This window comes from Vulpes vulpes, chromosome 8 (genome assembly GCF_048418805.1).
Source record: "Vulpes vulpes isolate BD-2025 chromosome 8, VulVul3, whole genome shotgun sequence".
Lineage (NCBI taxonomy): Eukaryota > Metazoa > Chordata > Mammalia > Carnivora > Canidae > Vulpes > Vulpes vulpes.
Genome location: NC_132787.1, coordinates 37,399,201 through 37,470,059, shown reverse-complemented (window position 1 = coordinate 37,470,059; position 70,859 = coordinate 37,399,201). Strand labels below are relative to the sequence as shown.

The 70,859-nt window shown below is 42.6% G+C and overlaps 3 protein-coding genes across 6 annotated transcripts; 1 reads left to right on the top strand and 2 right to left on the bottom strand.

Annotated features, from left to right (window-relative positions):
* The first annotated feature begins 18,287 nt into the window (after positions 1-18,287).
* Positions 18,288-28,039, top strand: C1S (complement C1s). Of its 2 annotated transcripts, none has more exons than XM_025995292.2 (12): positions 18,288-18,525; positions 19,680-19,778; positions 20,050-20,257; positions 20,373-20,550; positions 21,434-21,559; positions 22,006-22,205; positions 22,411-22,564; positions 23,001-23,116; positions 23,524-23,602; positions 24,083-24,211; positions 25,418-25,492; positions 26,820-28,039. In XM_025995292.2, exons 2-12 carry the CDS (start codon positions 19,756-19,758, stop codon positions 27,617-27,619), a joined length of 2,088 nt encoding a protein of 695 aa, XP_025851077.1. In that variant the 5' UTR covers positions 18,288-18,525; positions 19,680-19,755; the 3' UTR covers positions 27,620-28,039. The 2 variants fall into 2 exon arrangements, with proteins under 2 accessions (XP_025851077.1, XP_025851076.1); XM_025995291.2 differs by having other exon boundaries at positions 19,631-19,778.
* A 15,317-nt stretch (positions 28,040-43,356) lies between these two features.
* C1R (complement C1r) lies at positions 43,357-53,770 on the bottom strand. Of its 2 annotated transcripts, none has more exons than XM_025995290.2 (11): positions 52,776-53,770; positions 51,818-52,046; positions 50,334-50,526; positions 49,461-49,607; positions 49,163-49,359; positions 48,739-48,886; positions 48,511-48,632; positions 46,603-46,681; positions 46,179-46,334; positions 44,676-44,750; positions 43,357-44,223 (listed from the first exon to the last, which is right to left on the bottom strand). In XM_025995290.2, coding segments are annotated over exons 1-11 (2,118 nt in total). In that variant the 5' UTR covers positions 52,778-53,770; the 3' UTR covers positions 43,357-43,453. The 2 variants fall into 2 exon arrangements, with proteins under 2 accessions (XP_025851075.1, XP_025851074.1); XM_025995289.2 differs by lacking the exon at positions 52,776-53,770 and adding an exon at positions 52,138-52,275.
* Positions 53,771-56,485: 2,715 nt separating this feature from the next.
* On the bottom strand, positions 56,486-69,018 carry C1RL (complement C1r subcomponent like). 2 transcript variants are annotated; one of them, XM_025995288.2, is made up of 6 exons: positions 68,864-69,018; positions 68,075-68,303; positions 61,716-61,905; positions 60,576-60,710; positions 60,376-60,450; positions 56,486-58,772 (listed from the first exon to the last, which is right to left on the bottom strand). In XM_025995288.2, the coding sequence occupies exons 1-6, from the start codon at positions 68,944-68,946 to the stop codon at positions 58,000-58,002; spliced, it is 1,485 nt and encodes a 494-aa protein (XP_025851073.2). In that variant the 5' UTR covers positions 68,947-69,018; the 3' UTR covers positions 56,486-57,999. The 2 variants fall into 2 exon arrangements, with proteins under 2 accessions (XP_025851073.2, XP_072622196.1); XM_072766095.1 differs by having other exon boundaries at positions 60,376-60,484; positions 60,563-60,710; positions 68,864-69,008.
* Between the last annotated feature and the right edge of the window lie 1,841 nt (positions 69,019-70,859).

The window sequence follows — 70,859 nt, the reverse complement described above, 5'->3', positions numbered from 1 at the left end:
AGAAGTCGTCCCATAGGGAATTCCATATTCTTCACATAGTAAATAAAGTTTGGCTTGTCTGGAGATGCACACATAAGGATTGATCATCCGGTGTTCAGACTCCCATGGCAGTTTTAGACTACCAGTGGGAAACACCGGGACACCTCAGTGTTTTCACAGCTTCCTGGAGGTGTTACTCATAAATTGTACACTTCAATCCACCACATTCTTCTCTCTTAGGAGAACTGTCCAGACTTTATACTAAACTAAAACCAAAAGAAGATGGGAAATCATGCTTCTAAAGCTGAACTCCCAAATGCACCACAGCCACCCATAGGAACTCCCGCAGGTTTATGTATAATACACATAGGATTTCTACTCTCAAGTTTTGACTAAATGGGAAAATTGAACAAAAGATAATCTGTCTTAGATGGCCAAAATGGGGTTCATTTGATTTGCCAAAAATAGTTTTCTTGTGAGCACAATTGGAAAAAGCAGGCTGTAAAACAGAATGGGAAGCTTATTTTAAGTGGTATTCAGAAGCTTCAAAACATAGTAAGGATATGGCAATAGCCAAACTGGAAGGAGCCTCAGTATCCATGAAAAGACGAATGGATAAAGACGCTGTGGTCTACATATACAATGGAATATTACTCAGCTATTAGAAACAACGAATACCCACCATTTGCTTCAATGTGGATGGACCTGGAGGGTATTATTCTGAGTGAAGTAAGTCAGTCGGAGAAGGACAAACATTATATGGTTTCACTCATATGGGAAATATAAAAAATAGTGAAAGGGATTATAGGGGAAAGGAGAGAAAATGAGTGGGAAAAATCAGAGACGGTGACAGACACGAGAGACTCCTAACTCTGGGAAACGAACAAGGGGTAGTGGAAGGGGAGGTGGGTGGGGAGATGGGGTGACTGGCTGATGGGCATTGAGGGGGGGTACTTGACGGGATGAGCACTAGCTGTTATACTATATGTTGGCAAATTGAATTCTAATAAAAAATACATATATTTAAAAAAAGATATTTTCCTTACAGGAAACTAACAAAAAAATTTTTAGAATCTATTCCTAGAGAAAACCATGGAAACACCTTCCAGCTTCGGTTTCCCACTTTCACCCTCTTCTGCTCCTTTAACATCCCCTTCTTTCTGAGCTCCCCATTCTGATTTACCTGCTTTCCCAAAGGAAGAACCAACCCCCCAAAGCTCAGGGGATTAACAATTATTGTCGCCCCTTTAAGGAAAAACTTGTGTCGGGGAAAGTTGAGCAAGCACTCACTTATACCCCCTGGACCAGAACAGAGCTTAAAAATTTAGTTAAAGATTTCCTAGACCCTTTATAAGATGCCATAGCTTTCCTGGAGAATTAAATTTGGCAGTTAGGGCATATGAACCTGGATATTCTGACTTATGCCACCTTGTGCATATATGCTTATATCTGAGAATAAAGCAAAGGAATGGATAAATAAGGCAGAGTGAGGAAAACCCAATGGAAGATTTCCCTAGACACGAAGCAATTGATCTTGAAAATTGTAGAACTGCCCATAGTTTATATCAGGCAATCCCTGAGATCTTCCCCAAAAAGGTAGATTGGACAAAAATTCAATAATGTAAACAAAAGCCTGGAAAAACTATTTTGACTATTTTGAAAGATTCAAAAAAACATTTAAGGGATCCCTGGGTGGCGCAGCGGTTTGGTGCCTGCCTTTGGCCCAGGGCGCGATCCTGGAGACCCGGGATCGAATCCCACGTCAGGCTCCCGGTGCATGGAGCCTGCTTCTCCCTCTGCCTATGTCTCTGCCTCTCTCTGTCTCTCTCTCTGTATGACTATCATAAATAAATAATAAAAAAAATTAAAAAAAAACACATTTAAGCAATACTCTAGAATGAATCCTGAGAGTTTTCAAAATCATCAAAACAATCAGCTCTTAAATTCAGTCTTTCTAGAAGGTCTAGATGAAGAATTGGCTTTATTAGTAAAGCAATACAACTTAGGATGGGCAACATTACCTGCTAACGCAACCTTTTCCCTTGAGGATCAACTTTCTAAGACTTTACAAAAGAAAGAAAAGAAAGAAGCATCTAAAGTTATGAATTTACAATTACAACAGCTTAATGATTTCACCAAAATGCTTTTCCAAAAATCCAATCAAAAGCAAAATGACTGTCTGCTACTATCGTAAAAAACAAAAACAAAAATGAAAACAAAAACAAAAACCTAGACATCTCAAGTGAGACTGTCTCAAATTTAAGTGGGATATCTCAACCCTATTTTTCTTCATTTCCCTCAGAGTAAAAATTCAATTCAAGTGGTAAGGGCTTCAAATCTGCCAATTTGGGTATTTATTTATTTTTAAAAGATTTTATTTATTTATTCATGAGAGACTCAGAGAGAGAGAGAGAGAGAGAGAGAGAGAGAGAGAGAGAGAAAGAGAGAGAGAGAGAGAGAGAGGCAGAGACACAGGCAGAGGGAGAAGCAGGCTCCATGCAGGGAGCCTGACATGTGACTTGATCCGCGGTCTCCAGAATCAGACCCTGGGCTGAATGTGGCACTAAACTGCTGAGCCACCCAGGCTGCCCCAATTTGAGTATTTAAATCAGAATCAGTAACTTTACAGTTAGGAGATATTACAGGAAATCATGTCTTTCTGCTGGCCAATTGTGTCCTGATTTATCTTACAGGACACGACCTTTTAGAAACATATAATGCTCATATCAGTTTTCTTAAAAATGTGAAATGTTTCTAGATTTAGAAGATGGAGAGGACAGAGCACAATCTGGTTTCTGAAAACTTAATGATTATCAAAACAAATAGACCAAACAAACCAACAGGGAGATAACCATGTTATTACAAATCCTCCCCCAAATTATGGTCCTCTTCCTTCTGATATTGGAAAAATTAAATCAGCAACTCCTATTATGGTGACTGTCAATAACACTAAATCATTACCTAATATTTGATAATATTTACTCAAATTAGAAGCATTAAACAAAATAGAACAATTATCCAAGAATACCTTAAAAGGGGGGCTCATCTTTCCTTGCATGAGCCCTTGTAACACATCTATTTTGCCAATAAAAAACCAAATGGAAAAGGTTGGAGATTTGTTCAATACCTGAAAGGTATGAATACTATTGTGGTACTTTGACATTTAGGGGGTTCCAAATCCACATACTTTGCTCTCCTCAATTCCAACTAATATGCACTACTTTTCATAGTGATAGATTTGTGTAGCTCCTTCTTCAGTACTCCTGTAGATGCATTAAAATCCATATTAACTAGAGCTCCTTCCCAAAGACACCCAAATTAGGACTTGCCTTTCTTCATTTTTGTAGACAAAAACAAAGGGAATGCCCTAAGTGTATTAACTTAGAAATGTGCTGGTCAACATGGACCTATAGGATATTATAGCTAACGACTAGGTTCAGTGGCTAAAGGACTTCCACCTTGTGTGAGAGCAATTTTGGCAGCCACACTCTTATGCAAGCCACTGAGGAAATAATAATGAGCTCCCTTTAACTATTTATGTTCCACATTCAGTTGAATATCTTCTATAATCTCATTTTACTCAACATTATTTTATAAAGCAGTTAGCCTCTTAAAAGGTAGTATTGGGACACCTGGGTAGTTCAGTGGTTGCGGGTCTGCCTTTGGCTCATGGCCTGATCCTGGAGTCCCAGGATCGAGACCCACATTGGGCTTCCTGCATGGAGTCTGCTTCTCCCTCTCCTTCTGTCTGTGTCTCTCTCCCTCTCTCTCTGTGTCTTTTATGAATAAATAAAATATATATTAAAAAAAAGGTAGTATCATGGGCACCTGGATGGCTCAATGATTGAGCATCGACTTTTGTGGCTCAGGTCATGATCCTGGGGTCCTGAGATCGAGTCACCTGCAGGGAGCCTGCTTCTCCTTCTGCCTATGTCTCTGCCTCTCTCTCTGTGTCTCTCATGAATAAATAAAAAAAAATACTTGTTAAAAAAGTAGTATTATTCTCCACATCTGATAGTACTCCAGCTTGATGAAATAACTTTAATCCTGCAACTTTACTTCCAGATCTACATGAAGTCCTTGATCATGACTGTATTTCATTAACTGATTATCTTCTTACCCCTAGAAATGACTTACATGAGACTCCCATTGATAATGCTGACTTAATTTGTTTAAAGGTAATTATATCCTAAAGATGAAAAAGGACATTATCAAGCTGGATATGAAATTACTTCTTTAACAGATATAATTGAAAGTTCCTATTTACCCAAAATAAAACCTTAACAGTCTGCATTAATTACACTAACTTGAGCTTGTTAATTGGCTAAAAATCAAATAGTAAATATCTACGCTGGTAGTCACCATGCCTTTGGAATAGCACATGATTTTGGGATGTTATGGAAACAATGAGGATTTTTAATTTCTCTGGACAACCCATAAAAATGGAAAGGAGGTTGTAGATCTACTAGATGTGATACAACTACCAAAGCAACTTGCCATTATTAAGATGCCTAGGCCTTCTAAATTTGATGCCAAATTTAGAAGCAAGAGGAAATCATTTGACTGATGTAACTGCCAAATGATCAGCTCTAACACAAATTTTGTTTAGCATCAAGACTTTCATTGATCCTTGATACTAATTCCATTAAAAGATCTTTTACAGGCTCAAAGGAGGAAATTCATCCCCGTCACTCAGATATGGGTTTGACTTACCAAAAAACCTGTTGTTCCCTTTGGAGCACAAATACCTTTACTTTCATATATTCATCAATTGACTCATTGGAGACTTGTAAAAATGATTTTGTGGGGTAAACAATACTTACGGAAATTTCTCCTACAGTAGCCTGTCAAGTGTATGCTTGCTGTACTATTTGTCCAAAATATAATCCTGGAAAGCTACTATATGGATCACAAAGCCATTTCTCTCTTTCCAAAGGACTATTTGAAGTATGGCACCTGGATTTTGTCTAGATGCCACCATCTCAAGGATATAAATGTGTTTTGGTTATGGTTTGCTTTTCACATTGGTTTGATCTTTTCCTTGCAGAAGAAAGCTATGGCATTAATAGTAGACAAATTATTATTAGAATAATTTCTGTTCGGGGAATTCCCTCCAAATTACATCGTGATCAAGGTTCCCGTTTTACTGGATATATAATTAAAGCCATTTGCAATATTTAACTGATAATGCAACATTTCTGTTGCACTTTTCATCTGCAATCCTCAGGGTTGGTGGAAAGAAAAAATGGTACCATTAAGATTTTTAAAAAGATTTTATTTATTAATTGAAGAGCGAGCCTGATGCAACAGGCTCAATCCCAGGACTCCAGTATCATGACCTGAGCTGAAAGCAGCCACTTAACTAACTGAGCCACTCAGGTGCTCCTACCATTAAGATTTAATTGGCAAAATTTCCAGAAGCATTTAAACTTCCATAGCCAAAATCTCTCCCACTAGTACTTCTAGGTCTTAGATCTACTATTTTTGAAAATATTGATTATCCCCTTTTGAAATAACAACTGGATGATCCAGGAGGCTAGATGAAGGAATGTATGAACCAACCTTATTAAAATTATTGACATTACTGTCAAGGTCTCATTACAGCTCTTAATAAAAATTTGGTTAGCAGTTTCTTTTACAGTGAACTACAGGGAGATAAATATTTCTAAGACCACAGATTGCAACCTAAGGATTTTGTTTATTGGAAAAGGCATCAAATAAAAATCTTTACAAATTTGCTGGAAGGGACTTTAGCAAGTATTACTACCTAATCCTTGTGCTGTTATGGTACAAGCTGTAAACTCATGAATCTACATTTCTTTTTAAGATCCCTTCGTCAGAGTGAACTTCAAGTCTTGTCTCTGACTCTTGACTCCAGCTAACTAAGCAATGGTTGCCAGACCAGGATAAAAGTAGATGACGTCAGGGTAGACTACTTTTTCCAAGATTTGGGATCAAGAATGGAACAGAATAGAGAATCCAGAAGTGGATCCTGAAATGTATGGTCATCTAATATTTGATAAAGGAGGAAAGACTATCCATTGGAAGAAAGACAGTCTCTTCAATAAATGGTGCTGGGAAAATTGGACATCCACATGCAGAAGAATGAAACTAGACCACTCTCTTTCACCATACACAAAGATAAACTCAAAATGGATGAGAGATCTAAATGTGAGATAAGATACCATCAAAATCATAGAAGAGAACACAGGCAACACCCTCTTTGAACTCGGCCACAGTAACTTCTTGCAAGATACATCCACAAAGGCAAAAGAAACAAAAGCAAAAATGAACTATTGGGACTTCATCAAGATAAGAAGCTTTTGCACAGCAAAGGATACAGTCAACAAAACTAAAAGACAACCTACAGAATGGGAGAAGATATTTGCAAATGACATATCAGATAAAGGGCTAGTTTCCAAAATCTATAAAGAACTTATTAAACTCAACACCAAAGAAACAAACAATCCAATCATGAAATGGGCAAAAGACATGAAGAGAAATCTCACAGAGGAAGACATGGACATGGCCAACATGCACATGAGAAAATGCTCTGCATCACTTGCCATCAGGGAAATACAAATCAAAACCACAATGAGATACCACCTCACACCAGTGAGAATGGGGAAAATTCACAAGGCAGGAAACCACAAATGTTGGAGAGGATGCGGAGAAAAGGGAACCCTCTTACACTGTTGGTGGGAATGTGAACTGGTGCAGCCACTCTGGAAAACTGTGTGGAGGTTCCTCAAAGAGTTAAAAATAGACCTGCCCTACGACCCAGCAATTGCACTGTTGGGGATTTACCCCAAAGATTCAGATGCAATGAAACGTCGGGACACCTGCACCCCGATGTTTCTATCAGCAATGGCCACAATAGCCAAACTGTGGAAGGAGCCTCGGTGTCCATCGAAAGATGAATGGATAAAGAAGATGTGGTTTATGTATACAATGGAATATTACTCAGCCATTAGAAACGACAAATACCCACCATTTGCTTCAACGTGGATGGAACTGGAGGGTATTAAGCTGAGTGAAATAAGTCAATCGGAGAAGGACAAACAGTGTATGTTCTCATTCATTTGGGGAATATGAATAATAGTGAAAGCGAATATAAAGGAAGGGAAAAGAAATGTTGGGAAATATCAGGAAGGGAGACAGAACATAAAGACTCCTAACTCGGGGAAACGAACTAGGGGTTGTGGAAGGGGAGGAGGGCGGGTGTTGGAGGGGAATGGGTGATGGGCACTGAGGTGGACACTTGACGGGATGAGCACTGGGTGTTTTTCTGTATGTTGGTAAATTGAACACCAATAAAAATTAATTAAAAAAAAAAGATTTGGGATCAAGTATATATTTCTACTCTTCTTTCTTTTTTGATTTGTAATATTAGACTATAGTAAACCTATATGCTTGCTTTCCCTTTCCCTTTTATTATATCCTGATAAAATATCATAAGTTACCTGCAAATTTAACTAATATAACTTCAAATGTTACTCTGTACTTTACAATGATGATAACTTATTTTTTTAAAATTTTTATTTATTTATGATAGTCAAAGAGAGAGAGAGGCAGAGACATAGGCAGAGGGAGAAGCGGGCTCCATGCACCAGGAGCCTGAAGTGGGATCCGATCCCGGGTCTCCAGGATCGTGCCCTGGGCCAAAGGCAGGCGCCAAACAGCTGCGCCACCTAGGGATCCCCAATGATGATAACTTAGATGGAATGTTCATGATTCCTTGGACAGGCTCTAATCTTCCTTTAGCTTCTAATGCTTGTTTTTTTAGGATATATATATATATATATATATATATATATATCCTAAAAAATCCTTTTATATATATATATATTATATATATAGGATATATATATAATATATATATATAAAGGACTTTTATTAGGAAAAGCCTTTCAAAAAGCAGTATCTACCCCAAATTTAACCTGTTTTGATTCTGATACTCAACAGATTGACCATTTGTGTCTACATAAACTTAGATGATAATTTATTTAGAAAATTTCCTGGTTACAATGGGAGAAACAGGGCAGCTTGTCCAACATGCCAAAATATTCAATGTATTCAGAAACCAAGTTTTTGTGGATGGAATGGCCTAAGACAAAAAGAATAAATAAATGGGTATCTATCAGAGGTACTACTTTAGGAGTGACTTGGTGGATTCAGTACTTTCTAAATCTAACTTTGCCATATGATCCAGAAGATTATGAGGAGCCTTATGGTATACCTAGATTAAATTACATTTAGGAGTTCCTATTACTCATTTAACACTAGTCTGGGGTGAAACCCAACCCTTTTGGTTTCAAAATGTTTATCCTAACTGTCCTAAAGCTGTTAGTTTACAATGATAACAACACATCTGGTGGATAAGTCAGCATTGGCCCCAGTGAAGAAAGTGGGCTCTGAGTCATATAGGATCAGGTCTGGGTATCCTTGGTCAGGCTGAGCTTGCCTTTAATAAAGATATGCCAAAGAAAAAACACTCTTGTCCAAAAAGGAAAATTAGAAGGATTTTATTTCAGGAAGAAGGTAAAGGATGGAAATCTCTTGGGTTGCTAATCTAGCATTAATACAATGGCTAAATCAAACAGCATATTATGATCAAAACCTCTCATATCCAACAATGGGGAAAAGCATGTACTTTAACTCAGGGGCTCCTAGATATGCTAACCAAAATGGAATCTGAAGTATCTATGGGTCAGTGGCCTTCTAACTGCAGAAACTCAAAATAAACCTATATGGAAATTAGCTCTCCCAATCAGTGGAAAATTATTAAAGCCTCCAGTAACTTATATAAATGTTCAATTACTTAGTATCCAAACCTATGGCTGACCAGACTTCTGATGCTGTTCATTAGTATGAACAGGAACTGTTGTAAATACCACCAGAGTTCTTCCCATTGGAGGAAGATGGACCTATTAGGGTCATTAGCCAATGATTAGCCAATGATTCTTATTGAATTCTAATATCTACTGACATTTGTGAATTCAGGCAAAATACACAGCTATGCTCTAACAATGGAATCCTGAATTCATTCCAAGTTGGCCTATAATGCCTATACTATGTGGTATACGGGAAAAGGAAGATTTTGTTGGGAAGGTTTATAAAACACCTCTGTAATACTTCTTGATTTATTTTGTAACCAGAGTACTTTTCATCATAACAACACTGCCATGTGGTGTAATACTGGCTTTGCAACTCAAATAGAATTGCCTGATGCTAACAAAAATTTTACTAATGTTGGTATTGATGACCAAAGGTTTTGGGAGAGAGAAATACAACCACCACAAGATGTGATATCTATAGAAACTAACTGGGCCAGAGAAATTGTTACAGATAACATTTAATTACCATTTTAAACCAATAAGCTCAAACATATCACAAAGTAACTACAGATAAAGAAGATACTCAAATTAATTCAAGATTATCAAAATAACCTGTCATGGATTTTTTTGATTCTTCTCTTGTCTTTCCAATTCTGTACCTACTCCCCATTGGTTGCTTCAAATGTTATTAATTGCATTTTTATTACTATTTATGTGTTTATGTTATGAATGTTATACAAAAGGCAAAGGGAAAAACTCACCACAAAGCACGTGTGCAATATTTGCATGACAGTTTGACCTCATGAAAAAAAGTCAACTGTAATATTCCCTATTAAAAGCCATACTGTTGATCTCCATCCCTACCCGCGCATAGATTCCTAGGCTACATAAATCAGGCCTAGCATCAAGGGACATGATGGACTCATGGCAGATAAGGAATCACCCTGATATCAAAGGACAAAATAATGATCATCAATGCTTTCTGAAAAAAGATTATTGATTAAATGGGGGGTGGAGTAGGATGTGGGGAAAGCAATGAGAGAAAAACCCTTTAAAGGCCCTAATATAAGGAAGGCCATTTTAGATTTCTTTCTAAGTCAACATAACTTTGTTTAAACCAAAAGCTTGATTTAAGGCCTCCTGCCAAGCATGCACTCTGTACATCTGCTTTACAAATGAGCAGCCTGAATGAAAGCCTCCTGTCCTTAAGGTGTCGATCAATGCTCCTACTCCCTATATTCTATGGTGTTAAAACTCGTGATTCTTGCCTACATATTAATCTATAACTTTTCTGAGAGACTGTACCTCTGACATATTGATTTATGGCTCTTTATGTAAAAAAGTAGATAACCCTGTAAAAACTGCTCATTCTCCAGAGCACTTTCTTCCCTGTGAAGATTGTATTTCCTGGGCAGCTGTCTTAATTTGGGCTTGAATAGAACTCTTTACTTTCTTCATATTAGAGTTCTTTCTAGTCAATTTATGTTGACAGAACTAATATAGCACTTTGTACTTAATAAGCTGTTAAGTACAGGTACCAATCAGACTTTAGCAGTTACTGCTTCTTGTCCACATTTACTTTCTTTTATTCATCTCCCCCACTTACATTTTATTTGTTCTGATATAGCTACACTTTTTTTCCTTAGGATTTTTCTTTTCTTTTATTTTCTTTTAAATATTTTATTATTTATTTGAGAGAGAGAGAGAGAGAGAGAGTGAGAGAGTGTGAGCGGGGAGGAGGGGCAGAGGCAGAGGGAGAAGCAGACTCCTTGCTGAGCAGGGAGCCCCATGCAGGGCTTTATTCCAGGACCCTGGGACTACAACCTGAGCCGAAGGCAGATGCTTAACTGACTGAGCCACCCAAGTGTCTCCTCTTAGGATGTTTTTATGTCAGGATTTTTCACTATTTGGTTTTATTGAATAATAAATGAATTGGTATTTTGGCAAGCACAGTTTATATTAGAGTTTTTTGATACCCTGTACATTGTAGTGGTGGGATTCTCTTAATGACTCCACATGTTTCCTTATAGGAATGCCTCCTTTAAGGAAGCTGAGTTCTACATATGCTACAGAGCCCTGGGGAGATTGTAGCTTTCATATTTGAGTGACTGGCTAAGGTAGGTAGTGCTAAGTTGGCCAATGCCACTTTGCATTCAGGGCCAAGGGGGACATTGTTAAGACTGATCTTGAATTCAAGTGGCTTGTTCACAGGCTCCAGAGTGGCAAAATCTCAAAAAATTACTGGGGCCACAGAGGGTGAGGGGGAAGCATTTCAAGGTGAGATACTTATCATAGATAGGCTTGCTGGCATTGCCCGTGCCCTAATTTGGGAAATTACTGTAATCTGTTATTGAAATTAAAAAGGGGAAGGAAAACTGGCCTTAGGGCATCTGGCAGAGATATTGGTTCTTAAACTAAATGCACAGGCTTCTGAATCTTTAGTGTGAACCTCAGTTTCAAGAATCTACTGAAGATCTTTTTTCCAGCTAAAACAAACATGGGGACCAAGAGAAAGCCCTCCTTAAAGGAAGGCTTTTCAGGTCTTAAAGATTCCATTAAAGCAGCAAAGGCCACTAAGGCACATGGTGGAAACCATCTGTCTTCTACATTGTGAAGTCTGGATGGTAGGCAGAGCTCACCTCTCAATGTAGCACTGGGGGCCAGAAGTTTGGGACCAAGTGGAGAAATGGAAATGAAATGTTCCATACAAGAGGATCCCCATATGGTAAGTACAGAATGCCCAAATTAACCTTTTTAAAATGTTTTCTTTCACTTGTATTTAAGTTCAAGAGATATGGATTCTGAACGGTTGGCATAAACCCAGTGGCATTAAGGTGAGGCCAAAAACTAAGATTTTCTCCTTCCCTCAAGTACTACTGAATTTCTTCTTCAGTCTTTGGCAACATTAAGTACTGGGTTTTGGAAATACAATTTTAATTTTTCTTGGGATGTCTGCTTTGAGGTCTGGGGATGGCTGATTTTAGAAATTTTGTGGTTGTGGGGCTGGTGTTGTGATATTCTTGTGTCTCACCAACTCTTTGGACTTTTCAAAACTAGGTGCAGGAAAGGTTGACCTGGGAGCTAGCACGGTCTCTGAAATCTTGCAGGAACTCACTCATGCAGATTTAGAGGAAAATACCGTTGTGGTTGAAACCCGCAGACGGCAACACTGTGGCCACACAGTGGCCATTCTTATTCCACAGGATAGGAAGCACATCCTAGGGACAGCTGGGCACCTTGGACAGCAGGACTTCCATGCCAGGCTCATCATTCTTGGTTAGAAGGCAGCGGCTGGACCTGCACGCAGACACACCATCTGAGCCCACCAGGAACTTCTTGAAGTTCCAGGAGACATCGTTGTGATACATGGGAGATCAGGTGATGAACCTGGGGTCCGTCCTGAGTGCAGTGGGCTCTCACCCGGGGCAGACAAGCCCCCACAGGAAGACAAAGAGGGAGATGCATCTGTGCATTGTTCACCTCACCCTTCTCAAATAGCAGCAAAGTGGGCTTGAACCTGCAGGCAGGTTGGATGTTCTTGAGGGGATTCAGGATCTCTTCCTTCCTGGCAGTCTCCTGATGCATGAACTGGTTGCATGGGAAGCCAGGAAGCTGAGCACCACTAGGCCCTGGATCCAGAGGTGCCGCTGCAACTCCTTTCATCTGGGCTTAGTCTCTGATGATCATGTCCCGGAGAGAGGCCACATTCTCTAATACATCATGTAGTCCCACAGGGACACTGGGCTCCCTGATCCCTACCAACCAGTTGGAGTGCAGAAAAGGCCTCCACCCAGCGGAGGCCCAGCAGAGTTGTGCACTGGGAGCTGTAGGACCAGAGTGCCTATTGTTGTTGTTAAAAAAAAAAAAAAATATATATATATATATTTTTTATATATATTTATATATATAAAAAATATATATAATATATAATATATTTAATATAATATATAATATATATAATATATAAATTATAAAATATATATATAAAATATATATAAAAATATAAAATATAAAATATATACAATATATAATATATATTTAATATAATATATAATATATATAATATATATAATATATATATAAAATATAAATATAATATATATAATATATATTAAATATATATTATATATATTATATATAAATATATAATAATATATATAATATATAATATAATATATATATTATTTATATATATATATATATATATATATATTTGAGAAAGAGTGAGCAAGAGAGTGCAGGAGGGGAGGGGAGAGGCAGAGAGAGAGGGAGAAGTAGGCTCCCCAGCTGGGCAGGGAGCCTGATGCAGGGCTCCACCTCATAATCGAGCCCCTGAGACCACAACCTGAGTGGAAGGCAGATGCTTAACCAACTGAACTACCCAGGTGCCCCTGATATTTCTTAATATCATCACTTAATCTCATTGCTGAGCTCTGATAGCTATCTTGGTTAACAAAGCTGGATGTAATCTGGGATGAGACTGGAGGAGGTGAATTTCCAACCTTGGGTGCAGAATACAGTTAATGGTAATGTATTGTTCAGAATAATTTTGGGGGCTTCTGAGGCCAGCACTGCTGGAGGTGGCAAAAGAGGAGCAGTGGTTGGCCTTGGGTGAATGGAACCCTAAGTAGATTCCTGATCTCATCTCCCAGGTAGACTGCCACATCCTTAGTTGATTACATGCTTAATTGTCAATTCTAACAGGTTAAGGAAGAAAAGCCAAGGGAATGTTGGGTGGGGGGGTGGTAGTGGTGGTGGGTATTTATACCACCTCTGATAGGGAAAAATGGAGAGAGCTCCATGATATGACTCTTGTAGTTACTCCATTCCAATCTCTTGCTTAGCTCTGGGGAGGAAGAGTGAGTGACTTACTTAACTGGTAAAGATGGGAAGTATAAGTGGGCGTGCTGCCCTTAGCTTGGCCCTTCTTCCTCTTGTGAGTGAGCTGCCCACAGGGAGCATATATTCTCTGCTTGAGAAGGCCTTCCCTGGCCTGGGGTCTGTGTCTAGAAAAGTAATTCTAATTCTGGGGTTCAATTAGCCACCGTTTGGCTTTTACACTAGGCTACTTACTCTATCTTGGCTTTTATTGCTATTAAAGATAATATTTTGAGCTCCCTTTGCTGCTTTTGTTTGATTTCTCAGTTTCTTTAGGACTTACTTAGTACTTCTGAGTGACACTAGCAATTATTTTCTAAAATGTCTTCAGGGCACCTGGGTGGCTCAGTTGGTTAAGCATCTAATTCTTGATTTCAGCTCAGGTCATGATCTTGGGGTTGTGGGATTGAACCCAAGCTCAGTGTAGAGTCTGTTTGTCTCTCTCTTTCTGCTCCTTCCTCTGTTTCCCCTCTCTCTTAAATAAATAAATAAATAAATAAATAAATAAATAAATAAATAAATAAATAAATAAATATCTTTAAAAAAATGTTCTTTTTGGAGTATCTGGGTGGCTCAGTGGTTAAGCGTCTCCTTTTGGCTCAGGTCATGATCCTGGGGTCCTGGGGTTGAGTCCAGCATGAGGCTCCCCATAGGGAGCCTGCTTCTCCCTCTGCCTATGTCTCTGCCTCTCTCAAGAATAAATAAATTAAATCTTTAAAAAAATGTTTTTTTCATGTTTATACACATATGTGTTATTACATTTAATACTAACATATAAGGTTCTAATTTCAGTTTGTATATTAGCATTATCACATCAGCTGGGGTTCAGGTGACCCTGAAGGTGAAAATAAGCAATATAATTTTTATGATGCTCCATGATTCTGAGCAGATTATGTAATAGTTTCATTTTCTTTTTTCTTTTTATTTGCTTGAGAGAGAGAGAGATAGGAAGAGAGAGAAAGAGAGCACAGAGGGAGAGGGAGAAGCAGACTCTCCACTGAGCAGAGAACCTGATGCAGGGCTTGATCCCAGGACCCTGGGATCAGAACCTCAGCTGAAGGCAGACACCTAACTGACTGAGCTACCCAGGCACCCCTGTGTAACAGGTCTTGGCTTGAGTTCTTGCTGAACTGAGGAAGGTGGCAGGGTCACCTGTGATTTGTTGTCTTCCTGAGATTTAGAGAGAAAAATAAAATATTCTAGTTGGATGACAAAATTGAAGAGGTGAAGTTAAGACACACATAAGGGTAGGAGAGAGTCACTAACTTTTTTGGTGAGTGTTGAATTCAGAAGGCAATGAAGAAGCAAACCTGGACAATTTGGTAAGATGCTTTTTTTTTTTTTTTTTTTTTTTGGCCCTGTGTACTGACGTATTCTGTGAAGCTCTTGAGGAGAGTGATGCTGCTACTGCTGGTGCTGGTGTTTGGAGATGACATTATTGTTGTTTGTTGAGTAAGGGCTTATTTAGCACCAGATATATGCTGAATGCATAGCATACATTATCTCATCTAACAAGGCTACTGTAGGTCTTGGTGTTGCAGGATTGCAGGGTTCCTGTCTCACAGAGTTGAAGAATGAGTTTCGTGGACACAAAAGGGTGAAGTGAAGTGAAAGTTTATTAAATGAAGGTGAGAGTAGAAAGGAAAAGAGAAAGCTCTCTAGAGCAAGAGGGGTGCTGAATGGGTTGCCACTGAGAGCTTTTAGTGGAAGTCTTATTGCGAACTGACTGGGAAGCTTGTGGCCTTGAGATTCTTGTGCCATCTTGGTTTGAGCAAGGACTATTGATAGCACCCTTAATGGCTCACTTCTCTGAGGACTGATCATTTTCTGTGATTACAATGTAGTTGCCCACCCCCCCCCCAAAAAAAAAGAAATTCCGTAACATCCAGGGCCAGTTGATCTGGTTTGTTCCTTTATTTCTGGTTTTGTGTGCCTCAGCATTCTCCACATTTGGGATTTCTGTGAGCCTGGTCATGTAGCCCCCTGGAAGAGCCTACTCTGAGGAGTCAGGGGCCTCCTGTCCTTCCCTGCCTAGACCTTAACACTCTCCATATTCACTGACAATGAGCTGTGTCTGAGGGAGGTGTTATTGTCCTCATTTTACACATGACAAAGCTGGGACTCAGAGAGATTAAGTAACTTTAAGGTCACACTCCAAAAAGCAGCTAGTAAATGGCCTGAATTCATTAGGTCAATCATTTCTCAGGTACTCAGGGAGCGTGTTGTATTAGCCATTGTTCTAAGTTGCAAGCATCAGAAACCAACTCTGGTAGATTAGTGCAGAAGAGGAACTTATTAAAGGGATCCTGGATTGACTGCTCACAGAAGTGCAGGGAGAGCTGGAGTACCAAGTGTGGAAGCTTCACAGCAGGAACAATGGTCAGAATATGGCTGCCTCTGCTGCCACTGTCTTTGCTAGGCCTTAGACACTTCAGCTTGTGATGCTCATCCACTGGGGCTTGGCACTGGAAGCTACTTGCAAGCCCTGCTTCCTCCCTTATCCTTTTTTTTTTTTTTTTTAAGATTTATTTATTTACTTGAGAGAGAGAAGAGAGAGAGAGAGAATGTCAGTGGGGCAGAGGGAGAGAGAATCCTGAAGCACTCTCTGCTGAGAGAGAGCCAGTCAAGGGGCTTAATCCCAGGACCTTGAGATCATGACCTCAGCTGAAACCAAGAGATGGCTGCCCAACTGGCCAAACCACCCAGGCACCCCCGCCTGCTCTTTCATCTTACTGCAGCCACCACTGTCCCCAGAAACTCCATGGTCTCTGCTTCTTGGTATGAGAACCTCTGGAAGATGCTTTGATGAGTGGAGTGTAAGTACATGGGCCTGGTCCAGAGCTGCTGGAGAGGGGAGCAACATACTTCCTGCACTTGCATCTTCTCTCCTAGGAGGTGGGCTCTATTCCCAAGACTCATATGATGAGGAACTCCCCAGATATGGTAAAGACATTCAAACACTGGAGAGCCAAAGGAACAAAAAATAGTCATATGAAAATCTACTATATGAAATGGCAGTGCTAGACATGGTAGAGAATTAAAAAGATAAATTGGCCCAGAATCTACCTTCAGAGACTTTATGGACTCATAATTCTCTTCTTTTTTTAATGTGCATATTTATTTGGCATCATAGTTTGCAAAGCTCTTTCACTCTCATTGTTTCATTAGATCCTTCTGACAGCCATGGAAGGCAAGCAGAACTGATGTTATCTCTCTTTTATACTTGAAGAAGCTAAGAAGTTAGGTAATGAGCCAGTCCTCTGACTCCAGACTCAGTGCTGAATGAGTCAACCAACAATTGATTCCAAGGCATGTGGTTTCCCTGACATTTTAAAAAAAGATTCTATTTACTTATTTGAGAAACAGAGAGAGCACAAGTGTGTGTGTGGGGGGTGTCAGAAGGAGAGGGAGAAACAGACTCCCTGCTGAGCAGGGAGCTTGACTTGGAGGGCTGGATCCAGGACCCCAGAATCATGACCTGAGCAGAAGGCTGACTCCTACCCCATTGAGCTACCTAGATGCCCTTCCTCTGACATTTTAACACTCCTGAAATCAGGAGGCATCTTATAATCAACGGTATATCATAGTTTAATTGATAGCTTTTTATTCCTAGTGGTATGTAAAATAAGGGAACATCTTCAATCGATAAAGTGTAGATTCATTAGAACATAGTCACTAGATAGGGGTAAGAAGTAATAAGGGACATAAAGGTAAGCTGAGAGATCAGGGAAGACTTTGTGGGGGAATGGATTATATAGCCCACCATCCCTTGGTCCCTTATCTACAACTCTGAATTCCAAAAGGCTTTTTTTTTTTTTTTGCCTACAAGTTTGGCACCAAAAGTCATTTGTCAGCAAAATCTGAACTGAACAGATGTGAAGTAATTTATAGCTATAAGGAATAAATAAATATAATATGTAATTATAGCCAAATTATACTTTTAGTTATTCTACTTACCATGAAGATCAATATGTGTAGCTGCATAAATATTAATGTTTGATAATGGAGTATTATTCCAGGCCCTCAAAAGGAAGGGGAGGAGGTGGTATTACCTAATATTGGGTCCATGTACTGCACTGTCTTTTTAAAATCTATAAAATTCTGAATTTTGGAAACCATTTAGACCGAAGGGTTATGGATAAAGGACTCTGGATTGTATCTGAACTGGGGCTTGATTGGTGGATACAATTTAGATATTTGGAGATGCAGAGGGGATTTTTAGGAAGAGTAAGAGCATCATCCCACACCAGCTTGGGTCTCGGTCTAAGTCATTATCCAACCATTAAATTTGCTTTAAGAGCAGAGAGTGATCAGTACTTTCCTTTAAGTTGCGATTCATACACAGTTGGAGGGTTGGACTTTCTGGGTTTGGTTTTCTCCCTCAGAGTATTAATCCCCTCCTTTTCCCAAAAATCACCTGACTTCTGAGAAAACTCTAACACACCCTTTGGCTGGAAAAGAACATTAGGCAATCAATGGAATTCCCCACTCCTTTCTCCCCTCCGGAACCCCGGATGGAGGGACCTTGAGCATGAAAGAAGTATGCAGTTCTTGTTTCAAAAGCAGAGGGAGCTCCAAGATCAAGGCTGAGTTATCCTTTCCCTTGTCATGGTCTCCCAGCCCCCTCTTTGTTTAGATCAGGGAATTTCAGACATGCACACTGGGATAGAAAATCATAAGAACAGAACCAGGACAGGGAGGCCGGCGGAGGTTCCTGCAGAGGGAGCGTCCTGGCCCCGTGCTGCTCTCCCTGGGAGCCGGCAGGGTTGCCCAGCATGCCCACTGGCACGAGAGAGGGGACTGACCCACTTGTTTCCATCAGCTTCTGAAGGTAAAAACCTTAAACATTGAGGAGCAGAGCTTTGATGGAAGAATAAAGAAAGGCAGAAAACTTCACATGGGAAGGTTTTGGGCAAAGATGGAGGGCTGGAAGGAGCAAAATAATAGAAGGCAGAATGTAGGCAACCTCTTTCTCTTACGTTGCCTCCCCCTTCCCTCACTGTCATCATTTTCAGGGTTAGAAACATTTTTGGCAAGACTCTTTGAAGAACTGTGGAAAGATATCTCATCTTTTTAGTAAAGAAGAAAAACCTCAAACCCTAGAAAATTAACATAGGAAATTGAGGGAATACCTTTCCTTTCCTTTTGTGTCTCTTGTCATTCAGCTGCCCTTTGTCTCATTCCCCACTCCACCCTGTCTCAGACCACTTCTCCCAAGGTCACTGCCTTCTAGTAAAAGAAGCTCATCCCTCCATCGGTGGTCATTGGGAGCATCAACAGAAATACATGCAGTAAGAAGCATAGTAAAGAGAGCGGGTGTGAAGTGATAAAGGGGATCTTCGGGGATCCCTGGGTGGCGCAGTGGTTTGGTGCCTGCCTTTGGCCCAGAGCACAATCCTGGAGACCCAGGATCAAATCCCATGTTGGGCTCCCGGTGCATGGAGCCTGCTTCTCCCTCTGCCTGAGTCTCTCTCTCTCTCTCTCTCTCTCTCTCTCTCTCTGTGACTATCATTAAAAAAAAAAAAAAAAAAAAAAAAAAAAAGATAAAGATAAAGGGGATTTTTGCCAAAAAAGGAGGGAGAAATGTCCTAGATGGAGAGTCATGATGGGGAAAGACTCCTGAAAACCTGAGTGGAAATGGGGATATTGTTTTGTGAGGGCAGGAGAGAGACTGATAGATACAAAAGGTGCACGGGTCACGGGTGGGGGTGAGGAGGGAGGAGGAAGAAAATTGGGAGAAAGCACTCATTTTTTTGGAGAAAAACTGGGAGAAGACCCAGAGAAGCAATGGGAGAAGGAGAAGATCTAGTTTTAGTCTAGAAAATGAATTGAAGTAGAACCAGGGAGGGTGTGAGAGGACAGGCATCATGTGGTGATCAGTGTATGGTTTTGTTTAACCTGTGTGTTATTGTTATGAATGTGACATTGAACCCCAGGTGACCCCCACCACCAAAGCAGGTACCTGTGTTTGTTTGACAAATACAGCCAGCCCTGCCACCCCTTTGCTCCAAAGTCCAAAGGTGCAGAGGGCCAGGAACTAGAGGCCTGCTGTTGACCAGGGATGAACAAATTGCCAGAGATGTGGTAAGTGATCATGAGTCTACAGAGATATACATGGACTCTATTCCCTTTATCTTCTCAAGAGAACAGCTCAGATCTGAAGCCCAGGGTTCAGTTTGACCTGGGTCTTTTTGCTTTTTATTTCAACTTAAGATTCTTCTGCATGAGCTGTTGCCCTCCTCCCTTCTACTTGTTTCCCTCCCTTTCCCCTCCCTTCTACCCATGACAAATGTTAGGGCACTGCACTAGTCTGCCAGTACCTGGGTCATCTACCTCTCCATGTCTTTTTTTTCAGGTGCATTGTCCTGTTTTCCCTTTTGGCATCAGTTTATGCTGAGCCTACTATGTATGGAGAGATCCTGTCCCCTAACTACCCTCAGGCATACCCCAACGAGATAGAGAAATCTTGGAATATAGAAGTTCCTGAAGGGTATGGGATCCATCTCTACTTCACTCACCTGGACATAGAGCTGTCAGAGAACTGTGCATATGACTCAGTGCAGGTATATTTTAAAAGATAGGGCTGGGAAGGGTGGTGTCTTATTCTCTCTCTCCCCTTCTCTGACCTCCATTCCAAAATACCACCCTTTCTTAGCTTTCTTTTGACTCTTCTCTTAGATAATGTCAGGAAACTTTGAAGAAGGGAAACTCTGTGGACAGAAGACCAGCAAGAATCCCAACTCCCCAATTGTGGAAGAGTTCCAAATCCCACACAATAGACTCCAGGTGATCTTTAAGTCAGACTTCTCCAATGAAGAACGTTTCACTGGGTTTGCTGCATACTATGTCGCTGTAGGTAAGGCATGACCCTTACCCTTCTCCATGTACGTTATTGATCCAGCTAAAAGATTAGAAGCAGGACAAACACTGAGAGATTCCATGAATAAGGATTCTGTTTATAATTATAGCTCTTATGAAGTGTTGACCAGACTTGGATCTGTCCATGGATTGCCTTTGTGAAATTCAAACATATGATTATATCTCAGTGGTGATGATGATAATGGTAAAAATAGGCAATAAATAGTAATTTATTGAGAACCACTATAAATTTGGCACTGTATTAGTAACTTTACCTATATTTACTTAATCTTCATTACAATTCTTCAAAGTAGGTATAGAGATCTCCACTTAAAGATCACTTAAGGAAGTGAGCGCACTAGGGAAATTAAGCAACTTGCCAAGAATCACATTGAGAATGCATGATATTCAAACCCACCCAATGGCAAACAAACCTTCAAATTCTGTGTACTTCTATACCTAACTCCAGATTAAAGTGAAATTAGAGCATCTCATAAAGCCAAAACTATTGTTTAGATTTGACAGAAATGCCCAAATCCTCTAAAGTGGCAAGTGTACTTATTACTCTTCCCCTCAGAAGATATTTCATCCTGTATATCTTATAGAGTGTTGTCTCTGGAGCTGAAATGCTCTGTTAGAAAGGCCAAGGGTCCCTCTGTAAGGGAGCATTGAGAGCTCCCTTTAGCTGTGCAATAGCGGGCACAAGTCTAGAATCATATTGTAGGAGAGTAATATATAGAATAATACCATCCTGAAATGTGATTCATTCATGTTAGCAACAGGCCTTTCCTACTTTTTCTTACCCTTGTAGTTTTGGGTTTAAACTCATTCTTCCTTCTGGATCTTTGTTACTGACCCCAATCTTTCTCTACTTTTTCTAGATATAAATGAGTGCACAGACTTTGCAGATGTCCCCTGTAGTCACTTCTGTAACAACTTCATTGGTGGTTACTTCTGCTCCTGCCCCCCAGAATACTTCCTCCATGACGATATGAAGAATTGTGGAGGTGAGCTTGCCATCAAGTGGGGTGCATGTTCCTTGGGATTTCGAATGGCTTGAAGTTTCAATTAGAACTTTGTTGACCCTTCCACTTTTGACTAGCCTCAGCCTTGCTTTGGCATGTATCCTTAGTTATTACCTATAAGCCCCTCTGAAGCTCCACAAGAGTGGAGGAAGACAAGCCTACAGGGTCAAGTAAATAATTGGAGAAGTGAGATAGATGCTTGTGAAGAGTCTGCCTGGGACTGTTCATAACCATAAGGGGCTCTGTCATAAGCAATGTGATGGAAACCCAATAAGCATTGGGTATCTCTACCGATTTGTATTGGGTGTGTAATTGTGGCATGGGGACTCTAGTCAGGGATGGTCAATTCATGAGAAGAGTCATAGAATGAGGCAGGAACTCCTTTACTTGACCCTGTATTTGATTTCTTTTCCCTTTTTCTCTCTTAGTCAATTGCAGTGGAGATGTATTCACTACACTGACTGGGGAGATTACAAGTCCCAATTATCCCAATCCATACCCAGAGAACTCAAGGTGCGACTATCAGATCCAGTTGGAAGATGGATACCAAGTGGTGGTGACTGTGCGGAGAGAAGATTTTGATGTGGAATCAGCCGATTCAAATGGCCACTGCCCTGACAGTTTAGTTGTGCGTGATGAATGATTAGTTTTCCTTCCAACTCACACAGAGAGCTTTCTCCTCAAAGACAAATTATCTTTCTTTCTGTCCTCTCTTTTCTTCTCCTTCTTATTTTATGTATCTTTTATTACCTCCTTTACTTTTATTCCCTCCATTTTACCCCTTTCTTTTAGTTCTTTCTCTCTTCTGATTTTATCATTTCATTTCTTTTTAGTTTGTTGCAGGAGACAAGCAATTTGGTCCTTACTGTGGTAACGGATTCCCTGGGCCACTAAATATTGAAACCAAGAGTAGCGCTCTTAATATCATCTTCCAAACTGACCAAACAGGGCAAAAAAGGGGCTGGAAACTTCGTTACCGTGGAGATCGTGAGTAACCTAGAAGTTGCTATTTATTGCTACCAAAGTCCCGGGACAATGTAAAATCCAAACGGGTAGATTGTTATATGTATAGGTATCCTGAGATACTTCACTTCTTCAGCAAGATCTAAACCTGTCAGTGGTTGACAGTATGAACTTCTAGGAATCCTCCAACTGGGCTTACAGGCACAGACAATTTGGGGTGGTTAGTTAGCATGTACAACTTTGGGGTGGTTAGTTAGTATATACTAACATGACTGGGAGGCTGGAACTAGCTCAATGACTCTTTCTGGAGTATGTAATGTCATATTATTTTAACATCTCCATTGGAATGTTAGGCGTCAGGATTAAGGACTACTGAATGATTTCAGAAAGTGTGAAGATGATGTAAATTGAACAGAGATTCTCCAACTATTTGGTAATTTTGTTTTCTGTCCTATCTAAGCAATCCCTTGTTCCAAAGAAGTCACTGCCAATTCTGTTTGGGAGCCTGAGAAAGCAATATATGTATTCAAAGATGTGGTAAAGATAACCTGTCTGGAAGGGTTTGAAGTTGTGCAGGTAAGGTACTGTTATGATCTCCTCCCTAATCCCTACATCAGGGTGAGCATACTGGAATTGTTGAATGGTGTACTGAATGTCCTCGTTTGAGCAAGATATAGCACCTTTTCCATAAATAGAACACCTCAGGATCTTTTGTCCTTCTTTGTGAGTCATGGAATTTCTTGGCCAGATTGACATTCTCATCCTGCCTTTAGTCTTCTTGGGGAAGAGGACCTGATATGCTAGGGCAAAGTTGTCTTTAGCCTCAACTCCTGGGTGCTTTGGGTGCTTTGCTACTAACATACCCCCAAGCTTCTTGTGGTCAGGACTCCTTGTTGAACCAAGGCCAGAGATAAATTTCATTTTTGACTTTCATTTCCCATATCTCTCCTTACAAATTAATGGTGATGTGTATTATTCTCCAGGGAAGTGTTGGCTCATCATCTTTCTATTCTACTTGTCAAAGTAATGGAAAGTGGAGTAATTCCAAACTGAAATGTCAACGTATGTATTTCTTTAAAATGAGACTCTTTTTTTATTTCAATGGGAGTTAAAAGATCAGTTCATCAAAATTCAAATTCATGCTTTCCTCTTAGGCTTGTGAGAGAGTGGGTTGGATTTTTTGAAGGGAAGCCATACATGAGGTGCTAGCCCAGATCTGGTCCCAGACAGGCCAGACAAGCAGGTTTCTTTCAAAGAAAGGGGCTGTGTGATTGGTAGAGTTAGTAGGACCATAGAGTCCATTCCTGACTTCTGCAGGGGCCTCCATCAACCACTGAGAAGCAAGTTCCTCCCTGTAGCTTTTGGGGGGCTATCTGCATTGGGAGGACTCAGTGGTCTGGGAAGATTCATCTCAGGTTTGGGATGTGCTTATGGATGTGGGGTGGGAAAGAGTGAGGAATATGGCTGGAAGGATGAAACTGGCCCAATGACTCTAGAAGAAGTGGATATCCTGACCATCACTCTCCTACCTTCTTCTTGTAGCTGTGGACTGTGGCTCTCCTGAACCCATTCAGAATGGTAAAGCTGAAGATCCAGAACATACTTTATTTGGTTCTGTCATTCATTACACTTGTGAGGAGCCATATTACTACTTGGAAGATGAAGAAAGCGGTAGGTTTCTTTGACTAGAGAAAAAAGGAGAAAGAGTAAGAGTGCTAGAGAGTGAATCGAACCATTTTTCTGGATTGGAAGAGAGTTTGGAGGCAAATGAAGGAGATGGGATGGACTTTGTTTATCCTCTTGGCTTAATCTAAAGATAAAAATTTCCTATAGGGATATAGGATCATCCTTGGGAATTATAGAGGTCGCTGAGTTTAGCTTCACAGCTATGGCAAGAATTCCCCCTACAATATCCATTTTCATGTGATTATCCAGCTTTTGACCAGTTATTTAGTGTAGAACCTCAGGAGTAATGCTTCCATTGTTAAGTTACCATACTATATGACTGGCTTTCTCGATGGAGAGGCCTTGGTAGTACTAGGCAAAGGACTGGATAAGGCATGATATGTACCACTTCATTGCTTTTAATTTATTATTTTTTAAAAGATTAATTAAATTGTATTTTTAAAAAGATTTTATTAATTTATTTTAAAAACATTTCATTCATTCATTCATTCATTCATTCCTGAGAGAAACAGAGAGAGAGGCAGAGACATAAGCAGAGGGATAGGCAGGCTCTCTGCAGGAGCCCCATGAGGGATTCGATTCTGCACCTTGGGATCACACCCTGAGTCAAAGGCAGATGCTCAACCTCAAACCTCTGTGCTGAGCACAGAGCCCAATGTAGGGCTTGATCCTGTGACCCAAGCTGAAATCAAAAGTCAGATGCTCAATCGACTGAGCCATCCAGGCACTCCTAATTTATTTATTCTAGACAGAGAGAGAGAGAGAGAGTGTGAGTAGGAGGGGCAAAGAGGGAGGGAGAGAGAATGTCAAACTGAGTCGGAAGCCCATTGCAGGGCTCAATTTCATGACCCTGAGGTGACCTGTGCTGAAACCAAGAGTTGGACACTTAACTGATTGTGACACCCAGGTGCCCCACTTTTAATTTAACTTAATTTAGTTAATTTTCCCACTTGAAGTCTTTTTCTAATCTTTGCCATAACCCTCTTCGTCTTTGGAGAATATTCCTTCCCCTCCCTTGGGAGGATAGAGGCTAGAGGGATTGTGGATAGGGGGATCTCAAGACTCTTTTCTAGTTGATTTGATTTGACCCACTCCTCAAATCCCAGAGGAGCTGAGGCTCTGAATGAAAGGGGAAATGGAAGAGAGGAGGTATGGTGGTGAGTGTGTCCTATGTCCCTTGTGCTATTCCAGGAGAGTATCACTGCGCTGGCAACGGGAGCTGGGTGAACAAATTGCTGGGCACGGAGCTGCCAAAATGTGTTCCAGGTAATCAGGGCTCAGTCTTGGGGAGACACCATATATACAGGTGCTGGCATGTGGGGCCACTCTCTGAAAGTAGGTGCAGTCCTTTTGGGAAAGGACTTAACTATCTGGGTGTAGCAGAGTCTATCTCAGTGAGATGGAAACACTGGGCTGTGAGCCTGCAAGGGTTTGGGGGAAATTCCTTCACTGCAGTGAGTCAGGCCAACTGACAGGAAATATAAGATCAGCCAGTGACAGTTGGTATCAGATTAGGGGCCAGTTAGATTGGTAATGTAGCTGTAGTAAGGGGATGTAGAAGTGATAAAAAACAGGACCTGAAAATTGAGAGTGAGGAATCCACATACTGACACAAGACCAGTTGAATAGCTCAGTTATTATGTAAAAGTCTCTATGGCAATAAGATATATGGCAATACAAGAAAGGAGGAGTTGCAGACAGATCAGAATTTGATAGAAGCAGGCTTTCAGACATAATAATAATAATGATCCTGGTAGTAACAACAGTGTTATTGAGAGCTAAGGACTGAGCTAATTGCATTTATTATCTCATTCCAGTTACTGCAACAACCTTTGAGATATTATCAGTCCCATTTCACAGATAAGTGACCTGAGTACAAGGTCACAGAATTAGTAAGAGGTAGGAGTAGACTTTGAACTCAGGTCTTTCTGAGTCCAAGCCTTTTATGCTCACCTCAGAGTCTATTCAGGCTGACTACTGAGAGATTTAGGTAAGCCAGCTTCATCTGGAATAAAATTTAATATTAGTTGTATTCAGTAATGGCAAAGTGATCAAACCTGGAATCAGTGGGGAATGAGATGAAAGATTAAAGAAGAGAACCCTCCCTTTGTTCTACTTCCATGGATTGCTAGGAGGGACTCAGCTGCAATTAGGACTTCAGTAAAGAAGGTGATAAACACTCAATCTGGCATCAGGAGAAGGTGAAATGCTTTCCTCCTCCACCATCTGTATGAGGAAAGAGTTTCCCAGCACTGGTTCCAGTTGGACCCCTGTCCCCATGGGCTGAACCTAGGATGAAGTGCACCTCTACAGGGGCTGTTCATATTGTGAGGCACTAGCTCATTTGGACTCAGCAAGTCATACACTGCTTCAGTTTAACCAGTTTCTCCCATAAGTCTGCCTGTGGCTTTGGAAAAGTGAAATGTTTGGTGATCGCATTCAGGATGAGTCAGGTACTGAGATGGTTGACCAAATATAGGGTTGGCTATACTATGCTAGAGAATTCTGGAGCCTGGCAAGTTTTTGAGTGGTCGGAGGATTTGCAGGAGGCTAACAATTTCTTTCTCTCCACCTTGTTCTTGTTCCTTCCCAGTCTGTGGTGTTCCCAGTAAGCCCTTTATGGGAAAGCAGAGGATATTTGGAGGATCCCTTGCAGAGATTCAAAATTTCCCCTGGCAAGTCTTCTTTTTGAACCCGTGGGCTGGTGGGGCTCTCATCGATGAGTACTGGGTGCTGACAGCTGCCCATGTTGTGGAGGGAAACCGCGAACCAGTAATGTATGTTGGGTCCACCTCAGTGGTTACTTCAGAACTGACAAAAGCCCAGATGCTCACTGCTGAGCGTGTGATTATTCATCCGGATTGGGAATTCCTGGATGACCCAGAAACACGGAAGAATTTCAACAATGACATTGCACTTGTGCAGCTGAAAGAGCCAGTGAAAATGGGACCCAATGTCTCCCCTATCTGCCTGCCAGGCACCTCCTCAGAATATGACCCCCCAATGGGAGCCCTGGGACTGATCTCAGGCTGGGGCCGAACAAAGGCAAGAGATCATGTGATCATGCTCAGAGGGGCAAGCTTACCCATTGTTCCCTTAGAAAAGTGCCGGGAGGTGAAAGGAAAAAATGTCAAAGTGGATATAAATACCTATGTTTTCACTAATAACATGATCTGTGCTGGAGGAGAGAAGGGTGTTGATAGCTGTGAAGGGGACAGTGGTGGAGCCTTTGCTCTACGGGTTCCCAATGAAGAGACCCTCAAATTCTATGTAGCTGGTCTGGTGTCCTGGGGCCCCCAGTGTGGAACCTATGGAATCTATACACGAGTGAAGAATTACATTGACTGGATAAGACAGACAATGCAGGAACATAGTACCCCCAGTAGGGACTAATCCATACACCAGACCACCAGTCTCTCTAAGGGCTATGACCAATCCGTTGCTTTCCTCTCAATATTCGCATTATTTCACCATGACTGAGAGAATACTTGGGAGTGTGATTTAAATAGAACTTGATCATTGGGATACTTAGCTGGAAGTTGCATTTGATCATGACATCGTATTGGTCATTTGGTGTGATCTGAATCTGTGGGGTCCTCTCCCCTAAATACCAACTATGGATCACAACATGAGAAAGGTTGTCCTAGGGAGTTCTCTTTCCTGATGATTGCCTGGTGTTTCAGTTCTGACTCTGAAATTTATTGTTGGGCATACCTTTGATTTTTTGTTTCCCCTTTATCTGTTCGAAGTTTCATTTGCTTTATCATACTCAGTGTCTACTATCTACTGTAATAAATCATGTTTATAACCCAATTCTGGCTGACTTATCTTATTCCACATTAGGACCTGAGTCCCAGAGAAAGGTGATGAAAGGCTGTTGTGTCATGGAGATTCAGGCATTTATTTATTTATTTATTAAAAATTTTTTTATTGGAGTTCAGTTTGCCAACATATAGCATAACACCCAGTGCTCATCCCACCAAGTGCCCCCCTCAGTGCCTTTCACCCAGTCACCCCAACCCCCCGCCCACCTCCCCTTCCACTACCCCTTGTTCATTTCCCAGAGTTAGGTGACTCTCATGTTTAGTCACCCTCACTGATTCAGGCATTTAGCAGCTTGTATTGAATAGTCGTGAAAACAGGGAATTCAGATTTACTCCTCTTTTCTAATTGAGATTTACTGAATATTATTCATCAGCATGAATATTATCAACACAAGGTATCATATTCTGCTTTTGAAACTTATGAAACAAACCTGAACCTCATTCAGATGTCCACATACACTAGTTAGAATTGGCTGTTAAAGATCTTTAAGTATAAAATTTTGAGGTATAAATTGTTTCAATATCTCCTAAAAATTAATTTTCTTTTAATACTTATCTGTATAATATATGGGTTTTTTTTGTATAATACAATATTACAACTTCATAAAAAGAAGAAAAAAGAAATTGATCATTCTGTCATGTGCTTTCCTGGTGGTTTTGATCAGTTGGTCAGCCAGGCAACAATGTCTTCTCTGGATTAAACTCTGTGCCAGGATGTTACAGCTGAAGATTCTGGTGAAGGTGGACCCAAAGTCTCTCCTTTCTAATTTTTTTTCTGAGGGAATGGAAATTAAAAAAAAAAAAACAAACTTCTTCCTTACCACAAAATTATTAGTAATTAAGAGTGATCACACAATTGAGACTAAGTATTTTTTAAAATGTGGACAAGAGGCCTATTTAGGGTGGCAGTTGCCCTAACAGGGTGTCTTATGAAAGCCATGGAGTAAGAGGAAGAGTAGGAGTTCAGAAAGACTCTGGTCTGTTGGATGGGACATGAGGCTTTCATGAGAGCAGTTTTTTTTTTTTTGCCAGAAGCTAAAAGGTCTGTATTTGGGGCCCATCAGGAAAGGACTTTGATTTTTTTAATAGACCAACAGGGCTAAATTCAACAGCTGGCCTTAGACTAGAGATTAGCACATGATGAAGTAAACAGAACTTTAATGCAAAAATCTGAAGAATCCAAGGAGAATTTTAATAAGGAAACTTGGAAGGATTGTGTCAAGTAAACCAAGCAGCATAAAGCCATTTGCATTATTCTTTAACTGTGTACCTCATAACTACCTTTGTTTACCTGCCCGTTATGCAATGGGATTAACACTATAACCTGGACTACAATGTTTTGGATGGGAGAAGGGTGATTCCTCTAGAGAAATTGGAATTGGAAAAAAAGAATTGTAAAAATATTAAGAAACTTCCTTGTGATGTAGAAATTGTCCTTAAAAAAAAAAAAGTAATTGAGATAATACTAAAAAATAACCTGGAATCTGACAAGTAGCAGTTAAAGGAAATCCGTCTATGCCAGGATCTTTGGTCTTTGGGTTGTTCCTTTGCAGATGACCTGGGGTATTAGGACAAAATTCCCTCACTGTTACTGCCTTATGCAGTAGGATGGTTATGGTTAACTTGACTACAGGATCATTTCCCTGTGTAAATGGCAAAGAGGGGTTCCAAATGAATCATCATCAGAGACTTCAGAGCCAGGAAGGACTCATCAGCAAGGCCTAGAAGGGCTAGAGAATCATTCATTGTGACTTAGAGGGTATCAATCATATTGCCTCAGAATGATGTGTGTCTGCTTCACCTGAAATTCAGGAAAAGACAACTTTTAAAAGTGGGTGAATTATCACGTTTCTTTGGTCAGAAGAAAATGGACTGGTGGATCAGTTTCTCATGCCAGGGGGGAAAGATGGCCCAGAGGCCAAGAGGACTTAATGGAAGGAACCTAGTTGAAATTGGACTGGCACAGAAGGTGTTGGCAGGATTTCAGGACCCTTTAAAGTTGCTTTTAGTTGATCCCTATAATCAGCAACATGTTCTGTAGAAATGTGACTATACTTTTCACATTCCTGTTCTTTTTTTTTTAACTAAAAGTACAAGAAAGCTCTTTTTTTCAGCTTTATTATGACTGACAAAATTGTAAAATATTTAAAGTGTGCAATGTGATGATTTCATTATACATACATATTGTGAAAGGATCTCTCCATCCCATTAAATTAATTAATCACTTCACATATTTATTCTTAAAAATATTTTTTTTGGGTGAGAACACTTTAAGTTATATTCTCTTAGCAGATTTTAATTATACAATGTAGTTTTATTAACTATAGTCACCATGTTATACATTAAATCCTCACACTTTATTCATCTTATTACTATAAAAGCTTTTACCTTTTTACCAACCTCTCTCCATTTCCCCTACACCTCAACCCCTGACAACCACTTTTCCACTCTCTGTTTCTATGAGTTTGACTTAAATTTTTTTTTTTTTTAAAGATTCCACATATAAGCAATACCATGCAGCATTTGCTTTTCTCTGTCTGGCTTATTTCACTTAGCATAATGCCCTCCAAATTTGTCCATGTTGTCACAAATGACAAGATTTCCTTTTTTAACAACTGAATGGTATTCCATTGTATGTAATATATACTATGTTTTCTTGATCCATTCATCTCTTGACAGATACTTAGGTTGTTTCCATACCTTGGCTATTGTGAATAATCCTGCAAAGAACACTGGGGTACAGATACCTCTTTGAGATGATGATTTAGTTTCTTTTGAATATATACTCCGAGGGGGTACTGCTGGATCATATGTATTTTTATTTTTTATTACTTAAAAAATCTCCATACTGTTTTCCATAGCAGCTGTACCAGTTTACATTCCCCAAAACAGCGTAGAAGTGTTCCCTCTTCTCCATATCTTTGTCAGCATTTGCTATCTTTTATCTTTTTTTTTTCATAAACATCCTAACAGATGTGAGATGATATTTAATTGTGGTTTTGGTTTGCATCTCTCTGATGATTAGTGATGTTGGTCATTTTGTATGTCTTCTTTGGAAAAATGTCTAGACAAGTCCTTTGTCCATTTTAAAATTAGGTTATTTCCCTTTTTGCTATCAAGTTATATGAGTTCCCTGTATATTTTGGATACTAATCCCTTATTGGATATATGGTTTGCAAATATTTTCTTCCATTCTGTAGTTTGCCTTTTCACTTTTTTGATGCTTTCTTTTGCTGAGCAGAAGATTTTTTTTTTTTTTTGAGCAGAAGATTTTTAGTTTAAGGTAATTCCACTTACTTATATTTCCTTTTGTTGCCTTTGCCTTTGGTGTCAAATCAAAGAAGTCATTGTCAATACCAATGTCAAGGAGCTTACCTCCTATATTTCTTCTAGGTGGTGGTTTATAGTTTTAGGTCTTATGTTCAAGTCTTTAGGAATAAAGTCCTTTTTTCTTTCAGTTGATTTTTGTGTGTGATGTAAGATAATGGTCTAGTTTTATTGTTTTGCATATGGCAATCCAGTTTTCCCAACATCATCTATTGAAGAAACTATCCTTCCCCCATTTTTGACTCTTTTTAAAGAGTTTAATTGGCCATATGTGTGGGTTTATTTCTGGGTTCTCTATTTTGTGCTATATATCTATGAGTCTGTGTTTATGCCAATACCATACTGTTTTAATTACTATAGCTTTGTTATATAGTTTAAAACCAGAAAGTGTGGTGTTCCAACTTGGTTTTCCTTTCCAAGATTGCTTTGGATATTCAGGATTTTTTGTGGTTTCATACAAATTTTAAGATTTTTTTATTCTGTGAAAAATGTCATTGGAATTTGACAGAGATTGCATTGAATCTATAGATGGCTTTGGGGGTAGGGACATTTTAACAATATTAATTCTTCTAGTCTATGAGCATGGAATACCTTTCTATTTATTTGTATCTTTTTCATTTTCTTCCATCAATGTTTTATAGTTTTCAGTGTATAGATCTTTCACCTTCTTGGTTAGATTTATTCCTAAGTATTTTATTCTTTTTGGTGCTATTATAAATAACATTGTTTTCCTAATGTCTAATAATTTGTTGTTAGTGCATAGAAACACAACTGATTTTTGTATATTGATTTTATATCCCGCAACTTTACTGAATTTATTTACTGAATTTGTTTATTCTAACAGTTTTATTTTGGTGAGATTTTTAAGAGTTTTAATATAATTTCATGTCATCTGCCAATAGAGACAGTTTTACTTCTTTCTTTCCAATACGAATTCCTTTTATTTCTTTTTCTAGCCTAATTGCTCTGGCTAGGACTTCTAGTACTATGTTGAATAAAAGTTGTGAGAGTGGGCATCTTTGTTTTGTTGCTGATTTTAGAGGAAAAGCATTCAGATTTTCACTGTTTAGTATGTTAGCTGTGAACTTGTCATATATGGCCTTTGTATTTTGAGGTACATTCTCTCTATACCCAGTTTGAGAGTTTTTATCATGAAATGATGTTGAATTTTGTCAATGCTTTTCTGCATCTAATGAGATGATTATATGGTTTTTATCCTTCATTTTGTTAACACAGTGTATTACACTGATTTTGGATGTTGATCTATCCTTGCATCCCTAGAATAAATGCCCCTTGATCGTAGTATAATCTTTTTAACGTACTGTTGAATTTGGTTTGTTGATATTTTGTTGAAGATTTTTGTATCTCTATTCATCAGAGATGTTGGTCTGAACTTTTCTTATACTGTCTTGTCTGGCTTTGGTATCAGGGTAATGCTGGTTTCATAAAATGCATTTGGAACTGTTCCTTCCCCTTCTATTTTGGGAAGAGTTTGAGAAGGATTGGTGTTAATTTTCTTTAAATATTTGGTAGGATTTATCAGTGAAAACTTCTGGTCCTGGGACTTTTGTTTGTTGGAAGGTTTTTGATTACCAATTCAATCTCTTTACTAGTAATTGATATATTCACATTTTCTATTTCTTTATGATTCAGTCTTGGTAGGTTGTTTGTGTGTGGGAATTTATCCATTTCTTCTTAGGTTGTCCAGTTTGTTGCCATATATTGTTCACAGTAGTCTGTTATGATCCTTTGCATTTGTATGATATCAGTTGTAATGTCTCCTCTTTCATTAAAAATTGTATTCATTTGAGTCTTCTCTCTTTTTTCTTGGTAAATTTAGCGAAAAGTTTGTTTTGCTTATCTTTTCAAAAAACCAGCTCCTAGTTTCTTGGAAATCTAGCCAAAGGTTTGTCTGTTTTGTTTATCTTTTCAAAAAACCAGCTCCTAATTCTTTCTCTTTCTTTCTTTCTTTCTTTCTTTCTTTCTTTCTTTCTTTCTTTCTTTCTTTCTAAGATTCTATTCATTTGAGAGAGAGAGAGAGAGAGAGAAAGAATGCACAAGCAGAGAGGAAAGACAGAGAGAGGTATAAGCAGGTTCCCTGCTGAGCAGGGAGCGTGATACAGGGCTGATCTTAGGACTCTGAGATCATGACCTGAGCTGAAAGCAGATGCTTAACCAGCTGAGTCACCCAGGCATCCCCTAGTTTCATTTTCTATTGTCTTTTTAAAAAGTCTGTATTTCATTTATTTCTGCTCTGATTTTTTTTTGTTTTCTCCCTTCAACTAACTTCAGGATTAGTTTGCTTTTTACCTGGTTCCTTGAGGTATGAAGTTAGGTTGTTTATTAGGGACTTTCTTGTTTCTTAATGTAGGCATTTATCACTATGAACTCTGCTTCTTAGAACTGCTTTTGTTGCATCCCATAATTTCGCATGGCATATTTCCATTTTCATTTGTCTCAAAATATTTTTTGCTTTCTCTTTTTTGATTTATTCTTTAACTCACTGGTTATTCAGAAGAATGTTGTTTAATCTCCACATATTTGTGACTTTTCCAGTTTTATTCTTATTACTGATTTGTAGTTTCATATCATTGTGGTCAGGAAAGATGCTTGATATGATTTCAATCTTCTTAAATTTATTAAGACTTCCTTTGTGACTTAACATGTAATCTATGTTCCACATGTGCTTGAGAAGAGTGTGTATTCTACTTCTGTTGTATGAATTGTTCTGTAAATGTCTTTTGAATCCATCTGATCTAATGTTTCCTTATTGATTTTCTGTAGGGATGATCTGTTCCTGAAAATGGATAGAGAAACTTTATGTTGGTCAAACTCATAGACTCTGCCATTATGTTTTAATGATGGTTTAAAAAATCATTTTCTTTTGAAATATAGATTCATAGGAAGTTGCAAATATAGTACAGAGAGGTCCTATGTACCCTCCATCAGTTACATAAGATGTAACCATTAGAGGAAATATCAAAACTGGGAAACTTATATTGGCATAGTGTGTGGGTGGTTTTGTGTGAGATTGTAAAATTATAAAATTGTCACTTGTGGAGATTCATAATCACCACTGCAATCCAGATATAGAATTGTTTCATCACCATAAATAATTCCTTTAGGCGACCCCTTTCTTTTTAATTTTCTTTTTAAATTAAAAAAAGGCAATTTTGAATATCCAACCTTTCTCAGTTGTGCTAAGGAACTGAGGGAATAGGATTTCAGATGTGCCCACCCTTCCCCCAGAGAAAGAGGCAAGTAGATAAATGATGGGGGACAATGAAATTGTGATAACAAGATCCCCAGCAAGGGAATTCCTTTTGGAATTAGTGAGAGCCCCCTAACGGGTCTCTGTTTCCTGGGGTGCAGGTTCTGTTTTTAAAATCTCTTGTTTTACTACAAGGGAATAGAAAGGACATAGAATTTCAACAATTGCTGATAAGGCACTAGTTCTAATTTTAGTCACTTTATGCTGTCCTCTAAATATACTGTTTGTGATCTGTCTCCCTTTATGTTTAGTGTGGAAGCAAATTATTTTTTTTCCTCACTGTTTGGGACTGTGAAATATTTTTTGGCTTAATATGCTCAGATTTTCCCTGGGTATCCATCTATTCATAGGTAAAATAAAATGTTTCTTGATCTCTCTTAGATGAAAAGCAAGAAGAATCTAAGGTTTCCAACAGAAAAGACAGAGAGAGAGAAAGAGAGAGAGAGAGAGAGAGAGGATGTTTAGAATAAAAATTTATAGAAGCCAGGAAAAAAAGGAAGAAGTTCATGAGTACATGGTTGAGAGAAAACCCAGGACAAAAGAAACAGAATCCTTTGATCATTAGAGGCCTATGTCCCAAAGTACTTCCAAAGGAGAGACTCTGGTTTTCTCATGGAACCAAGCAGAGGTGATGAGTGTGGAGGAAAAGCTGAACCCTAGAGGCTGGCCAGAGATATCCTGAGAGAGATTTCAGAAAACAATAATCATTTAGGTTGGGCCTAGGCAAACTCTACTTCTACTTTTAAAGTGTGAGATTGGGGGTCTCTTCCTGTGACACAATTTGAAAAGTTGTGAACTTAAAAAATGAAAAACATTTTTTTCTCCAGTAATTTATGAAGCTGTGTTAGTTTGTCTTTGGCTACCCCTAACCTCCTTTCCTGGTCCTTGGCTGTTGGATCCTCTTTGGTCATCCTGTACTTTCCTCATGACCATCTTTTATCCTTTAAGTACAAATAGGTATAAGTCACCTCATCAGGTTGACCTATTTCTAAAGGTTTAAAGGACTTTTGCTTCTTGTTAATGACATTTCAATCATCAGCCAGAAATGGGAGAGAGTTCTTGAGGTGAGGGGCTTAAAATTTTCCTGCGACCCTGGAAATCATACCACTTCCTTGTAATAGTAGTAGTTTTTATTGCATTACATCAGACTGAGTGAAAGGAGTGTTGAGAGGGTAAAGGGGTTAAAAGTATGGTTCTAAGACCACAACCACAAAGAAAGACCTTGCCCTCTGGTTATGGAAGTTAAAGCAGTGAGTAGTGCTGTTAACTTAGGACTGTTAACTTAAGGACTTTAACGTAAGGACCAGAAGGACATTTCCCCAGTGTAGCTTACTATAATAATGCATGGCACTACATTAAGCTTGCTTTATGTATTTGCTCATTTAACTCTTCAATATTTGTATGAGATACTATTGAATGAAATTGATGTGAGATACTGTTACAAACTGAGGCTCGGAGAGGTCAAGCAGCTTGCTGGGTTACTGTGGTAGAAAGAGACAGGCCCCTTGACACAAGTGAATGTCCTGAACTTACCATACCCTCTTGCAGCTTACTCAGTTGGTGACTGTCTTTTTCTCTCCCAACCTCTGTTCTATAGGGCCTGGCAATGTGTGATTCTTTGAGCCTCATTACCGTATACAGATCATTCTGGTCTTTTCCCAGACGATTAATGTTGAAGCTCATGGCATCAAACTATATCATCTACATCTATTCATTGTTGTAGTCCTTTCCTGGAATCTGGGTCATTCCTGTCATTTTTCAATGATCTTGGTTCCTGACTCACTGTCTTTCTAACACATTCCTGTCGTTTTTGGCAATTTCAAAATATAGGTAAGTGATCCTTCTAAAGCTTTGGCCTTATGGTTCCACAAATCTTCTTCTCCGATACTTTTATCTTCCAATTTATCTCAGCCACACACTCCCATGGTCATGCCTAGATAGGACTTTTCATTACCAGTAACTGCAACCTCTCCTAATTATCCCAACTTTGCACCTCCCATTCTTTTGCCACCACCTCCTATTTTTCCAGGTCAGTTCCTATATCCTACATTTCCTGTATCCTCCAATACCGGAAACCTCAGTACATCAATCCTACTGCATATTTACTGTCCATTATTCTCTCTGTGCTTGGTCTCCTCTTTATCCAGCTTAAATTCAATGTAATAGCTCTCTTGTGTACAACTTGGACTCTTATGCCCTCCCATAGTTTAAATATATTCACTTGGCAAAATGAAAGCCACCTTCTCTAGACCTGTATTGGTGCAGCTGATAGTGGCTGGGGGAAAATATATGACCTAATTCACACAACTGTCTCACAAAGGTGAGAACAACCATTTCTTTTTTTAAAAAATTAATTAATTAATTATTTTAAAAATTAATTTATTTATTCATGAGAGACACAGACTGAGGGAGAGAGGCAGAGACACAGGCCGAGGGAGAAGCAGGCTCCTCTCAGGGAGCACAATGCGGGACTCCATCCAGGATCCCGGATTCACGACCTGAGCCTAAGGCAGGTGCCCAACCGCTGAGCCACCCAGGCGTCCCGAGAACAACCATTTCATTTTAATTTGTGACCATGCGTCTCAAGTGAACCCTTAATACTCCCAGGCAATCAAAATTCCCTAATCCATTCTCTATCCCATTCTCCTTGATGATTATTTCATTCTTTCTTCTCTCTTCTCGAACCCCCATATCCTTCATCCACACTCTCAGCCAATAACCTTATTTTCTACTCCACCAGAACAAACGAAGAATTAGAGAATACCTAATCCAGCATCTTATACTCTGCTTGCTGTCTGTTAGCATAGATAACACATCCATGCTTCCAATTGGATTCTATCTCTCCCCCACTTCCACTGACCATCATCATTTCCCCTATTATATAATTCCCATCAGCTTATAGACATGTTACTTCTCTAATTAAAAACAAACAAACAAACCTTTCTCTTGACTCCAGTTTTCCCAATAGCTTGTCCTGTTTCTTTGTTCCCCTTTGCAGCAAATTCCTTAAAATAATAGATTATACTTTTTGTCTCCAGTTCTTCTTCCACTCTCCAACTCCAGTCTGGCTTTTGCTCCCATCATTCCACTAAACTGCTTTTCTGGCAGTTTAGTTCTCTCCCGGGACCTTGACATTGGTCTATCCCAGGATCAATCCTCAGTCTTCATCTTGACCTATATGTGACATTTGCTAAGTCAATCAACTGATCACTCCTTTGCCTTGATACATTTGCTTTCCTTGGGTTCAGTGGTCACTGTCTTAGTCAGCTCAGACTACTATCATAAAATATTAGAGACCAATGGCTTAAACGATATCTCAGAGTTCTGGAAGCTGCTAAGTCCAGGATCAAGATGCTGACAGAGTCCATTTCGGGGAGGTCCCTCCTCCTGGCTTGAAGACAGCTGCCACACTGTGTGCCCATATGACCTTTTCTTGGTGCTTATGTGTGGAGAGAGATCTTCTTTTTCTTATGCCACCCTCATGACCTCATCTAAACCTAATTACTTCCTATTGACCCCAGCTCTGAATACCATCATGGTGGGATTTGGAGTTAGGGCTTCAACATATGAATTTTGAGATTCACATTTATTCCTTAACGGGCATAATTTCTGAGTCTCTTTGGCTGATTTTTTCCTGTTCCCACAGACTTTTATAATGGCATGCCTCAGGGTATAGGCATTGCTTCTTCTGTCTATTGGTCTTCACTCCCTTGTTGGCTTTATTCAACTTTGTGGTTTTAAACACCTAACTGTATACCTACCAATGACTGCAAATTTTGCATCTTTAGCTTAGACCTGTTTCTTTAACTCCAAATTTATACATCAAACAGTGTATTCAGTATCTCTTGTTGGATGTCTAGAAGACATTTATTTAATTTTCTGAACATAAGGATGAAGTTACAGCAATTGTTTTAATGTCCCAGTCTGGTAATTATTACATCTGTCAGTTTTTACTTGGTTTTGATGGACTTTTCTTCTCATTATGGATCATATTTTCCTGCTTCTTTGATTGGTTGCCAGACTTTGTGAATTTTATCTTGTTGGGTGCAGGATATTTTTTTAACTCTATAAATATTCTGGAGCTTTGTTCTGAGACTTAGTTAAGTTACTTGGAAATAATTTGACCCTTTTTTTTTAAAAAGATTTTATTTGTTTATTCATGAGAGACATACAGAGAGAGAGAGAGAGAGAGAGAGAGAGAGAGAGAGAGAGAGAGGCAGAGACACAGGCAGAGGGAGAAGCAGGCTCCATGCAGAGAATCTGACGTGGGACTCGATCCCGGGACTCCAAGATCATGCCCTAGGCCAAAGGCAGGTGCCAAACCGCTGAGCTACCCAGGGATCCCCCAATTTGATCCTTTTGGATCTTGCTTTTAACATTTGTTAGATAGGACCGGAACAGCATTTAATCTAGGGTTAGTTGTTCCCTATCACTAAGGCAAGACCCTTCTGAATACCCTACCTAATGCCCCATGAATTCAGTCTGGATGGCAAGATCAGGTGCTATTCCCAGCACCTGATTGCCTGGTACTGTTTCATCTAATCATGTCATACAGCTTTTTTTCTCTATCATTGAATAATTTTCTCACATATGGGTGAGAAAATTGTAGGGATATTCTACAGATCTCTGGAGTTGTCTCTTTATGGCTTTCTCCTCTCTGATCTTCAGTTCTGTGAACATTAGAAGTCTTACTCTCCCCATGCGTTCGGCTCAACTCAGGGAGTCAACTAAACACTACCTGGGTTTCTTCTTCCAGTATCTCAGCTTGGAAACTTGAGGCAGTAAGCTGGGGCAATCATAGAGCAATCATTGTCCTTTGTTACTTGAAATTTAATGTCTTGAGAACTATTGCTTCATATATTTGATGTTTTTATTGTTGTTGCTGTTGTTTGTTTCAGGAGGGTGGGTAAATCTAGTCCCTGTTACTCCATCTTGGCCCTAATCTAATAGGCATCTGAGATTCAACATGTGCAAAAGGCATGTCCTCGTGTTTTTCATCAGACCTGCTCCTCTTATAATCTTCTGCATCTAGTTGACTTCTCTTTTTTTCCTCATTCAGCTCTAATATTTACTCCATCAGAAAATCTACTGGCTACTCTTGCAAATTTTATCCATAATATGACTACTTTCTATCACTTCGATTGTTACCGCTTGGTCTGAGTTACCATCACGTCTGCCTGGATTACCATAATTGCTTCCTAATTGGTCCTCTTTATGCCCTTTCCCACCTGCAGTCTGACCTCAATTCAACAGCCAGAGGGAGACCAGCTAGTTGAAAATGTAAGTTTACATTTCTGTGCATTGGCTGCTCTGCAACACTCTAGTAGATCAAGCATGTTCTTGTCTCAGGACCTTTTCACTGCCTGTTTCCTTTTCCTGGAATGCCTTTTCCTAGATTTCTGAATATCTAACTTCCTTCAATCTTTGCCAAACATCCACCTTCTCAATGATGTTACTCTTTTGAAAGTTTTTTAAATTTAAAGAATGTTTTAATAGAGCTCTGTCTCCATTTTTGGGCTCAAAATTTGAAAGATCAAAAACATACACAGTAATAACTTTTCTTCTTACTATTGCCCTCCCCTAGAAACTACCATTGTTTCTTATATATCTTTCCAGCAATATTTTGTACGTATAGAAGCAATATATACTCACTCCTATTTTTATACAAATAGTGATATTTTATACACACTGTCCTGCTTTTTACATTTTTCATTTAGAAATTGGATGACTACATTATATTTCATTATTTGGATATTCCATAATATACTGAAACTTTGGTACCAGACCTTTCAGAATTCAGGATTCTAATACTTTGCTGTCATAAACAATGCTTCGATTACTAACCTTGTACATATGTCATTATCTCATATGTGAGAATATCTGTGAGAAAAATTCCTAGAAATGGAATCTCTGGGTCAAAGGCATGTGCATTTGTGGTTTTGATTGCACGTTGCCACATTCTCTATAGAGTGTGTACCAGTTCACATTCCAACAAGTAATGCATGCATGATGCTTTCTCTACATCTTCACCAACATAATATATTATCATTGCCAATCTTACAGCTAAAAAGATGGTGTCTTAATTTAAGTATTTTCCTTTCATTGAGTTAGCTTACACCCTAAAGCTTAACCTTAATTTGTATTTTCTTTTTTGATCTCTATTCATAGGACATTGGTTTCAACCTTATGTATTTTACTCCTGAGTATTTAAAGGATAAGCCACATAAGACTTTGGAGGAGGGGCATGGGAACCGGGAGGATCAGAGCTGTCACTGGGCTCTCCTGGGATCACATTTATGATTACAATAAGGACAAAGGACTGAGATTCTTAAATTTACAGGAACCTTAGAAATAATATAGTTCGATATTTTCATTTTGGTTTCAGTTTTTGTTCTCACCACTTCTGGCTCCTCTACTCACTCCTCTCCCATCTCCATTGGAATCCTGGAATTCTGAAAAATACTAAATTACTACATCAGCATGTGCTCTGCACACATTATCTGTAACTTGTGGATGCTTTTGTGTAGACTATACAAGAAGACATTTTCCTGTTATTTCTGTCTATGCAAGTCCTGAAGTCTGTAACACAGACATTTAAAGTGCTCCTAAAACCTAAAAGTGTTTTAATAGTTTGGCACCAAAAGTTATTTAGTGGCAAAACCTGACCTGATGGGTAGCTGTTTAGAGTCTTTATCTATCTCATATACTGTGAATATTCAAATGCTTTTTGGAGGGATTATTCCTCTGTTTTATTGCCCTAGAGTGCTGCCCTAGACCTGCTGGGGACATTACATAATAGACAGTGTGTTATGTTTCTGAAATCTGTAAGATCTTGAATATTGAAAAGCACTTGGCCCTGAGGATGTCAGATAAGGGATTGTGGACTCGGATTTGGGCTTAAGAATTCTCATTACTGGGGTACCTGGTTAAGCGTCTGCCTTTGGCTCAGGTCATGATCCTGGGGTCCTGGGATTGAGTCCCACATCCAGCTCCCTGCGGGGAGTCTGCTTCTTCCTCTGTCTATATCTCTGCCTTTCTCTGTCTCTCATGAATAAATAAACAAAATCTTTAAAAAAGAAAAAGAAATTCTCATTACTTACTTAGGAAGGCTTTAATTCTGCACTGGTCTTTTATTTATTTATTTATTATTTTAAAAATATTTTATTTGTTTAGAGAGAGAGTGTGAACAAAGGGAGGGGCAGAAGGAGAGGGAGGGAGAGAATCTCAAGTGGACTCCATGCTGAGTGCAGAGCCCTATATGGGGCTTGATCACAAGGCCCTGAGATCACAATGACCTGAGCCTAAATCAAGAGTCAGACAGTCAACCAACCAACTGAGCCACCCAGGTGCCTCTGCATTGACCTTTTAAAGTTCAGACCTGTGTATGTCAGTTCATGTAAAGTTGTTCAAACAAGTACAGAAGAGTCAGTTATGCAATAACATTATGATAATATTCTATTATAAATACTTACTATGCTATTATAAATACTTACAATGCTTTCAGGTCCTTCTCTGACCCTTAAATGTGTCTTAGGTAATACAGGTTGTTTGAAAATATTGTTAATCTTTCAACTTGGAAACAAAAGTTTCATACCACTCCTCTTTTATGAAATATTTAGAGGGGCACCTGACTGGTTCAGTCAGGGGAGCTTGTGACTCTTGATCTCAGAGTTGTGAGTTCAAACCCCACATTGGGTATAGAAATTATTTAAATATGAAATCTTTGGGCAGCCTGGGTGGCTCAGCGGTTTAGCGCCGCCTTCAGCCCAGGGTGTGATCCTGGAGACCTGCGCTCGAGTCCCACATCGGGCTCCCTGCATGGATCCTGCTTCTCCCTCTGCCTGTGTCTCTGTGTCTCTCATAAATAAATAAAATCTTTTTTTAAAAATGAAATCTTTAAGGCAGCCCGGGTGGCTCAGTGGTTTAGCGCCGCTTTCAGTCCAGGGCCTGATCCTGCAGACCCAGGATCTAGTCCCACATCAGGCTCCCTGCATGGAGCCTGCTTCTCCCTCTGCCTGCATCTCTGCCTCTCTCTATTTCTCTCTCTCTCTCTCTCTCTCTGTCTCTCATGAATAAATAAATAAAATCTTTTAAAAAAATTAAATCTTTAAAAAATAGAGAAAAATATTTAGAGATTGGAATATAAGCTTTAAAAAAAAAACCTTATATTTGCAACTACATATGTGGGAAAATCAGGATTTTCTTCATCATACAATCAAAACAAAATTATAAATAAAATGTTACATAAAACCCTAACTGTAAATGTGTGCATGAATTTTTTTGTTCTTATTGCTTTCCTAAGAATTTTTTTTTTTTTAAGTAGGCTCCATACCCAACATGGAGCCCAACACAAGGCTTGAACTCACAGCCCTGAAGTGAAGACGTGAGCTAAGATCAAGAAGCAGGTGCTTAACTGACTGAGCCACCCAGGTGCCCCTGCTTTCCTATGTATTTTAAATATGTTACTAAATATTTTTATATTGATAACTACTTTTAACTCATTTTGCGCTCTGGAATTTCTCATAAAATTTTATTTGGAAAGAGTTTCAATTATCCAATGGTATAAAGATGGAAGAGGACAATGATAAGTAGAGAATGTGGAGTGTATCTTCTATAATCCTTGAAGGGAAGAAAGATGACCTTTGTGTTGTTTTAGGCAAAGAATGGGAATGAGGTTATAGAAAAGAGCATTTATTTCACACGGTGTCTTTCTGCATCAGTGATTTTAATAAGGATTCTTAGTGGTTATCAGATAATTTTTTGTAATGCACTGCTCTCTGGATTCTGATCTAGCGAATTCTGGGTTCAGCCCTCCCCCTCCATCTCCTTCTTGATCCAGTCCACATAGTTGAGTAATTTGGTGTAGAAGCCATAGCCCCTGCTGCACCCGATGCCCCAGGATACGATGCCTGTGGCCACCCAGCGATCACTGTTCTCATCCTTCACTGCAAAGACCCCTCCGCTATCCCCCTGACAGGCATCCTGCTTTAGAGATGGGTCCCCAGCACAGAACATGTTTTGAGAAAACACATCCTTCCTTTTATTTTTCCTGAGCCAGCTCTCACATGCCTCTCGTTTAGCTACGGGCAGACGGATAAACTTGAGGTCATAAGAAAGCCTCTCTTCCATTATCCCAAAGCCACTGACATAGCCCATGAGGCCCCTATCATAGAAGGTCTCGTTGTCAGGGAGGCAGATGGGAAGGAGGTTGGGTCCCAGGGTGACACTATTTTCTAGCTCCAAGAGGGCAATGTCCCCCTCAAAATTGTGGGACTCATCCTGGCGGTAGTCCGGGTGAATGCTGACCCTGCGGACAGGATGGTTTGCTAGTTTTGTGATCTCTTCCACGCTTACGTGGCCCAGGAACACATCCACAGTGGCATTGCTTTGTGCATCATGTTCCTTGGGGTAGAGGGTGTGGGCAGCTGTGAGGATCCAGCGGTCTCCCAGCAGGGCTCCACCCCCTCGCCCATAGATGTTGGTGAAGGCTTGCCAGGGGAAGTTGCCCAGCTTGGCCTTTTGCCCTCCAATGATGCGCTGCTTCTGTTCCACAGGGTTGACGGGTTTCCCACACACTGGAAAGGAGAGACAGAAGGCGAGGACAAGTCAGGCCTGGCCTGCCCTCTTCCTTTTTTGTGGTCAGTCAGTTCCCCCTACAGCCCTTCTTTTGGCTCTGGGCTCTTTCTCCTCCCATTCCCACACCACTGTCTTTGGCCTTTTGTCAGCCTCTTCTCCTGGTTCTTATTTATTTCTTCCTGGGAATTTTCTTGCTTTTTAAAAATCCCTGACTCCCTGTCTCCTCAGTGAAAAAGCAGGACTGTCAAGACTGAATCTGATTCTCTGGGTTCCTCTCTGCTTTTTTCCTGGGATATCACCTTTCCTCTTCCCCATATTCCTTTTATCTATTTTTGACCTGAATCTGGATTGTCTCTCCATTTACTTTGTCTCCATCCTCTGTGCGTGCTTTTTCTGAGGCCCTGGAGGGCTGCAAAAGGCATTGGGGTGGCCCTCAAGGACTTCCACTCACCTGGCAAGCACCGAGGAATCTTCTCTCCTTCCCATTCATTCTTCCAAATGCCCTGGGCGGTGCAGGTATAGGCCCCTGTGGGAAGAGGGGGCTATGATCAGGCTAGGAGGTGGTGGACAGGGAAACTAGGTCTAAGAGGCTAATGAACATTGAATGTGCAGGACAGGCACAGGAGAGATTCGGAACTAACACCAACAAGGATCAAAGGGAAAGGTTCAAATACGTAATGATGGAATATTAAAAGCGTTTAGAGGCTCCCAACATATGTTTTTGTTTTAATATTCAGTGAAAAAATCAGAACACTTAACTCCATGTTTGATGTGATCCCTATTTGTGAAAATAGACATAAAAACGGGAAGGAACATATGAAAATCTTATCAGTGATTGCATCTTAGTAGTGGGGTAGTAGATGATAATGGTAGCTACATCTTCTGATTGTTGACAGTATGCCATGCTTGTTGCTAAGCATTTTATCTACATTATCTAATTTAAGCATCACAGTGACACTTTCAGGGATTCATTATTATTCTCATTTTTTGGATGAGGAAACTGAGCTTAAATAATTTGCACAAGGTCACATAACTTCTAAGTTCCAGAACCAAGATGCAAACTGAAGATTGTCTGCCTTCAAAGCCAAGCTCTTAAATAATACCATATAATCTATATGTAAGATTTTTTCTTTTTTCTTTTGGATGTTGTAGCCCTACAAAGCATGTGATTTCTTTCATTTTAAAGAAAAGTTTTGAAGATGAGTTTCAGAGTCATTTAGTAAAACCTAAATGCAAAAAATCACAACATAGTAGCAAGGGAGTGGGTATGTGGGGAGAATTTTGGGGGAAGTCCCATGGGTACAGTTGTAGTGTGGTTGTGGTGGTGGTGGTGATGATGGTGGTGATGGTAGAGGTGTTTGGAGGTGGTGGTGATGATGGTGATGATGGTGGTGGTGGTGGTAGAGGTGGGGGTGATGGTGATGATGGTACTGATGGTGGTGATGATGGAGGTGGTGGTGGTGGTGATAATAGTGTTGTTGGTGATGATGGTGGAGGTGATGGTGATGGGAGGGGTGGTGGTAATGATGGTAGTGATGGTGGTAGTGGAGGTTGGGGTTGTAATGATAGTGGTAGTAGAGGTAGAGGTGAGGATGGTGGTGGAGTGGGATTGTCATGTTGGTGGTGGTGAAGGTGGGGGGTAGTAATGATGGTGGTGGTGGTGGTGGTTGTGGAGATGGGGATGATGAAAATGCTTGTGGGGGTGGCAGTAGTAATGGTCATGGTGATGGTAAGAGAGAGTAGACTGTTTATAGGATTTAAGACTTTCTTTGTATCAGTTCAGGTGCCTCCTTCAACACTGTTAGATGCCTCTTGGCACTATACTTAGGCCCCTAAAGCCAGTGTCCTGGGACGATACCTCAATATACATCTCCTAAGAATTACGTTGGAAAACTCTCAGAAGATGTCCTGAAAAGATGGAAGGAAGGAGGCTGCCATTTGCATGGGTTCCTACCTCGCTGGATCTCACTGATGCCACCTCTGGTATGCATCTTGTAATAAGGCTCCTGGCAGTAGTACTGGATACGGGCCTGGTAGGTGTTCACCCCCTTTGTGGTGGTGTAATTGAAGGCCCCATTTGTCAGGCTTCGTGGTGGCCCGCAGTCCTTGACTTGGAGAGAACATAGGGCCATATGAGAACTGAGAGTGATGGTACTGGAACTTCAGTGGGAAGAACCTGAGTTTTCTGTCCACAAAACAGGCTGAGAACCTTGAAAATTCGGTCAGTGAGGGGCACTTGTGATGGATGGGCTTCAAAGGAGAAGTAAGGGGGAGGTTGTTTGCTTAGTCTAGACCCCCTCTTCCTTTCATAGCCTAGGTCCCCATGGCTAAGGGCTGGGAGCTCCCCAGGGGCAGACACCTGCTGAGTTGTGACTTACTCCTGCACCTGGGCATGGCACGATGCCAAGTGCCATCATCTTGACATACAGCTGTGAAGGAGAGCAGCACCTGGTTTCCCTGTATGAGAAGAGGTAGACAGATGTAGAGGTGCCATTAGCATGAGGAGGCACTGAGGTTGCCTTCCTGCCTTTCCCACACTGGAGCAGCAGGGAATGCAAGGATATCTCTCAGGCTCTCAGACCTCAGCATCCCCTTGGATGTGACTCCTTTGTTTTTCTCAGACCAGAGGTGCAAATGGGAGCACTGAGTCACACAGCAGAAAGTCAGAGCAAGGGCTAATTGTCAGACCTGATAATCCTCTCTCTAGACTCTTGCCTGTTTCCACTGCAGTCCCTTTGAACCCCACTATTTTATTTTATTTTATTTTATTTTATTTTATTTTATTTTTTATTTTATAAGTAGGCTCCACACCCAATGGGGGGCTTGAATTCATGACCCTGAGATCTGGAGTCACATGCTCTACTGAATGAGCCAGCCAGGTGCCCTTGAACCTCACAATTTTAAATTAAAAAAAAAAAAAAAAGCAACCCTGGTTGTATGTTTCCTGCATTAGAACAGAAGACTGTGCTCTGAAGGAGAACCATATTTTTCTCCCTCTAGAGTGCCTATTGATCTAGGCCTGCATCACCTCATCAATCCCAGACCACACTGTTCTGAAGGGCAAGGGCCCAACCACTTTCCAGGGTGTTTGAGGTGCCAATGTGTGCTAAGTGCTATTGTAGTTGAGTAGTTAGCGGGGACAAAGCAAGAAAATGACATCCTCTGCGGCAAAAAGTAACTGGACAATATGAATGAGCCTCATTAAGGCCAAAAACCATCCCAGAGAGTCAGCCCTGGAAACGATTGCATAAGCACCTGTATAAGAACTAGGATGTTTGGTGATGCAAACAATGAGAGAAGCTGTATGACTTACTTTAAATTCTATGATGTAAGTGACAAATGCCAAGGTAAGGGTTGTGGTAGCGTATCAAAGCAAGGGTTATAACATAAGCAAAGAGTGTGTGAGTGTCCAGTGTTCTGGGCCCAAGACATCCAGTCCTCATGGTATAGCTAGAAACATCCAGGAGTAAAGAGCAACTCATCTTGGCTAGCTCAGCTTGATGCAACATGCCAATGCTGTGCATGAAGGCTGTGGTGAATGTGTGTGTTTCTTTTTATTGACCTCCTGCTCCTAGGACACTGCCTCACACTCAGTTAATGCTTAAAACATTTGTTGAATGAATGAACTACTACTTAAGGACATACCAAAGGTCTTCTCTCAGATTCTAATTAGGTCTTCCAAGTGGATCTATTGAACAAAGATAGGATGTCCATTCCTGTGTCCCTCCCCAGGGGTCACTCCAATTGTATGTTTTTTAGAAGAGCATTTTAGTTTACCAGTTTTTGTGAGATTAACCAATAATACCATGTTCATTCCTGAGCCTGCAAAGCTGAGGGCAGTGTGGTGGGTCCAGGGTGAGCACCATTGTGAATGAAAAAACCCTGGGGCAAGCGGTAGGAAATTTGGTTCTAGTCCCTGCTGCACAAAATCACTGTGATGTTGAGTGAGTCACTCCTTGCACTCCACCCTACTTTTTCAGTTCCTAAATCCTACAGTTATTACACTAGGCCAGTAGTTCATGAGCTTGGCTGCACATTGGAATCACTTGGGTAGCTTTAATTCATCCTAGCTACACTCTGGACCAATGGGATCAATCTCTTGCAGGAGACCCAGACATCAGTGCTTTTAAAATTTGAAGTGTTTTCAACGTCTAGTCAAGTTTGAGAGCAGGTAAATCAAGTAATCTTCCAAATCAAAGGTGTGAATCCAGCCAGCCCTGGGCCTAAATCTGATATGGACCTATGCACCTGGATGGCTGGGCCACCTTTCTTCTTTGGGTTCTTACCTCCACAAGCTGGTAGCCTTGTTGGCAGGTGGCAATGAAGTAGTCACGGAACTGGTATTGGGGCTGTAGGTCCTGGATGATGGTGAACTTGTCTAAGGTCTTGGGCTGGGGGCACTTGATGACTGTTGGGGAGACCAGACCATGTTTATTTCAGAGCCACTGTCCTTTCTACTCATCTGATTGTGCCCTGATGCTGACCAGTGAGAGAGGCCCCCCAGGCAACCTTACCTTCAGTGACATAATGCAGCTTCCAGCCTCGGCTGTCACCCGACTCATCTGTGAAGAACAGCAGATCCACGGCATTGCTGCTAGTGTCAAAGTCAGTGGGTCTTTTCTTCCCACAGAACTCGCCGATGTTCCTCCCATTGGCATAGATCTGGTGGGCAAGAAGAAAGGGCCATCTCTCCAATTCAGACATTTTCCCACTGGACCAGGATGGTGGTGGTGGTGGTAACTCTGCTTTTTGCATATGTTTTCAGCCAGAGGAGAAAAGGGATCCCCAGGACCTACTTGTAGTTGTGTGGGAACTTGCCTAGCTCCTGTGTGATGCTGGTTATTCCTGTCCCAGCTGGCCAGAGGATCTAGTGGGAAGTAGGGAAGAGGGGAGGGGAGGGAGAGGAAGGAGGTCTCTAAGGGAGGAGAGTGGCTATACCTGTAGCTGGTCATAGGGGCAGTGTACTTGCTGGTGGTCATCGATTTCGAAAGGCTCCAGGAACTTGAGGTGGAGGGTGAGGCCACGCTCCACCCGGATGCTGTAGTTGCAGCGCAGGTCAGGAGGGTAGGGTTGGGGGTACTCCAGGCTGGAGACGTAGCCCGATGGCTCTGTGAACAGCTCATTGCTGCACTCAGCTATGAGAGCAGAGCCAGCCGGGGGTCACCAGGGACTCTCTGGCTCGCCCCACAAGCCATCGCTCAGTCCCTGCCTCCCCCCCACAGTGCCCCAACCTCACCCTGGCAGGAATGCCCATCCTTCTGAAGTTCATAGCCTGGACGGCAGGTACAGAAGTAGCCGCCCACGTAGTTATGACACAGGTGCTGGCATTGGGGCTGGAGATTCTCCTCAACTGAGTTGAGCTGGGAAGCACATTCATCGAGGTCTGGAAGACATTCCAGAAGGAAGAGTTAAATCCTTGTCTGCTGGGGACTTCTGTAATGGCTCTTCTGTCAGAGAGGTCAGTCACCAGAGGTCTAGAGATAAAATCATCTCCTGGCCACCTGAAACTCCAGGCCTCCCCTTGCCCTCTTTTTTTTTTTTTTTAAATTTTATTTATTTATTTATTTATGATAGGAACACAGTGAGAGAGAGAGGCAGAGACACAGGCAGAGGGAGAAGCAGGCTCCATGCACCGGAGCCCGACGTGGGATTCGATCCCGGATCTCCAGGATCGCGCCCTGGGCCAAAGGCAGGCGCCAAACCGCTGCGCCACCCAGGGATCCCCCTTTTTTTTTTTTTGAGTGGGGGGTTGGGGACAGCAGAGGGGGAGGGAGAGAGTGAATCTTATGTAGGCTTCCCGCCCAGTGCAGAGCCTGACACGGGGCTCGATCTCACAACCCTGAGATCATGACCTGAGCTGAAACCAAGGGTCAGACACTTAACTGACTGGGCCCCCCAGGCGCCCCAACTTCAGGCCTCTATCATGCTTTCTGGGAACTGCTCAATGGTGACAGAAATCCAGGTTGGCAGGCTTCTCCTGGTAAAAGCTCTCTTCAGAGGGAAAAGAAGGAAGGATAGGCTTCCTGTTTCAATGGATTCAAGATTCCCCTTCTCTGGTCCCCATTGAACACCCTCAGGCCAGGCAACAAGGCACCTGGGGGCCACTCACCCACAGCCTGGTAGTAGGCCAGGAAGCCCTTGTGGAACATAATGGTGCCATTCTCCTCGTTGGAGAAGTCTGTGTGGAAGGTCAGCTGCATCTTGTTCCCTTGAGACACGAATTCCCTTGCTTCTGGGGGGTTGCCCAGTGGAGAACCCAGCTGCCCACAGAACCTCCCCAGAGTTTTTTTGTCAGCAGAGATCTGGTGGAGAAAGGACAAGGGGTGGGAAGAAGAGCTGTTGAGGAGACACGTCCCATGCGGAAGGTCAGCAGAGGCCTCCTCTTGTCCCAGAAAGCGAGCGGTGCCCCACTGCTGGACCAGCTTCCGCCTGCTTTCTCCCGTGGGGCTCTGGCTATTGTAAACTACCCCCAGTGATCGTTTTGTTGTTGTTGTTCCCCTGGTGACTCATCTTTTCAGCTGAGTCTTCAGTGGCTAACTCCTTGCACGTTACCCTGTGCCTGGTACATCGCCCTTTCCCTTGTTCTATGTCGCCCAGCATGTGTCAGACCGTTCTTCATTTCCGCCACCTCCCATGCTCATCTTCCCCTGGAATCCTGGTTGTCTCTACACAGCCATTAGCATCCCTTCATTCCTGGGGCCCGGAGTGGTCTGCTTTATTTTCTATCCAGCTACTTCACCTCACCTTATGCAAACCATTCACGTCCAGCTATGCCTTCTGACACACTCAGCTGAGGGTGAGCCTCTCCAGCCTCTGCCTGGGCCAACATCACCTAGCTTCCCTTATCTCTTTCTTCACAGGTTCCTTAACCCCTCAGAAATGAAAGACATCCTGCCCCCACTCTATCCCTCGCTATCCCTGCCACCAAGACCCCTCCCCGCAGCCCTGCAAACTTCTCTAGTCCTCTGGCCTGGGAAACTATCATTTTCATGCTATTCTCTCATAACCTCCAGAGGGTCTCCTGGGAGTGGTATTCACTGCTTGTGTGTAGGCTTTACTTGAATCCTGAATCAGGAACCTCATTTTTATTCATATAGAAAGTTGAGACTGGGAAGGTACACTTGCTCATTACAGAGGCGAGGAGACTGAGCCCACTGACCTTGCTGAGGGTTATGATTGAGCTACCACCATACACATTTCTGTTCCCCACGTTCCTGTTTAGGAAGGCAGCCATGTGATATTCTACATGGAAACAGGGAAACTGAGGCACAGCTGTTTCCAAAGACTCTCAGCAAGTCAGCAGATAAGGATGGTTTTTCTGACTCCTTAAGACAGAATTTCCTGGAAGTGGGACCTGTGATTCCTTCCTCTGTGTTTCTCCCTTCCGTGCTCACTGAGGGCCTCTAAACCCAGTGGATATCCCATCCATGGTGTCACCTGACTCTCAGAACTCCACTGGGCCATCAGCTCTTGCAGGGCTGGGGCTGTGTCCATGGTGGGGGGTGGGGATGCTATCCAAGGTGGTTAGAGCACAAGTCCTCAGTTTCCAGAGATACCCAGGCCTCCCTCTGCCCTCCCAACCGGATCCCCTACCTTGACATAGTCATACAAACAGCCTTCGGAAGGCTCCAGGTCAAACTGCCAGAAAACAAGCTTCACCCTGAATCCTGTGGGCACTGTAATCACAGTGGTTTTGTCAAGGTTGTTGGGGTAAGGCTTGGGGTACAGAGGAGAAGTCACTTCCCCAAAGAGCTTCTGTGAAAGGGGGATGGAGCCCCCCATATTGCAGAACAGGATCGGCACCAGGAGATAAAAGAGCCACCTGCCAAAAAGAAAGTGGGTGTCTAGTGCTGGAGGGGGGTAGCACCCCTACATTTGGGCAGCGACTGGGGTAGGGGTTGGGATGGTCATACCGCTCAGCATTTTCCTCTCTGGCCATTTTACACCTTATAGAGATTTTCTAGGTGGGGGTGGGTGAAGGGGAGAGGCTGGTCTTTGCAGCTGCTGCATTGGGTGTTCCTCCCCTCAGGGCAATGTCCAGTCTAGAGGTCATCATACTCCCTCTGCCTGTCTCCCCATCCTCCCCTGCCCTCTCCCACCTCTCCCCTCCTCTTCCCGGAATAGGGCTGGCTTGGGACCAGTTAATTGAGGCTGAGGGTTATCAGTCATGGCTCTTTGATAGGGCTCCCAAAGGCTCAGCAGAGACCTCTGGAAGAAACAGCCTATGGAATACGGAGTCATGCACAGAGCATTCTCCTCCTGGGCACAGTGGATCCTCTCCTCTTGCTGCTCCCCTGCTAGGAGCTGGGTGGGAGAAGGGAACATGGCCATCATCTCATGGGTCTAAGACCTCCTTTTGTCCTCAGGAGGAGGGATGGGGGGGATGTATTGACATGTGCACGCTTGTGTGTAAGGGGATAGGTAAGGTGTATGGAGAGGGAGGGGGTGTTCCTATCTTCCTGAATGAATTTGGGAGCAGGTTGCCTTCCATGCCCAGGATTCTCTCCTCTGGCTTCTCCCTCCCTCCTGGGTCCCCATCAGCCTTACTCACATTTCTCAAGGCCTGTCTTTGGATCCTGGACTCTGCTGACAGTGTCTTCATCCACTCGGTGTTGAGGGAGAGAGCGGTCATGCAGGGGAGGGAAGGCGGAGGGAATGACTGTGGAGGGGAAGGAGGGGACCATTCCCGGAGGAATGTTGTAGGGAATGAACTATTTGCATAAACAAAACCGAAAAAAAAAAACCCAAATCAGTTTCCAGTTTAATATAGTTTTGGTTTTGAAATCCCTGATGGTGGTGCCACCTGCTGGCCGACCAGGGGAAAGGCTCAAGAGATGGGCCTGAGTTTTTAGCCAGGAGAAAGCCCTCGGTGGGAAGGCCAGACCTCTCGGTTTCTAAATCTGATGTGAAGTCTACCTTTCTTCGGGGACTGCTCCTATGACAAAGGCAACGGAAATTGCAGTTGGGGGTTGGGAGCTCTTTTTCTGCATTGCCCTGTTCCATTAATCCGGTTCTTCCTGTCCTTAGTCACCCAGGAATGGTGAGGCTTTTAAGGTCCAGGAGGAGGTAACAAGAACAACAGTGAGGCAGAGAGGGCATTGCGGGAGCAGATGGAAGAGAATGGAGTTTGGTTGCATTGGGGCCCCAACCTACATCCCCCATGAATGACTTAAATATGGAACACTGATTGCTATGTCGGGGTGACCCTACAGCAGCACTAGAGTCTGTTTTAAAACCTTTCCTCCCAACTTCAATGAAGTTAAGCCTGCCAGTGAATTTGGCTGTTCTAGAGGCAAGGGAAGCTGAGTGAGGGTAGAGACATCCTCTTCCTCTCGGCATCTGGTTTGAGCCCCTGAGCGTCAGTCTGTCTAGGGCTAGGCAGACAGTGTGGCTGTGGACCATTGGTGACTCAGTCTTTCTTTGAGAAAGCCAGGCTCCTGGGAGGGAGGGGGTGGGCCTCTAGTCTCTCCTGTGCTCCAGATCCTAGTCTCCTAATTTAAAAGTTTGCTCTCTGTGGAAGCCTTATTTCTCAACTCTCCATGGCTCAAATGCCCTATGGCCCTGGATTCCAGAGGGAGGCTCAGACTGGCCCTTGTAGCCTATCCTGCTTGTTTCTCCAATTAGATTAATCCCTCCTTTCCTCCACCCACCTGCCCACTCATCCATCCGTGTATGGATTACCTATTACATGCCAGGCACTTTTCCAAGCAGTGGATTGCAAGGACTCACAAAAAGATGGTGCAGTTCACCATTAGGCAGTGACTAAGTCATCACTGCATGTAGTTCGAGAGCAGGTATAGGAAGATGGGAGGTCAGCCAAGGTGTGGAGGGTTCCCCCAGCAGGCCTACAGTGTCAGAGCTGAGGAAAGAACCTGATAGCAGGGCTGATCCATGACATAATCCCTGACATGACCCATGACCTTGTCAGGTCAAGAAGGACAAAAGATAGATGACAGGTTAAGGACCTGATCAGGAGACTAGAAAGAAGGGGGGGGCGTATTGTCCAGCAAGTTGCACATTAGCATTCGGACAGTACTGTGTGTGCGTGTGTGTGTGTGTGTGTGTGTGTGTGTGTGTTGCGTTCATAGCGGAGGCAGAATGGTGGAGATCACAGATAAGGAGCAGGTGGTCCAAGAAGGTAAGTCTTAGCTGATGTTTCTCATCCATCCATCCCAGGCATTCTGAGTTCTGTGCTGGTATCATGATCTCAAGTGACAAACCTGGGCCTGCCTCATCAGTTTGGTCCCAGCCCTGTCTTCCCCCTGCCCCGTCACTCAAGGGAACCCTTACTTGGACATTTATTGTATACCCTTGACTTATACCAAGGATAGAAAGAAGAAATGGCTGTATGTGGATTGTCTCTGCACTGATTTATTTATTTATTTATTTTGAATGGATAAATAAATTGTGGTTTATTCATACAATGGAATAATATACAACATAAAGAATTTCACAAATCTTCACAACATTTTCAGATACATTAATAAACAAAAGTAGCAAATCACAAAAATATGTAGTATGTGATGTCAATTTTATAAACTTCAACATAAGCAAAATTATTCAATATGATAAAAGTCAGAATAGTGTGTATATCTAGGCAGATACTGACTCTGAAGGGCCCTGAGGAAACTTTCTGGAGTGCTGGGGATTTCCATAACTTGATCTAGGTAGTGGTTTTATGGATGTATATATATGAGAAAAAAATAAAACTTTCCTATTAAAAGATTAGTATACCATACACAATAAATGTATGCTATACCTGAATTAAAAAGTATAAAACCAAACTTGATGTCAGTTAATGCATATTTGTTGGGAATTTGACAATGTGCTAAAAGTTATTCATGATAAAGAATAGAATTTATGTTCTAGCCAAGAATTTTTATAAAATTACAGGATAAAATTGGAAGAAAAACATTGTAAATGCCTCAAAATTACCAGAAAAAGCAATTCAAATTTCTTTTTTTTTTTAGTTTTTTAAAAATTGGAGTTCAATTTGCCAACATATAGCATAACACCCAGTCTGCATTGGTTTAAAAACCAGTATTGAAGACAGTGTCTATTTTATTCTTCCTTCCTCTTAGGTTTGGATTCTGGAGGGAGAAAGTTTCTCTCTTAAAGTAGTGGTAGGTTTCCTATTGTGGCTATATCTATATTTAGATATCTAGCTCTATATAAATCTACAGGTATATACCTAAATATATATGCCTAGATATATACCTAGAAAGAAAAAAAACATTTTTTCTTTTCTTTTATTTTTTTTTTTAAATTTTTTTTTTATTTATTTATGATAGTCAGAGAGAGAGAGAGGCAGAGACATAGGCAGAGGGAGAAGCAGGCTCCAAGCACCGGGAGCCCAACGTGGGATTCGATCCCGGGTCTCCAGGATTGAGCCCTGGGCCAAAGGCAGGCGCCAAACTGCTGCGCCACCCAGGGATCCCCTTTTCTTTTATTTTTAAAAGATTTTATTTATTTGTTTGAGAGAGAGGGACAGCTTGAGAGAAGAGGAGAGAGCATGAGTAGGCGGAGGGGGAGAGAAAATAGAAGAAGCAGAATCCTTGCCTAGCAGGGAGCTTGATGCCGGGTTCTGTGTCAGGACCCTGAGATCATGACCTGCGCCAAAGGCAGATGCTTAACTGACTGAGCCGCCGGGGGCCCAGAAACATCATGTTTTCAATAATAAAAATCAGTAAAAAATACATGCTCATTAAATTAAATTTAGCAAATGCAGAAGAGTAGGGGAAAACAAACGGCCAAAATTATACCACCTAAAACAACTTCTGATTAATATTTTAGAGTGTTTTTATTTTTAATTTTTTATTATTTTTAGAGATTTTATTTACTTATTCATGAGAGACATACAGAGAGAGGGAGAGAGAGAAGCAGGATTCATGCACGGAGCCCAATGTGAGACTCGATCCTGGGATTCCAGGATCACGCCCTGGGCCCAAGGCAGACACTTAACTGCTGAGCCACCTAGGCATCCTTAGAGGTTTTTTTTTTTTTTTTTTTAAGATTTTATTTATTCATTAGAAACAGAGAAAGAGAGAGAGACAGACAGACAGACAGACACACACACACACACACACACACACACACACAGGCAGAGGGAGAAGCAGGCTCCATGCAGGGAGCCCCACGTGGGACTCGATCCCGGGTCTTCAGGATCACGCCCTGGGCTGATCCGCTGGGCTAAACCGCTGAGCCACCCAGGCTGCCCCCCTAGAGTTTTTAATAGCCTTTTATACTATAAGTTTAAAATGGTTTATTTTTAGAGATTTTATTTATTTATTCATGAGAGACACAGAGAGAGGCAGAGACGCAGGCAGAGGGAGAAGCAGGCTCCCCGCGGGAAGCCCCATGTGGGGCTCCACCCTGGACCCTGAGATCATGTCCTGAGCCAAAGGCAGACGCTCAACCACTGAGCCACCCAGGTGTCCCTAAAAATGGTTTTAAAAATCGAAGTAACCATATGTATGAACAATTTTGAATCCTGCTGTTTTTCAAAGACCAATTTAACCTTTATTATTTATTTCAGATTTAGAGAGTCTGTACATGAGTGGGAGGGGCGGAGGAAGAGAGAGAATCTCAAGCAGATTCCTTGCTGAGCCCCAGGTAGGGCTCCAGCTCATAACTCTGAGATCACTACCTGAGCTGAAGCCAAGAGTTGGGCACTTAACCAACTGTACCACCTAGGCACCCCAAAGATCAATTTAACCTTTAGCCATATAGCTAACTTGACCTTCAATGCTAGCAAATTTGCTATCTTCTATTTTGTGGTATTAATTTTCTATTTCCATTGAACAATCATATTCTACTTGTATCTTTCACTGTAAATCATCTCAAGTCCTTACTAAAAGTGAAAGAGTTGGTCTTCTCAGGGGGCGCCCACACCCAGGTGTCCAGCAGCACTGGGGGGGTGTCTGCCCAAGCATCCAGCCCAGTGCTGGGCTCATCTTGGTGTCTGCAGGAGATGGGGCCAACAGGAAAGTGTGAGCCTGGTGTTGTCATCTTCACTGAAGCAGGAATTCCCAGGGGAACCTGTAAGGATGTGGGGATTGGGATGGGGAAGCAGAGTAGGTGTTGAGGACAATCAGGAGGTATCCTGGTGTACTGGAAGGCATATGGCCTTTGCAGTCCTCTACTGGCTGCGGGTTTGGGGCAAGTCACGTCATCCCCCTGGGCTTCAGTTTCCCTGTTTGTGAAATGTGGCCAATAACACCTCCATCGCAAACTTGGTTTGAGGAGTCAACGAAATAACCCGTGGAGCACCTATTATGCAGAACAGCTAAACCAAAATGGGCCACTTACTATAATTGCAGCTAGGAGATATGGTGGGTGGTGAAGCCAATAGTTTGAATGTGTGAAGGCCAACTAAAGGGGCTTTGGAACGTTTCAGAAAGAAAAGCAATTAAGACCACATCCCCCATACTCCACTTGAACAGGGGGACATGAAGGTGACTGTCTCCCATGAGAGTACAGAAGAAGCAGTGTCAGCAGGACATGAAATTTAAAGCGAAACTGGCTGAGATGTCCAAGGCTTCCCTGGGCAGAGCACAAACTAGCAGAAAGGTAGAGGAGGAAGAGGAGGAGGAGGAGGAGGAGGAGGAGGAAGGGGCATTAGGAAGGAGGAGGACTTCTCTTGCACAGGGGACAGGGCAGCAGTCACTTGAATAGGGATTCCCTGCCCCCATCCCCAACCCTGAGCCCAGTCCTGCTCCTAACCCTCTCTTGGGGGACCTCCACAGCTGAGTGTCACCGCTCAAGGGTCCCCAGGGTCAGTCCTTCCCATCCATCACTCCCTTGATCCAGTCCAGGTAGTTGAGCACTTTGGTGTAGAAGCCATAGCCCTTGCCACACCCGATGCCCCAGGAGACGATGCCCGTGGCCACCCAGTGATGGGCACGCTCATCCCACACCACATAGACGCCGCCACTGTCCCCCTGGCAGACGCTCTGCTGCCTCATCTTATCCCCAGCGCAGAACATGTTGGCAGAAAACACCTCGGATCTCTGCTTGTCTTGGAGCCAGGCCTGGCAGGCCGCTCGCGGGGCGACGGGCAGCCTCGAGTACTTCAGCTCAGTGGTTAACCAGCCCAGGTCCACGCCGAAGCCGCTGACGTAGCCCCACACGCCGCTGCGGTACAGGGCCTCGCGCTCGGGCAGGCAGACGGGGAGCAGGCTGGGCCCGAGCGGCACGCGGCGCTGGAGCTCCAGGAGCGCGAGGTCCCCGTCGAAGTTGCGGGACTCGTGCTGGCGGTAGTCCGGGTGCACCACCACTCGGCGCACCGGGTGGCTCCCCAGCCGCAGCATCTCGTCGATGCTCGTGTGGCCCAGGAACACATGCACGCTGCGGTTCTTCCCCAGGGGGACGCCGTCCTTGGGATGGATGGTGTGGGCCGCAGTGAGGATCCACCTGTCTCCCAGCAGGGCCCCGCCCCCTCGGCCGTAGATGCTGGTGAAGGCTTGCCAGGGGAAGTTCCCCAACTTGGCTCTGGAGGAACCGACGGCCTCCTGGCTCTGGGTGATGGGGGCCACGGGCCGGCCACAGACTGGGAGAGAGGAGAGAGGTACAGGTGACGATAGCAGCTGCAGCAAGACGCATTGGTTAAAGACCTGCCTCTGTGAAGTGCTCCCTCTCCCGCCTCCTCAAACATTTTCTTTTTCAAAAAGAATCACTCTTATTTATTTGACCTTAACACTGGGATTTAGAAAAAATTTAATTCCAGTGTCATTAACACACAGCGTTCTTCTATTAGTTTCAGGTGTGCAATATAGTGATCCGACACATTACTCCGTGCCCATCGCGGTAAGTGTACCCTTGATCCCCTTCACCTATTTCCCCCGCCCCTCAGACATTTGAAAGCCAGTTCTTTAGACTGTAGGCAGGGCCATCCTGAGCAAAATTATGCAGCAAGCAGTTTGTCCTTAGTGCCTGCTGCCTCTGTTTTTTGTGTCCTTCCTTCATGGTTGACATCTTCCACCATCACCTGCCCTCCAACCCACTCCCAAAACACTGCACCAGCCTGGCCTGACAGCTTTCTGAGGGTCAGGAGCAGGATCTGAGGTTTATTCAGATTGGGTTAGAAGGGCAATGCTTTGACTCAAAAAAAAAAAAATACAAAAGGATTTCAGAAACAGTGAACTTCAACCCTGTATACTGCTGGTGGGAATGTAAAAGGATGCAGCCCCATTGGAAAATAGCCTGGCAAGTCCTCAAAAAGTTAAACACACAGGTGTGAAGTGACCTAACAATTCCCCTCCTAGGGGTATGCCCAAGAGAATAGAAAATGTTCACACAGACACTCGTACATGAATGCTCATAGTGGCAGTATGCAGAAGGCAAAAAGTGGAAACAACCCACATGTCCCTTAACTGATGAATGGATGAACAAAAGGTGGGATATCCATGGAAAGGAATGGAATCCTGACACTTGCTACAGCATGGATGAACCTTGAAAAAATGAAAGAAGCCAGACACAAAAGGCCGAATGCACACTGTGTCATTCCCTTTATAGAAAATGTTAAGAACGGGCAAATCATAGAGACAGAGAATAGACTTATGGTTGCCATGGGTGGGGGAGGGGAGAGTCGGAGGAGGTACTGGGTTTCTTTTTGGGGTGATGGGAATGTTCTGGAATTAGTGGTAATGGTGGCACAACATTGTGAATGTACTAAAAATTACTGTATGGTACACGTTAAAATTGTTAAGATGATGAACTTTATGTTACATAAGTTTTATCTTAATAAGTCTTAAAAACATGGTGGACTTTCTGGCACTGTGGCATGGAGGTAGGGAGATATTTTGGGGATAGAGAGCCTGTCTGTATATCCTTAAAGTGGACCATCCCAAGAGAGGGATTTTTCTTATTTCCACTCTTCTGACCCTCTTCTCCCTTACGGTCTCCTCTGATGGACTTCCTCTATGCATTTACTTTCTCAGCTAATCTTTTGATCCTGAATAAGGAACATGATTCTTGCCTCCCCTTTTCTGGGCCTCCTTGGTTCCCCTCTTCTGCACCTTCTGCCTTTCTCTCTCCCTTTCTACTCTAAGGCTTTCCTTTACCTCCCTGTGTCCTGCTCCCGTGGGCCCAAGCACAGCTGAGTTTTCTTTGGTAAGTGGCCACAGGGTTGGCCCTGGGAGATCACTACTCACCAGGGACACAGTGAGGAAGCTCCTTCCTATCCTGCGTCTCCTTCCAGGGATTCTGGCGTGTGCAGGTGAGTGTCCCTGAGGAATGAAACGAGAGGAGAGAGAAAAACAGATTCAGAATTGGGATGTGGGCATGGTGGGGTGTCCGGAGCACCTCAGGGCTCTTGGTGGGAGTGAGGAGAACCCAGAAGGTGGGGACTCACCTGCTGGCACTGCCTGATAATAGGGCTCCCGGCAGCAGTGGTTCTGGATCTTGAGGGGGTCTGGATCTCCACGTGTGCTAATGGCCTTAGAGGCCCCACTGGCCTGGCTGTTGGGCCGACGACTATGGTTCACATCTGTAGGAAACCAGTGGTCAGGAGGACCTAGAACAGGCAATCTAGGGGCTGATTCTGGTCCATGGCCATGTTTAGTTTCACTTGCACAGTCTTTTATTTAGAACATTTGAACTTTTTTCACTGATCAGGTTGTCAACAATAAAAAATGATTTAAAAAATTGAAAATAACTGTGATAAATTGGGTATGAGGAAAAAGGCATTTTCATACATGGCTAGTCAGTATGTATTAGCAAAACCTCTTTGGAGGAAAGTTTAGCAATGTCAAAATTTAAATTGCAAATGCTTTTTCACCCAACATTTCATTTTTAAGAATTTACCCTTATACTAAAGATATATAGGCACAGCAGTACTGCTTGTGGCAGCAACATATCAGCGGGGGACTGGTTAAGTGCATTATGTGCATCACTCAAAGGAATACTATATGCTTATTAAAAAGAATTAGGCAATGCTAATTACATATATATGGGTTGATCCTTAAGACATATTATTGAGAGAAATGCTAAATTTAAGATATTATATTATGCACCCCCCACGTCTGCAACAAAATGTATATTTGAATGACATAGAATGTCTTTGGAAGGATACCAAGAAGTGGACAACAGAGTCGTTTCTGAACAGGGTAACCAGGGACTAGGGGCCAGAGTCAGAGGAGGACTTACTTCTTAAACACAATTACCATTTTATATTATTTTTATGTACCATGTTTTTTTTTTAAATTATCATGTGCATACATATCTCTCAAAAATCTGAGTTACTACTTGAAAATCTAGCATTTCACTGAAAAATCTGGACTTTTGGCTTCTCTGGAAAGAGGAAATGGTCTGCAAGCATTCGGCCTATAAATCTGCATGGAAACACCTGCTGGAACTGTGAGGTGGCAGTCCTTTTAATTGGGCTGCTCACCAGCAGGGGCACAGCTGGGTCACTCAAGCTTCCACTTGTCACTTTAGGAGATTAGGGGCCATGGCCATGGGCACAGGCTGAACCCCCAGGATGGACACTCACCCACAGCTTGGTAGAGGGCCAGGAAGCCCTTGTGGAGGCCAGTGGTTCTGTCCTGAGAGGAGGCGGGGGCCCGGAAAGTCAGCCGCAATCGGTTTCCCGGGGAAACAAACTCCCTCTGACCAGGGGGGCTGCCCAGCGAGGAGCCCTGTTGCCCACAGAACCGACTTGGATCCATCCCACTGGCTGTGATCTGAAAGGGAGGTGGGCAGGGAGATGTGAGGTGAATCTACATCACAGGGTCACATCCTGGGTGTGTGGACTCTAGAAGGTCTGCACACCTCTGGGGCTCAGCAGCTGTCCCTTGGGGAGCTTTCAAGTAGCTTCTTGTTCCATGACTGACCGCCAGCTTTCTTTCATCCATGACCAGATACCTAAAATATTTCTTTAGCCTACCATAATTATCTCTAAAGCCCACTGTAGTTCCCAGGAAGCTCCTTGGGAATCCCAGGGTTCCTCCAGTGTCCACTGTATTATAAATTCTAAGAAGGCAGGAACCACATCTACTTTGCTCACCATTGACTCCCTGGTGCTCCAAATGGTACATATAGCACCACAGCCTTAAATCAACAAATATGTGGATGTAAGTCCTTCCCACCCTGCCTCCTCCACCGCCATCACCTTCCTCTTGTCCGAATAAATTCCTATGGCCAATATCTGTGAAGCAATAAGACTCTCTGCAAAGACTGAGCCCCCCAGGTTCCTAATCTTTCCTGCTCTCCTTCTTTCGGAACGTTCCTCCCCTTACCCCATAAACTATAAATGAACCCCCCCTCCCAAGGTGTGAAATCTACAGACACAAAAGGTACAAAGAGTGTGCACTCCAGCTATTGTTGCTTTAGTATGTTCTTTAAGCAGGTTGTCTCTGCTTCTGTTCCTTCTGACTGCCTCACCCCTCTCAAATCCCTTCCTGTGCATTCCCCAACCCAAGGAAGGGCACCTTGGAAGGAGTTCCCATGGCCTGCTTCATGCCTAATCTCTGTTCTGGGCACACAGTTCATTGGTCAGCTCATTGGATTTCTGACCTTCATATTGACCCAGATACGTTGGGTTCTTGCTAGCACTTTGTTCTCTCATTCTCCCCAAATCCCAAATTCCTTTAGGGCTCCCTCCAGCCCATCTCTCCATGATCACAGTAACTGAATGAAAGTTGACACAAAGAAAAGTTTTCAATCACCTGAAATGTCTTGCTTGGGCATGTCCCAGTACTTTTCCTTCCTCAGGGTGTCAACACTTTAATGTCCTTATTTAACAGACCTGCCTCTTGGGGACCCTAGGAGACTGTCCTTTATTAATATACTTGGTTGTTAAATGATCCAGTTTTCTTTTTGCCTTTCCTCATGGGTTGTTGGCCAGCTAAAATGACTTAGGAGTCTAACTAGCAAAGTAGAATGAACACCCGACTGGGAGTCTTCAGACCTGTGTTAAATTCCCAACTTTACCTGACCTCCCTGTATGACATGGGAGCTTTCTTAACCATCTTAACTCTTGGTTTCCTCCTATAAAATAGTCTGTGAGGCGTCTTCTAGCCAGGACAACATCATGCCCTATGACACTCTCGTGTCTGCATGAAGAGCGGTGGTGAGGATGACAGTAAACACCCACTCATCCCAAATTCACTCAGTTGGGTGTTCTACAGAAGCTTGGATTTCATTCATTCTTTCATTTGTTCCTTCAACAGTTATTGATTATGTGCTGTGTGTGAGACACTGGGCTAGGTGCTGGGCATACAGAGAGGAAGGACACACAGTTCTGCTACTCAGGAGCCCATGGGCTGGCTGAGCATACCTTACAAATTAAAAACTGACCTAGACTACAGGGCATTAAATTCTGCACTTGCAGTGTCTGTGTGATTTGGTCTGGAAGCAGAGAGGAGGGAAGAATCCTCTTCCTGAGCTTGAACTCCCTCAATGATAGGGAAGTCAGGCCAAGATTGAAATTGCCCACGACTGACAATAGCAGAGCTCATGGTAGGTACTCAAGAGACATGGGCTAATTAAATAAAGGACAGTCACAATTTCCAGTAAAATCTGAAGTAGTAAACACATGCATTTATCTCTTTTCCCACCTTAAATCCCACCAACATGACAGCAAAGCGATAAAATGGTGTACATGATCAAGGGCAAGAAAGTGAGAGGATGTGACAGCAGATGAGGGATATCAACGTTTTGGAAGATGGGATGGAGATGGACAAATGGAAATGAGTCTGCAAAGGTGGGAGCCAAATAAAACAAGCAGGTTCTCCCAACAGGACCCAGACAAGTTTCAGAAATTGGAGTAACCAGGAACCCCCAAGGATGAGGATGAAGGAAGGGCTGACCTACTTGGGGAGACCTCAGAAATCTAGGTCCCTTTGCCCACCCTGTGCATTCAGACAATTCCCTCTGGCTCACCCTGGCAGAAGATCTTAGCATTAGCCAGACACCCTGGGCTAGGGGCCCCTCCTGCCCCTGCACACTCAACAGAGGAGATGAAGACCAGTACCAAAAACAGAGGGATTAGGTGAAAGTCTACATATCAAACAGTGAGATTCCCTCCTCTGCTTGTTTACCAGAATGTTGGCAACCCTGAGCAGGAAACCAGAGGATTCTTTTCTAAAAATAAATTTTTAAAGATTTTATTTATTTATTCATGAGAGAGAGAGAGAAAGAGAGAGAGAGAGGCAGAGACACAGGCAGAGGGAGAAGCAGGTTCCATGCAAGGAGCCTGATGTGGGACTCAATCCCCAGTCTCCAGGATCAGGCCCTGGGCTGAAGGCAGGTGCTAAACCGCTGAACCATCCAGGGATTCCAAAAACCAGAGGATTCTGATCTGAGATTGGCTGTCCCTAAAGAAAATACTTCCACAAGCTAATATTTGGGAGGTCCCCAACAGCACAAATAGGTCACCTTGTTGACAATTCTATTTTCAAACCCGTCACTTCACAGATTTTAGCTATCCACATGGAGCATCCAGTGCCATTTAAATATTTCACTCTTAAATGTGAATGATCTACCAAATATTCTCAGACATTGTAGGAAAGTTTCTAATATGATAAGCAGAGATCAAAACAAATGAACAATAATTGGGTAGAGATAATACAAGGAACAGAAGGAAACATTTAAAAACAATCCATGTAGAGGGAAAGGAGTAGATATTGCCTCTATGAAACAAGAACAATCTTCTATAAAAAGATACGTTTAGAAGATAAAATCGAGCTTTTAGACATGAAAAAATGTTAGCAGAAAAAAATTAACAAAAAATTAATATTTAAGGGGCACCTGGGTGGCTCAGTCAGTTAAGTGTCTGCCTTTGGCTCAGGTCATTATCCCAGGGTTCTGGGATGGAGGCCCACATCAGGCTCCCTGCTCAGCAAGGTGTCTGGTTTTCCCTCTCCCTTTGCTGCTCCTTCTGCTTGTGCTCACCCTCTCTCTCTCAAATAAATAGATAAAATCTTTTTTAAAAGTTGGTATTTAAAATGAGGAAATCTCTCAGAAGGTGGAACAAAAAGATGGAAAACAGAACAGAATGGATTAACAAAACTGGAGAATCAGTCCAGAATTTACAACATCTAAATTGTAGGAGATCCAGAAAGAGAAAATAAAGAAAGCAGACATCTGGAACTTATTTAAAAAATAATACAAGAGCGGCGTGTGGGAAAATGAGTGAAATAGGTGATGGGGATTAAGGCATGAACTTGTCATGATAAGCCCCGGATGATGTGTGGAAGTGTTGAATCACTGTATCCTACACCTGAAACTAATATTACACTGTATGTTAGCTAACTGAAATTTAAATAAAAACTTAAAAAAATGAGAAGAAAAGTACAACATAAGGAAAATAATCAGTAATATAATAACATTATATGCTGACAGATGGTGACTACACTCATCAGAGTAAGCGCTGAGCAATGTATAGAACTATATTTTCAATGTTGCACAATTGAAACTAAGATAACATTGTCAACTACACATCAGTAAAATAAAAGTAAAAATAAAAATAAACATAGTCCCAGAAGGCTAAAAAAAAAAAAAAATACAAGAGCTTTCCTGGAATTGAAGGACTGGATTTAAAACTCTTGGTTGGGGTGCCTGGGTGGCTCAGTAGGTTAAGCATCCTACTCTTGGTCTCGCCTCAGGTCATGGTCCTGTCGTTGTGAGATCAAGCCCCACATCAGGCTCTGTGTCAGTGTGGAGTCTGCTTCAGATTCTCTCTCCCTCTCACTACCTCTCTCTCTCTAGTAAATTAATAAAATCTTAAAAAAAAAGTCTCGGGGCACCTGGGTAGCTCGGTGGTTGAGCGTCTGCCTTCAGCTCAGGTCGTGATCCTGGGGTCCTGGGATTGAGTCCCACATGGGGTTCCCTGCAGAGAGCCTGCTTATCTCTCTGCCTATGTCTCTGCCTCTCTCTCTGTGTCTCTCAGGAATAAATAAATAAAATCTTTTTAAAAATTAAAAAAATTTAAAGAGTCTTTAGATGAAAAAACCCCTGTTCAATGGATACAAAAAGACTTGTATCAAGGCACATCAGAATGAAAATTTAGAATACTGCCAGTAAAGATGGAAAATGTTCCAAAAGTTCTAGAGAGAAAAAACTAAGGTTGGGAAATCATACTTGTACCAGACTTAACATTAGAGCATGCAGACTGTATGATCAAAATTCTTTTTTTTTTCTAAATTTTTTTAAATTTTTATTTATTTATGATAGTCACAGAGAGAGAGAGAGAGAGAGAGAGGCAGAGACACAGGCAGAAGGAGAAGCAGGCTCCATGCACCGGGAGCCCGACGTGGGATTCGATCCTGGGTCTCCAGGATCGCGCCCTGGGCCAAAGGCAGGCGCCAAACCGCTGCGCCACCCAGGGATCCCATATCATCAAAATTCTGAGAGAAATTGTTTGTAACCCAGATCAACTATTCATCAAGTGAGAGTAGAACTAAGATATTTGTGGATATGTAAGATCTTTGTCATTTATTCTCTCATACCTTTTCTGAAGGAGAATGTGCACCTCCAAAATGAGGGACTAAACAAGAAAAGAAAATGATATGGGGTTCAGTTCCAGCACAGGTTAGGTAAAGGAAATGCCCAAAAGGAGAGAGAAGGGACTCCCAGAACGCTCAAGGCTCTAGAGAGCAAGGAACGCAGATGGAGGACATAAAGCATCAAGGGATCTCCAGGTGGGATGCCACCAATGCAGAAGATGAAGAGATTGAGATATGAAGTTGATTATGTCCAGAGGCTAAGAGTTTGGGGGAGCTTAGATAACTGATAGAACTAAGCAAACTACAAATCAAAACAAAAACAGAAAGCCCAAAAAAACTCCATGTGATTACTGACTCCTGGGAGAAAGCCAGAGAGGCAAGGACATATAATTACTGTACACCATGTGCTCAGAGGGAATATTTTAAAGTCACGATAATGTCAATAACTAGAAATGCTAATAATGGTAGATTGGGAAGATGGGGTGGGGAAATGTGTTGCAGGTCTAGGAGAGGTAAAGCGAGTCCTCTTCTATAGTTGGAAATTAAGTGATCATATGAAAAAACAATACCATAATAAGCGTGCTCTTTATGCCTGTGAAAGTCAATGCCAGATGGAGCAGCTACGTGAACTATAAGCACTGCCCCTGGGAGAGGGGCTTCTGGGAAGAAGGCTGGAGACTGCTGTTTGCATTATAAGCCTGTATCCTCATTTTTTACGAGAACTTTGTGCAGGAATGATTTCGATACAAATGAAATTTAACCCGAAAGATAATGTAAAGTGATGTTTTTAAAGTGTCCATATTCTGGGACGCCTGGGTGGCGTGGTTGAGCATCCTTTGGCTCAGGTCATGATCCTGAGGTCCTGGGATCTAGTCCCACATGGGGCTCCCCACGGGGAGCCTGCTTCTCCCTCTGCCTGTGTCTCTGCCTCTCTCCCTTGTCTCTCATGAATAAATAAATAAAATTCTTTTAAAAAATAAACTGAAGTGTTCTTATCCGGCCACTTGAACAGTCACCTCATCTTTCGTTATTATTTAGAACCAGCTTCCTGATCTGATAGAGCCTGTACTCCACAAATAGTTGGTGGATCCCTACTGACTGAAGTTTGAGTCCCTGCTCTTTGACTCCAGGGTTTTGCAGTATTTGTGTGTGTTCCTCTGTATGACTTCCAAAGGCAGGGCCTGCCCCGCCGCCCTCTCTTGCTTTGTGGGGCCCAGATGGTAAGCAGGGGCAGGGCCTCTGGTGGAAGGATGTGCCCTTGGGCAGACCTTGGCCTCCCTGGGTCTGACTCGGGCTCTTCATTCATCCTTTGCCATTCAAGGCACAGCCATGTCCCCCTGCCTCTGGGCTCCGGGCCAGAGGCTTCCTCCCCAGAGTTCCCTTCAGGACCCCCACCGCAGCTCACTGTGACTGAGTCCTGCTCACAGTCTTGGGATGGCTCCAGGTCGAAGTCCTGGAAGACAAGCCTCACAGCAAAGCCGTCCGGAGCCTCGATGTCAGTGGAGCTCTCTTGGCCTTTGCGATACGGCTCTGGATACCCGGGGGACGTCAGCTGCTGGGGCAGCTGCTGGGCCAAGAGCACAGAGCCCTGCGTGGGGCAAGCCTGGAAGACTCCCCAGAGGAGTAGCCACCACCTGTGAGTGGGTGAGAGCAAGATGTGGCCACACAGCTATGGCCTGAGGCCTGTGGAAATATGAAGAGCAGGGGCAGGTGAAACTAAGAGATTGAGAGGGCCAGCAAAGGCATTGGCAGCTGTGGCATGAGCCCCGGAGGCCTGGGCACCTGCTGGCTCCTCCTGCGGTGCCCCTCCTCACCCCGATTCCTTCAGCCTTCTAGCCAGCGTGAGCTCCGACTGTGAGTTTTCCACCTCTGCTCTCGTCCTTGGACAGTCTCAATCAAAGTAGCGGGCTGCTTTCTGCTTAGGCAAGTCCCAATCCCACCCTGGGACCTGGGGGAGCAAAGGTGGTAGGAGGGGGACATTTGAATACTTCCTTGACTCGCAGGTCATGGAGCCTGACCAACTCCAGGGAAGGCTTCTGGAGGCTACAGGCAACTCTCCAGTTCCTGGGGCAGTAACTGGCTGTGTGTGTGTGTGTGTGTGTGTGTGTGTGTGTGTGTGCATGCACGTCCCTGGGCCCCCCCTTCCCCTCTCCCCGCCAGCCTCTCCTCCAGGCCTTTCTGTGGGCCCACTCACATCTTGCCCGGGCAGCCTGTGGACTGGGGGCTTCTCCAGAGGTCATTTCCCAGCTGTGAAACCAGGCATCTGGAACTGGACATCTGGGACCAGGACGCCAGGGAACAGGAGGTGGGGCTGGGGAAGGCCCTGTGTGGGAGGAGGGAGAAGTTACTGGAAATGAGTTAAGTAATTCTCCAGTTCCTTTTTTTCTAATTCTCTGGGTCGAGTGCCATCTGCTGTCTGATTCAGGCATAGTTCACCCACCACGATGTAGAGGAAAAACACCCGCCCAAGCCACATTGCCCTCAAAAGATAGCAGGGGGCCAGGAAGGCACCGACTCTTAACTCTTTTATACTGTTTAAAACTAATTTTTACCTTGTACACATATCACACGGTAGGGTGGCTTTTTTGTGTTAAGGATGTCATTTTTATTTATTTGTATTTTTTTATTTTTTAAAGATTTTATTTATTTATTCATGAGAGACACAGAGAGAGAGGCAGAGACATAGGCAGAGGGAGAAGCAGGCTCCCATCAGGGAGCCTGATGTACTTGGGACTCGATCCCTGAACTCCAGGATCACGCCCTGAGCCGAAAGCAGAGCTTAACCGCTGAGCCATCCAGGTGTCCCTTATTTTATTTTATTTTTTTAAAGATTTACTTATTTATTCATTCATGAGAGACACAGAGAGAGGCAGAGACACAGGTAGAGGGCGAAGCAGGCTCCCTGCAGGGAGCCTGATGCGAGACTTGATCCCAGGACCCCAGATCACGACCTGAGCCACCCAGGCATCCCAAGGCCGTCATCTTTAATGGGCCATACCTCTCCCTCCCTGACCTTTCTACTCACTCATGTTATTAGACTGTCCTTGTAGAAATTGAAGTTTGTGACTCACAAACTTGAGCTGCAACTTGCTCCTCTCTCATCAAACGTGGGTGGGGCCCTTGGGTAGTTCCCTGAATCCTGCCTATAGCCCCTGGAAGCTGCTTGTCTGGCAGGGTCAGGCTGGGGCAGGGGTGGGGGCAGGCCCAGACTCAAACTTCTTGACTTAGATACCAGAGACCATAGCAGGGGGCAGAGGCTGCCCTCCCTGCACCCCCAAGAGAGAAACTTGACCACGGCTTGGTAAAGGGCCAGAAGCCCTTCTGGAGGCCAGTGGTGCTGTCCTCAAGGGAGGTAGGTATGTGGAAAGTCAGCACCCTGAGGACACAAATTCCCCCTGACCAGGGAGGGCTGCCCAGCGGGGAGCCCTGTGGCCCATAGAAGACTCAGAGCAGTCTCTGATGGCTGTGATCTGCGAGGGGAGGGGATGAGGGGAAGCTGGTAGATGTGGGGTGAATATGCAGCATTGATTAGTGCAAGGTCACATCCTGTTGTGGACTCCAGCTCCTTCTAGAAGTTTTGCACATCTCTGGGGCTCAGAGTTCTAACACGTGATGGCTTTGTCGAACGGTTCTACTTACCCTTTCTCTCCCCATTCTGCTAAACACAGAGGCTGCCATATGCTGAGAATGGCTCCTTACTCCACTGCTCTTGGTCCTCTCTTCTTTCAAGAAGCTCTTTGGGGTGCTCCCAAACAGTGCTCTAGGCCAGCTAGCACGCTCCATCAAGGCATGTGGCTAACTTGGCTCACCATCACTGATGGCTAACATGGTGCCTAGCATATGTACATAACCACGAAACACATGGGGTTGAATCTTGACTATATGGGTAGAAAATCTCTTAGTTGGCTTCCTCTCTGTCCCTCCCATACTAATCCTCGAATCCCCCTCCTTCCAGCCCCACTATCACTATGCTCAGTGATACTGAGTACTTTTCTGCTACTGCTTTTTGGGACCTGACCTTTCCCGCTTTCCCTTCTTCTGCAGGATACCTCCCCTACCCCACACAGGTGGCAACACACACAGGGTTGTCACACAGCTATCTAATAACAAGAGTGAGAAAAATCTAAAGGTACAAAACATACTGAAACCAGTTTACTTCTGTAATATTGTGTAATCCTGTAATGGCAATA

Excerpts from the sequence above, each read along its gene's own strand:
- C1S (XM_025995292.2), top strand. The coding sequence starts at position 19,756 with ATGAACAAATTGCCAGAGATGTG. Across the intron at positions 19,779-20,049 it reads AACAAATTGCCAGAGATGTG|GTGCATTGTCCTGTTTTCCC; the intron begins GTAAGTGATCAT and ends CTTTTTTTTCAG. Across the intron at positions 24,212-25,417 it reads CTTGGAAGATGAAGAAAGCG|GAGAGTATCACTGCGCTGGC; the intron begins GTAGGTTTCTTT and ends GTGCTATTCCAG.
- C1R (XM_025995289.2), bottom strand. The coding sequence starts at position 52,163 with ATGGCCAGAGAGGAAAATGCTGAGCG. Across the intron at positions 48,887-49,162 it reads GCCCCTATGACCAGCTACAG|ATCTATGCCAATGGGAGGAA; the intron begins GTATAGCCACTC and ends CTTGCCCACCAG. Across the intron at positions 46,335-46,602 it reads TGCCATGCCCAGGTGCAGGA|TCAAGGACTGCGGGCCACCA; the intron begins GTAAGTCACAAC and ends GTTCTCTCCAAG.
- C1RL (XM_025995288.2), bottom strand. The coding sequence starts at position 68,946 with ATGTCCAGTTCCAGATGCCTGGTTTCACAGCTGGGAAATGACCTCTGG. Across the intron at positions 61,906-68,074 it reads GTGAGCAGGACTCAGTCACA|ATCACAGCCAGTGGGATGGA; the intron begins GTGAGCTGCGGT and ends CCTCCCTTTCAG. Across the intron at positions 60,451-60,575 it reads TTATCAGGCAGTGCCAGCAG|GGACACTCACCTGCACACGC; the intron begins GTGAGTCCCCAC and ends TTCATTCCTCAG.